Source organism: Lynx canadensis, chromosome D3, assembly GCF_007474595.2.
Source record: "Lynx canadensis isolate LIC74 chromosome D3, mLynCan4.pri.v2, whole genome shotgun sequence".
Classification (NCBI taxonomy): domain Eukaryota; kingdom Metazoa; phylum Chordata; class Mammalia; order Carnivora; family Felidae; genus Lynx; species Lynx canadensis.
Genome location: NC_044314.2, coordinates 21,654,766 through 21,726,854, shown reverse-complemented (window position 1 = coordinate 21,726,854; position 72,089 = coordinate 21,654,766). Strand labels below are relative to the sequence as shown.

The window sequence follows — 72,089 nt, the reverse complement described above, 5'->3', positions numbered from 1 at the left end:
CTACTGTGTTTTCATCCAGATACTTAGTAACTCCAAGGCAAAAGTGCTTTTATTCTCCTTAGAGTGTCCTCATTCGGCCTTTTGTCTTCAAATAGCACATTAAATTATACAGCTGAGCTATAGACTTTCTTCTAAACCCCAGTCTTGGCTGGCACAAATTCTGGCCTTTTTATTTCCATTTGCCCTTTCAACACGACTCCTTCATTTATCTCCTAAACAGATGTTGCAGTGAAGTATCTTATGACTGGCTCCAAAGATTGGCATATGGCTCCATCTCACCCATTGTCACCTTGTGGGGAATTTGTAGCTGGTGAAGCTAGAGTCAGGCACTCTCTGGCAGGCAGCCGAGACCTTGGGGATTCAGCACCACTGCTCCTATAATGTGGTGAATCTCCAGGGGAGACGAGGAAAGGCAGCCAAGACATGCCTGCCAATTCCTGGATTTCACAGGTTTCCTCCTGGGAGCCTCTTCTATCCTTCTCTGCTTCTAACTTGAATTGACTGAGAAAAGAGAGGAAGGACCACTGAATAGAAGCATTCACATTTGCTTTCTAATTTTTCTTCCATAGGAAACGGGCCACCCACAGTGTTGGCAAAAGGAAGGGCAGCCAGAAGGACCTCAGGCCCCCTGATCTTTGGATACATCATGAAGAAATGGAGATGAAAAATATTGAGAAGCCGTCAGGTACTGACCCTACAGGAAGGGACTCCCCCATCCAAAGTTGCCAAGACCTCACACCAGTCAGCCACAGCCAGTCAGAAACCCAGCTGGGGAGCAAAAGCACCTCTCATTCAGGTAACTCTCTCATCTCAGGCATCAGGACACCCCCCACCACTCTGAAACTTTATTTACAAAAAGTTTCCTCTTTGTCTCCTCTTTGATGGAGACATCTTTCCCTTCAATCTGTGGGTCATTTACCAATAGTTAAAATAATCTGATGTAAATTCGGTTGATTAACTAGTTTCTTTTCCAGCATCCTATTACCTGCCTTTATAATCGCAACGTTACTTAAAACTTCTAAGAGGTAACAGGTGGTACATTTGGGAAATACTGAAATGTGAAAGCCAAATGAACTTACTGCTTTTTGTTAAATCTCGAATGAGAGTTTTGTCAAAATGTGAAGGTATTTGTACATTTTTTTCATTCCTTATGTCTATGGATAATTGAAAGTTGATTTTAAATTTGCTCTCACGGCACCTGGGTGGCTCAGTCAGCTAAGCATCGGATTTTGGCTCAGGTCATGATCTCACAGTTCATGAGTTCCAGCCCCGTGTCGGGCTCTGTGCTGACAGCTCAAAGCTTGGAGCCTGCTTCAGATTCTGTGTTTCCCCCTCTCTCTGCCCCCCCTTGTTCATGCTGTCTCTCAAAAACTAATACAATGTTTTTAAAAAATTTGCTCTCAATTCATTGCATTAAAAAAAAATCACACTAGGGTCACATGGCACGTGAAGATAATAACATAACATCTCCTGTTATTTCAGCCTTGGTTACTGTAAAGATCAACTTTTGTCCCCGTGTAATCACATTATATGATCACTAGCCTAGTTTGATGGAGTCTGTCTGCAGGTGATGTTGACATACAACGTGATCAGAAGAAAAAAGCCTACTGTTTAATAAATAGGCACAGAACAATCCATGTCTAGGAATAACTAAGAAAATCTAAAAAGTGGTTGTAAGATATTTCACTTTCTGTTAGTCATCATATTTTTGAACTGCTTATGGAAAGCAGAAAAATCAACCAAGTACTCTCATCAACAAAACAAAACAAAACAAAACAAAACTCTTGGTCTACTCATGTGTTTGCAGAATGAGTAGCCGTTGTTTTAAAACTGAATTAAAATATTTTAGTTATTGGAATATGTAACTGGCTTACTAGACTTTTTCAGCTTAGAATTGTTTAAACAAGGAATTCACTTACTGATTTTTAACCATGAGTTGTTGAGTATACTTTTTCTAGCTCTTAAAGAATATCTCAAGCAGATTCCTTAACTTTCCCATCATTTTCATTTGGTTAAACTGCATTCAGGTTCTGTCCAAAACTGCCATCTGAAATCTAAATTAAAGGTTCTCCTTTCCTTATGGCCAGCTAGACTTTTGACTCTGAGGACTAGGGCTGTAATTTGTTCTTTAAAGCTTCCAGCACCTTGGAGGAGAGGTGGGGATGGGACAGAAGGAGGGGGCACAGTCTGTTTCAGAAACACCTTTACTTATTCCTCCTACTTATTTGTTCTTCCTGGCTTTGTAGGGGATGGGAAGGGAGATGAGGAGAGGCAAGGAGAGAGGGCAGAAAGGAGAGTTTGAAGGGCTGTGCTGCTTTGTGAGCACATGGACTGTCCTCATGCAACATCCAAATTCTGGGTCTCTTGTGAAACACAAGTATGAATTCTTTATGAGATCCTGTGGGATTCTTCCCCTGGCTCATTACACCATGTGAGATATCAAGTCAGGGCTTACCCCACTCCTACCAAGAACAGCTCTGTCACCCTCACTGTTTTAGGTGGGTCAGGTGCACTTGGGTGAATTCCAGGAAGAAGACTCAAGCTTGAGCAACTTTTCAAGTGCCCACTTGACCCAGAAGAAGCTCCTACTTCTTTTCCAGGCCAAATGATGAGAGAGCTTATACTCCACTGCTGTCACTCTTTCAGTCTTGCTCTCTTCAGTAACCTCTTCTGATTAAATATACACAGGGTAGACCAGCAAGCCAGCTGCCTGAAGAGACTACTATCTGGAGAGTGAATGAAAGGTAGATCTCTTTTGCAGGAACTTCCACATTTTACAGGTATTTATTCTGGCAGCTTTGGTTCCTAGTGGGGCATCAGGAGGAGAGCATACCTCTGCCTCCCACTGGAGGGGACAGAATTGCTTCTCAGCCCGCAGAAGATTTCGCCAATTATTTCTAGGACTCCTCCTTCTTTATATTTCCCTTTATCATTTATATACTAAAATGGAATTTGGAGTGGGGACAGCCAGACTACTTTTGATCATTTAATAAGTCCTGGAAGAAGCTTAACTTCAAGTGATGGCTGTTTTGTTTTTTTGGTTTTTTTCTTTTTTTTTTTTTTTTTTTAGAATGAGAGGGTTCTTGTGCCTATTTGTTTTTAATTTGAGGACCTACTTGCCAACTGTATGGTAAAAGGAAAGTAGCACTCAAAATCCTGCTGGTTATATTTTCCATTATAGTAAGCATTCTTTGTACTGTCCTGGTTAAAAGAACAAAACTCCATGTCAATAAATAGTATACTTTTAAGTGCTCTGGTCTACTAGGAAACTTTTAAAACATTTTTCCGTGGGGTAGACTTTTCTGAATGATTTTAGGTCAGTCTTAGGAGTCTTATTCCCCTCTTCTGTCTTTTGTGTAGTTTTTTCAAATATTCAACTTTGAGTCATAGCTTTGCTGGAAAATATTATTTATTTTTGTGACTGTAGGAAATCCAGAGTTTGTTTGTTCTTTCTCCTTTAGTCGTTTCAAAAGGTTACATCTTGCATAGCTTTATTGTCTTGTATAGTTCTGTATAGATTTTTGGAGTATGTGTGGACAGATACAAATCTAGGCAGCTGCCATTATCTGGGCTGCATAGAAATTTCCCCCATCAGTATTTTAAATTTTGAATTTTACTAACTACTATTTTAATTTAAAAAAAGAATATGTGCATGTAATTTTAAAAGAAAAAAAATAGTACAAAAAGTTGTGAAAATAATATCCAAAGGAAGTAAAATGTATGAGTGCCTTTCCCCATCCCCAAATTCCTTATCCCTTTCATGAAAGGAAGGCAATGTTAAGAATTTTGTGTGTAACCTTTGTATACATATATATATATATATATATATATACACACACACACATATATATATAATATACAGATATATTTACATTTATATATTTATACACATACAAATGTGTATGTATATATAATATGCTTTCATATGTATATTACACAAATGATACACATACTATTCAAAACTTCAGTTTTATTGTTCTCCCATCCAAGTACTAACCAGGCCCGACCCTGCTTAGCTTCCGAGATCAGACGAGATGGGGCGCGTTCAGGGTGGTATGGCCGTAGACCAGTTTTATTGTTCTCAACATGTATTTTTTTTTTAAATGTTTGTTTTGGAGAGAGAGAGACAGAGACAGAGAGCGAACAGGGGAGGGCAGAGAGAGAGAGGAGACAAAGAATCCGAAGCAGGCTTCAGGCTCTGGGCTGACACCACAGAGCCCACATGGGGCTAGAACCCATGAACTGTGAGATCATGACCTGAGCCGAAGTTGGACACAACCCACTGAACCACCCAGGTGCCTTTCAACATGTATTTTTTATATACATTTTAAATCTACATAAACCATTCTTACCACTTTTAATGACTCTTTAGAATGACATTTTGTGGCATTATAATAAATGTATATAACTATGCCTAGACTTACTTTTAAAAAATGTAGTTTATTTTCTGAGTTTTTATAATAAGATGTAATGTCTTTGGGTCCTAAGTACTAGTTGCATAAATTGTGGTAAATTCATACAATGGGATGTTAATGGAACTGTTAAAGAATGATAAAACTGGGGCACCTGATTGTCTCAGTCAGTAGGGCATGTGACTCTTGATCTCAGGGTCAGGAATTCAAGTCCCACATTGGGCATACAGTGTACTTAATAAAATAAAATAAAATAAAATAAAATAAAATAAAATGGATGGTGCTCATAAACTTAGAAACGTGAGCATTTTTAAATACATAAATAAATAACACTGACTTGACAGAGAAAGACATTCATATATGAGAAGTTTACAAAATGATATATATGGTATAATGCAACTTTAGTAAAAAAATATTATATATTAATATATACCTTCTCACTTTCACATATAAACACGTAAGCAAACCTGATAAGGAACAAAATATAAACAATGGTTCTTTCTGAGTAATGAGGTTATGATACATTTTATTAATGTTTGTGCAATGGGAGTATATTGATTGGGTAACAAAAAAGTAGGTATTATTATTTAAATATCAATAAAATAAAAAAGGCATTGGCATGCCTGGCTGGAAAGTATGTAAACTGTCACATCATTGAAAAAGGTATATCTCTCAGTATTGTTTTTCTTGTAGGTCAAGACACTGAAGAAGCAGGGAGTTCCATGTCTACTCTGGAAAGGTCACTGGCTGCCCGCCGAGCCCCTCGGGCCAAGCTTATGATCCCTATGGATGCTCAGTCCAACAATCCTGGTGGGTAAAGATTGGAACCACAATGAAGAAATGAAGGGTTTTCTGTTTTCGTCTTTTCTATATCAAATTATCAAAAATATTTAGGGTTTCCCCTGAATTTTCTGGGCATCTGGACAAAATGAAGAATGACTAAAACTCTAATTTATAATTTGAAGTCAAACATACACTGCTATTGTGGTTTCTCTTGTATATAATCCAATTGCAAAACAGATGGCTACAGTGTTAAGGAATTGTAAAAAAAATATGAATTCATATAAAAAGAATGGAAATTTCTGTCACTATTATTGATCTTATTCTAATGATCACATTCATAGTTGGGTTTGTTCTTTTTTTACTTTTTTAATGGGTCCCATTTCCAGTTTTAAATAATCTAGCACCCTTGAAGCAAGTGTTAACAGATATCCAGTTACTACCCTCTTATTTTTGAAGTTTTCTGTCATCTTCCCACATTTACTGAAGATATTAGCACACCTGGGGATCGCCGCCTTTCTAATTACCTCTGTGATTAATCTTGGTAATTATAATTTCCATGTAGGTAATTCATCCAATGACAGTAGACTGTTGGTCCCTTTATGGTGCCTACAATGATACTGGCTCCTTCCCACCTCAATTCATCAAGTCCGTGTCATGCACTAAACCAATCATTGTAACCCTTATAATCTCCAGTTTCTATTATCCCTTTTTTCTATTTGTTACTTTCCTGCTCACTTATTTTATTCCCCCCTTGCCAACAATTCTTCAATCCCACTAAGACCTCCAGTGCATTAACTCTGACACCTTCCCACTGTCCCTCATCTGCTTCCTGTCCTGATTTCCCTCCAAACTCAACTGAGAAGTCATAGTCATTTATCATCCTCAGTCCCTTGCAAACACCCTCATCTCTGTTGGTCCTCCTTCCCCATAATATTCACCAGAAAAAAACTCAACCCTATTTAATTAGCTCCACTCTACTAACAGCTGATTTATCTGGAGAAAACACATGACTTCCTTGCCAGGTATTAGCAGTCATGTATTTGGTAATGCCACTCATTTCTCCATTCATTCATTATTTCGGGTTATAAAATGAATGTCTTATATCTATTCTTGTCAGATTCCCCAAATCTCTTTTCTTTCCCCATGCTCAGCCAATAATTTGGCTTCTTACATTACCAAGAAGAGAGAAGCATTGAGAATCGGTATCCTTATCCTTCCATCAAATCTAGTTAATGTGTTTGTGCTCCTGTCTCAAGCCAGGTCTTTCCCCTGTTGCCATCCCTTCTCACTTACTTGGGGAATCTTGTAAGTATCTCTTCCATTTCTGGTATCATCCATTTTCTCTCTTCATAGATAATTCCAACTGGCATACAAACATTCGGTCACAACTGCTGTTTTAAAATACCATCTTTGGGTACTACTTTCCCCTCCAACTACAGCCTATTCCTCTCCCTTCCCGAAAAACTCCTTTAAAAGTTGTCTATACTGGCTTTTCCCTCTTTGTAATCTTCCTTATTAGTTTTAATGAGACAGTTTCTGTCCACTGAAACCGGAGTTTCAAGGTTATCAATAATCTCCACATTGTCAAAATAAATGGTCAAGTCTCAGATGCTCAGCAAAATTTGACATAGCTTCTCACTTTTTTTTTTTTTTACTGAAACACTATCTTCACTTGCCTTATGGTATACTAAATGCTCCTGGTCTTCTTTCTTTCCCATTGCTGCTCCTTTTGAGTATCTTTTACTTATTCCTCCTTTTATGCCCAGTCTCTAAGTCAGAGAATGCCCCACAGCTCAGTCTTCAGCCTTTTCTCTTCTACCTACCTAGATCTTTCTATGATGTCATTTTGTTCTGAGAGCCTTAACGCCATCTAAATCTTCATAAATTCCAAATTTTATCTCTAAGTTAATCTCTTATCATAACCCATATCAACTTTCATATCAACCATTGACTCAGTACTTCCATATGGCTGTCTAATAGGCAATTCAGCTATGGAGATCCTACTTTTCATAATTCCCTTTCCCACCTCCAAACTTGATCCTCCTACTTCTTTCCCTATTTCAATAAATGTTACCACAGTTCATCCATTTACTCTTGTTGAAAACTCTAGTTTCATACTCTTTAATCCAAATTTCATCACACCCCAAATTCAGTCTTTCATCAGTACTACAGTTCTTGCTTACAATACCTGATTTGGTCCCAAATCTGACCACTCCTTCCCATCTCAACTGCTCTGTCCTAACACATGCCACCACCATCTGTTACAGATTCTTGACCACAGTTCTAAACCTGTAACTAGTCTCTTTTCTTTAGCTCTTGCCCCTGTAGCGAGTTGTCTATAGAGCAGCCATTCAATTGTATGAATTAGATGATGTTATTCCTCTTAACTTCCCGTAACATATAGAGTGAAATCCATGATTTTACCATGTCCTACAAGGCCCCATGTGATAAAACCTCTGGACTCATTTCTCATTTCATCTCCTGCTACTACTCTAATCCTTTTCAGCCTCATAGCCTTCCCCTCTGTTCTTTGGATAATAACACACGTTCAAATGCAAGGACTTTTCACTTGCTCTTCCCTTTCCCTGGAATCTCTTTTCATAGATATTTACATGGCTTTTCCTTAATTTCATTCAATTCTGTGTTCAACAGCTCCCACTATAGGTCTTCCCTGACAAATGTCACACATAGCATCTGTGGTCACTCTCTGCTCTATATATTCTGCTTTGTTTTTCTTTATTAATGTGTATGACCATCCTGTTCACATTTTTGTATTTGTTTATTTGTTTCCTGTATTTTAATGTAATTTCTACGAGGGTAGAGATTTTGTCTCTGTGATCAGTTCATATCCTCAATACTCAGAACAGAGCCTGGGAGGCTTCAATCAAGATAATTTAGGTGAATGAATTAACAGTTGCTTCTCTCTACTTTACTATATGTCATGTTTGCTCCATGCTCCATTGCAGCTTTCAGTGTTACTCTAATAAGTACAAAAACTTTTATGGAATTTATAATGAATTCTAGCTCTTCAACTCATGGGATAGATATAATTATTATGCCTCTTTCTCTAATAAGGGAACTGAGTCTTGGAGAGTTTAAGTACCTAGCTTTTAGTCACACAGCATCTAAGTGGCAGAACCAGAATTTGGACTCACAAGGTCTGGCTTCAGAGTTCTGAGCTCCTAATCACTAAGCTCCCTACAGAGGTGCCCTGTGAAGCAATTGTCCTTCTTTCATTTCTTTCATTACATACAGAGACATTTACGCTGAGCTGTTTCACTTTTCCCCTCCAGCTTCTTTCCTCTTGTAACAAAGTTCTAGTGGTGCCAGTCTTCTATAGTTTCTTCTGTGTCAACTATACTCAAAAAAAAATCCTTTGTGGACCCTTCTGTTCTATGTACAACCTTCTTATGCAATAAGTTCTCATATCTTGTTGATTTTCCTTCTACAATATCTTTTGAATCCCTGGCTACCTTCCCATTCCCTGGAGTCATATGTTAATTCTCTTCTTTATGACCTCACACCTGAACTGTCGAAACAGCTTCATAAGGAATCTTCCCCCTTCTAGCATCTTCCAGATTCATATGTATCCTGCCTGACAGGTGTGTTCCTAAAACAACTTAAATATGGCATCCCATTCTATAAATTTCTCCAAAGGCTCCCCATTGCCTGCCAAGAAAAAAAAACACCTACAAACCGCTGAGCATCTCACATTTAAGTCTACATTTCTAGTGTCCTGTTCCTATGCCTAGATAGATATAGTAGGTAGTTAGGTAGTTACGTAGGTAGGTAGATAGATATAGAGATAGAGAGATAGAGATATATCCTAGATTCCTGCAAGGCTAGACTAAATTGCCTGTCCATAAATATACATGGTCTTTTCTTTGTTTTTTCCCTCTGAACATTTCTTTCTTTTTGGAATAACTCAGTGGCTATCTCTACCTAACAAAGTTGTATGCATTTTTCACAGACCAGAGCAGATAGTGATGCTCTCATAAATTCTTTCTTTTCTGAATGTTGTATCCAGAAAATGATGGCTTCCTTTCTCATGTTTGAATAGCATTTCGTTCTACTATATTCATGGCATTAATTATGTACTGCCTCATATGTTTAGGTATTCCAGTCCAAATCTGTCCTTTTCTAACAGGTTGTGAATTACTTCATGATAGAGAGGGAATGCATCTAATTCATCTTTGCATTCATACATTGTATAGCTCAATACTAGCACAAAACTGGTGCTTGCTAAACGTCTGTCATATGAATGAATGAATAAGTAAATGCATTATAAGACTGCCTTGTGTTTGTAACACACCAGTATTTAAGGACCTTTCTTAAAATCAGTTATAGTTAGAATATCTTCTAATAAGATTTTATGATGTATTAAGGGCAGTTAAAATTGTTTTTACTAAACAGGAAAGGAAATAATGAGCTTAGAAAGAATGAAAAATGAAATGAAACCTAACAAATACTGAGAATTTCTGAATATTATTCACTTGCTAAATGCCTTGCTAATTACTATTTCAGTGAATCCTCATAATATTATCATGTGGTGAGATTATCCTGATTTTACAGATAGAGAGACTCAGATAAGATAAGAGACTCAGACAGCTTACTGACTTACCTCAGGACACACCTGGACAACCTCTGAACCTCTGGTATTCTGCTTCTCCAAGGACTAAGATGATTTGCATGCCTTATATTATTTATATACTTTTTAAAAAGATTTTTGACAGTAGCCCATCCAATTTACAATTATGGAAACTAGGAATGTGAGAGTAGGAACCCAAAACCTGTGCTAGATCCGCCCACTACATTGTGCCGCCTCAGGTTGTCACCTGGAGCTCCAACTTGCTCTTTGCCTAAAACAGCAAACCTTTCCTTATTCCTGGTGTCCTACTCTACATGAATGGGGGCCGTAAAATGACCAGCAACTAATTTTGTTGCTATCTTAAAAATTTTCATATAATGCAGGTACATTATTTTAAATAGTTAAATAGTTTTATAAAATGTATAAGAATATTCTGACCCAGCAATTCCAATCTTATACCAGTTTTAACCTTGGGTAAAATTACCCAGCAGAGATACATAATGTATTTGCCAAAAGATGCAAACAAGAATATGTGTGGCAGTACTGTTCCCCATATCATATCTTTATTACACCGTAACATATTCATTATATTCAGTGGAATATAATGCAGCAATGAAATTGAACAAACTAAAATGCCATAAACAATAGGGAGAATCTCACAGATAAAATGTTGTAAGACAGAAACCTAACACATTTATGAGATTCAACTTATGTAAATTTTATTATTATTTTAAGTTTCTAACATTTATTTAGGAGAGACAGAGTGTGAGTGGGAGAGGGGCAGAGAGATGGAGAATTCCAAGCAGGCTCTGTGCTGTGAGCACCTAACCCAACGCAGGGCTCGAACTCAGGAGACTGAGATCATGACCTGAGCTGAAATCAAGAGTCAGATGCTTAACCAACTGATCTACCCAGGTGCCCCTCAATTTATATAAAATTAAAAACAGGCAAAATAATCTATTGGGTCAGAATTCTGAAGAGCAGTTACTCTTGATGGGAGATGATCAGTGACCAGAAGAGACCATAGGGCAACTTCTGATAATGTTCTATTTCATGCCCTCAATAATAGTTGCAAGGCATTTCACTTTGGAAAATCACTGAGCACTACTTTGGATATTCCAATTTTCAAGATATATATTATGCCTAAATAAAATTTCTATGAGAAATGAAGACTCAATAGAAAATATATCTTTGAAGTAACTTTGTCATATCATATTCTTTGTTACCTCCAAGCTCTGTGTTGGTAAAACTCTATCTAACGAAAGGAAATGACTTCAACATATAATCAAAGTTGATTTTAAAATAAATTCTTAAGCTTTCTGATAAATAAAATAAACTCTTTGCAATTGACATGATTGATAGGTCTTAGATAACTCTGCTGAACAAATTGTAAATCTGTATCTTGGCAGAGCTATGATTTCATTCAGAAGAGTAGATACATTTTCTGATGGCCCCACTTGCAGTGTTATTTAGATTTATCAAGTCTTTCATCTACTGAGTCTTGTATAAACTACATCGTAGCATCGCACTGATTTCTAGTCACATGTATGAAGATGTTTGCTGTTCCACTTAAGAATCGCTATTTTTGTAAGACCGTCTTTTCCCCTTTTCCTTGACATTTCTCAGCATGCTTTATAAAATGTAAATTAGCAGATCAAATATAGACTATCTGAAGTGGCTTTTTGTTCTTAAAATCCATGGGGAAATGTATTTAATTTCATTGGAGTGCAACATCTGTTTATTTGTCTAAGGTTTGTCAACTTATTGGTTGAAAACATTATGTGGCCTCTGTTGCTCCTATCCCTGAACACATTTCACAGCAAAGTAAACTAATGCTCATGAGAAACACACTAGCTGAAAGCACAGGCAAAAATACCCACGTATTTTGATTTTCCAATCCCGAGCACTTTGTTTTAAAATGGTAGCAAAGGCTGACTATTTTTACAATGACCAAATAATTATTTTAAATGTTTTTTCTTATTATAAATGAAATTATTTATGAAAAATCAGAAGCAACAGGGCACCTGGGTGGCTAAGTCAGTTAAGCATCTGACTCTTGGTTTCAGCTCAGGTCATAATCTTTCAGTTCATGAGATGGAGCCCCAGTTGGGCTCTGTGCTGATGGTGTAGAGTCTGCTTTGGATTCTCTCTGTCTCTCTTTCTGCTCCTCCCCCACTATGTTTTTTTTTTCTCTCTCTCTCAAAATAAATACACTTTTAAAAAAAAAGAAATCATGGGGCGCCTGGGTGGCGCAGTCGGTTAAGCGTCCGACTTCAGCCAGGTCACGATCTCGCGGTCCGGGAGTTCGAGCCCCGCGTCGGGCTCTGGGCTGATGGCTCAGAGCCTGGAGCATGTTTCCGATTCTGTGTCTCCCTCTCTCTCTGCCCCTCCCCCGTTCATGCTCTGTCTCTCTCTGTCCCAAAAAATAAATAAACGTTGAAAAAAAAAATTAAAAAAAAAAAAAAAAGAAATCAGAAGCATCAAGTATAACTTTCCTGAATTTTTAAAGGGTATTTAAGGGTCATATGCTGGGTTTTCAGGAATCAGACTCTGAGACAGAATTTAGAATACAGGCAATTTATTAACAAGTGCTTTCTGGAATAACACTTGTGAGGGTAAGGGATGCAGGACTGGGAGGAGGGAGAAATTGAACTGGTGACTTAGTTTAATGGGAGCTGCAGCTGACCCTATGGGTTGCTCTGGTGCTGGGCTTGCCCTTAGCATTTTCCCAAAGGAGGCAAGGGAGGTGGGTTTCTGGACTTTGTCTCAAGTATGATGCAGGCTGCCCCTGCAAAGTGGGGTGTAATCTTGGGCAAGCAACTTCTTTGGCTGAGAGCGATTCCTGGAAGGATAAAGATTTACTTACATTTCTAGTATTTTATTACCTGATGGAACATAAGTATTTGTTTGACCTTGGTTCCCCTTTCCATTTTCAACTGTGTTTTCTTCTGTAAAATGCTAGAGGAAGGCGAGGAAGCAGAAATGGGAGGGATATAGATCGAAGCAGGTGACCTCTAAGATTACATTAGTTGTAAAATTCTGATAATTAAATGTATGAGAGTTTATTGGGCAGGAGCCTCCTGAATTTCATTTTTTTCTGTTTCCCTGTATATCTTTAAGGGGAAAAAAATGCAATCCCAGCTTTTTTAAGGGAAAAAAAGTCTGAAAAAGTGGCCTGAAAGTATCTAGTAAAAAGACTAAGGCAAAGGAAGGCATACAGTTTTGCTTTTGTGATAGCTTAGAAGCTGCTTATGACCACTGGTTTGGGGCTTTCTAGAACATTCACTGTGAAAGCCAACTCTTTTTTTCCCCACTCCCACCATCTGCTTTAGTAACTTTACTGCAGAACTCAAACAATGGGTTGGAGAAGCTATTGAGAAGTGAAGAAGCAGATTTTAAAAACTAGAATTCTGTTGGCTTGAGGTGCTGTACTACCAGAAGTCCATCTTTTACTGATATGAAGATCATTCCAACCCCTAAAACATTTGATTCCAACTCAGAATCCTTGCCTGAACCTTGCATTCATGGTGTAAGAAGCCAGTATCCTAAGACTGATCCCAGCTTAACAGGTTCTAGAACGGGGCATTCATTCTATCACCCTGCAGCCCCTGTGAATGCCTACATCCGACCAAGAATGCTTTCCTAGGATTACTGAGTGCAAACAATCTTAAGATCTGTTGGATCCCTGGAGATTGATAACAATAACCAGCTTTTTCAAAAGGCTGACCCCTGACGCTCCTCTCTTCTGTACTAAGGAAGATCTCTCAAATCCTCATAGCCACTCCACAAAGTTGGTACTATTATCATCTCCACTTTACAAAGAGAAAACTAAGAAATAGTGACCTTAAATCACTTGCCAAGCTAATGAGCAATTATCCATTACCTCCAAAATGAAGCAACATAAAACAAGCACTCATTTTCTCAATAGCTTCTATCATGTCCACAGGTTTTCCAGCATGTCCTCAAGACATGACTCCTGGCTTCCCCCAGAGGGAGTGATCTAAAAGAGAGAGAGAGGATAATCCTTTTTTTTTTTTTTTTAGTTTATTTATTTATTGAGAGAGAGAGAGAGAGAGAGCAACCAGGGGGACAGAGAGAGAGGGAGAGAAAATCCCAAGCAGGCTCCACACTGTCAGCACAGAGCCTGACACAGGGCTCGATCTCATAAACCATGAGATCACGGCCTGAGCCGAGATCAAGAGTTGGATGCTTAACCACCTGAGCCACCCAGGCGCCCTCGAGGACAATCTTTTTAAACCTGATTTGGGAAGTGGAATTTCTTCTGCATTTCTATAACATTCCATTGGTCACCAGACCAACCCTGGTGAAATGTGGCAGGGAACTCCCCAAAGATGTGAATATCACAGTGATACTCAATGGGAGGCATCTTAGATACTGGCTGTGACACCTACTCAGTGCTAAAGTGGCAGAACTAGATAATGAACCCAGGCAGTTTGACCTCAGTGCTTGGGCTCTTTAGCATGATATGGAGAATAACTACAGAACACATATTTGTGAATGTTCACACTTTTCCTAAAGAGGACTTTGGTGGACTTTTGGTGGACTTTTTCGTGTATATTCCATGAAAAGTGTTTGCCAATGGACGCCTGAAAATGTGAAGGAGATAAAAAAAATATTTATCAAGGGCCATAGGCACTAAATTTCCAAATAGTCCAGCTGATATATCGGTCATTGCAGAAAAGACGTGGTAAGGAGAGGCAGAATGAGAAATCATTTCACATAAATTCTTTTCACTTCAAAATATTATCTTTACTCTTATTTTTCTGCCTCTCCTCTTCAACACCTCTCTCAACTATGTCAAGTAACATGTTGAAAAATACCTACAGAGGGCTTTATTTATTAAAATTGTAGCTTAAAAAAATCTCTACTTTAGATTTCCTATAGGTTGTGTTTATTGCTAACATTTTTAAGAATGTTGTAAAAGCTTTCAGATATCAGTGTGCCCTGTTCAGAGAGCTAAGTAATTTGGTGAGGAAATTTCAACTTGAAAAATCTTTGTGCATCAGTGTGAGATATAAATTCACTTGTCAGAAAGCTGTGTCAGAGCAGATTTCTTGTCATCTTTGGCCACAGAGCAGAGATTTATTGAAAATTCTTGATGATATCGCTCTCCGAGTTGTTTTACATAAACATAGTGCAGCGAATGCTTTGAACTATAGTGTGAATAAGAGAGAGAGAGAGAGACAGAGGCAGAGACAGAGAATGTGTGTGTGGATGTGGATGTGTGTTTCTGGCTTTTAAAACTGACACGTAGCAGAAAAATACTAAAAAGCATTTCAATACATTGTGTTGTATCCAACTTACTTTAGAATGATCATTTCTGCAACAACTGTGTTATAAGTAGGTGTAGACTTCTGTGCCCTTTTAGAAACGAATCATGAATCAAAATACTTCAGAACCAAAGCTTTGGAATACAGACTATTCTATGTCAGGGAATAGAACTATGGGAATTGCTGAAATGCAGAAACATACAATAGGTTTATTATTTTTTAAAGAATTATTATTTGCAAGCCATTTGTACCCAGGTCAGTAGTGAAAATGCAAAACTCTTAGAAAGGAAAATTTCTTTCTTCAATAATGAAAGACTTGGAACTGCAATATAAATTTAATCTCTTGGGTTCTCTCAGCTCTCTGATTTTGTATTCCGTGGCTTGCCAAATTATTTTTTGTTTCTCCATTCAAATTTATTCAGCTCCAACCAAGAGATATGTATGAAATTCTTTTTCTAAGTGTATTATAAGATATTGGTTAAGTTCAAATAATAATATTGATAAGGAAATGTGCACAATTTGTGGAGTGGGTACCTTCTATGTATCTAAGCGAAACTATCATTGTCACGTTTATTTATGGGTAAAAATTGTCAACACAGGGATAGCTTTACAACCTGGCAATCTATATTAATGACTATGCAGTGATCCCATTTGATCAGTAAGATAGATGATATCATTAAATTGACTACCTGGGAGACTAAGAGTTTAAGTTTTCTGAAAATAGACATTATATTATTGTATGGTTCTTATTTACAAATGTATTCAAGTCTATTATCACTACCATTATTACTATAGTAACTATAAACCGTAAGAAACTAAATAATACATCAAACCACTTAAAAAGTCTCCAGTGGGTTGAAATGACAGATTTTTAAATATTACTTCTAGAAAATCCTTCTTATTAACTCACTTGAAAAATAAGAAGTATCTCTATCAGTATAGTGTGAGAGACACAAAGATTACAAAATTATAACCTCTTTTCTTTAAGGAATTTATAGTCATTTTAGCTGATATCTGGCTTGAATCTCTGATTCTTTTTACCATTTTCTCTGTCATTTTTTTTCTTTTTCTTCTTTTCGAGTCTGTTCATGTGTTTGTATATCCCAATTTACTCTTTCTAAAGTATCTTTATAAGACATTGCGCTGTAAACCACTTATTCTGAAATTTTCACTCAGTTCGTCCCAAAACTAATTTGAAAACTTTGTATCACCTGAAACATTCTGAATTTAACGTTTAAAAGAGTTTGTTATAAATACCTGTGAAAGATGTACTTTTTTCATATACCACTCTCTTAAATAAATTCAAATGCATAAAAATTATATCAATTTGATATCCACCACCATCCATTTACAAAATATGTGAGGAAGCTTCTCTTTCACTGACAAAAATTTACACTTGTTTCCCCTTGAACTAGTACCTGCGATTTAATTTCCCTACAGAATAATATACAAATGTATCTTTATGTCTTTTATTGATCATCTATCTTATTTCTTTGCAACATAATATTTCTATAAACTGAAATTATATGTTATTTTATAGACGTATGCGAGCATAAGTTTTCAACTCTTGGGTTTTTTCTTCTGGATTGAGCTAACACTACAATTAGTATTTCTGTACAATTGTGTGTAAAGAAAGATTTTATTAGAATTCTATCACTTAATGACATGAATGAGGCTTCTTCCATACACTCACTGCATACATCTGTGGGTTAATGTTACTTTTTGCATAAACTCTATTCCAATATTTTTTTAATTTATCTAAACACTACGAAACTTTGTTTGCATTTATGTGTGGGTGACTGTTACAATGAGATTTTTATAGCAGTCACTCAATGATTTGAACTTCCAAATTATAGGTCAGAATCCCATACTTTTAATTCTCACCTGAAGTTATTTTTTATAATGTTTCAAGTAACAACTAGATATTGTCCTCCAATTATACTGCAAGTATAAATTTTAGAAACTGCCTGACTTTCAAAAGTATTTGTTACTCATTCAAGTTACTTACTTCATCATTTTTAAGAGATGCACCTATAAAAAGCTTTACCAAGTCTTACAGAGTAATTATAAAATACATCTGCAAACTTTTTTCACTAGGAGGTACTTTACATAATACAATATATTAAGACAGGATTTGAAGCATTGAAATATCACTTATACCATTACAATATAATTCTTTGAAAAATGTTTTTATTAAAATCTATACAGTTTTTAATTCAATTTGTGGAAAACACCCATCACTTCACCTACTTAAAAGAATTAGTCTTATTGTGAAACCAATTTTTTTTTATTTTTCAATTCAAATAAGCCTGTTAATGTGCATTTCAAGGAGCATTATAAATACACTGAGAAATAAATTCCAGAATGTAATTTTAAAAGCTATTTTACTAGAAGCAGCCCTTTTGATGTAAAATTCTGTATGTTTAATATAATTAATCTGCATTTTAGGTTAAAAAATATGCTTTAAATCTACATGTTGTTTGTAACTAACTTAAAATAATACAAAGTAATCTGTATCAATGATTATGAAGTTACTTATGTAAGAGGAATATGATAAAGAGAAAGCTTTTTCTTTGGTAAATATGTATGCACATGCATGTTGAACTCCAGGATTAGCATTAGGGTGTAATTAAATAAAACTAATGCATATAATAGAAACAACTTAAGTAATGTAATAGACAAAAATATACTGCTGAAGATCATTCCAGGAGCTAGCTTAAAATTTTATTTTTATTAAAAGAGGTAGGAAATACTAAACATTTTCTAAGATAATGTAAGATGAAGATTGACTACAATTAGAATAAATATTTTATAATGTGATATAATTTAATAGATATTGAATAATGGGATTGAATAATGCTTAATACACCTAGGAAATCTTGTGTAAGATATTGATCTGTGGGTTTAAGCCAGTATAAGTAAAAAATGTTTGGTGTTCCCAGACAACATTTAGTTATATTTAAATTAATGTGTCATTAAGCTGTACCGTTTTGCTATTTGAAGACATTTTCTATTTAAATAAAAATCCTAAGTATGATTATGAGATTATACCTATCAATACCTGATCATCTCTCAAGAGCATTACATCTTTCACAGAAGTAACATAAAATTCCCATTTCCTTAGCCCACTTTACCCAATATATTCAGTTTCTGAACAACCGAACATTTCTTGGGTTCTTGGTTAGGAGAAAATAAAAGGCAAAAAAAAAACAAAAACAAAAAAAAACAAAAACAAAAACCCCACCAGGAATCCTTAATGTGCCTTTATAGTAACTTGATTCATTGTTTCTTTCTTTGAAACCATAGGAAATTTTGGGGGCGCCTGGGTGGCTCAGTCAGTTGAGCATCTGATTACTGATTTCAGCTCAGGTTATGATCTCGTAGTCGTGAGATCTTGCCCCGAGTCAGGCTCTATGCTAAGTGCGGAGCCTGCTTGAGATTCTTTCTCCCTCTACCTCTGCCGCTCCCCTGTTCCCTCACTCTCTGGAAAAAAAAAAAATTAACTGATACCCTGGGAAGTTTGACATCTCAGAGTAATGTTCTATAGTAAGGTGCTGGAGGCATGAGCTTTTTTAAAGAGAGACTTTGTGGAAAGAGAGGTAAGTAAAGGAACCTATAAGATACTATGAAGAGCATGCATGGATTTGAAGATAAGAAAGTTTAGCCATTTCCTTTCTGCTTCATAGGTGACAACATAAGATAAATAATAATAAAAACAACATCTTTGTTTTTGCAGCTGTCGTGAGTGCCATCCCTGTGCCAACCCTGGAAAGCGCCCAGTACCCAGGAATCCTTCCATCTCCCACGTGTGGATACCCCCACCCACAGTTCACCCTCCGGCCTGTGCCATTCCCAACATTGTCTGTGGACCGAGGTTTTGGAGCAGGAAAAAGTCAGTGTGATGCATTTTCCTTTCTTTTTATGAAGAACGAATGAATAATAACCAAGGATGTCTTGTTAAATGTATAGCATTCTGACATTATCATCCCTTGGAAAAATTGACTTTCCTCTGCCCTGGGCCAGAATCAGAGCACAGTTAGTCCTTCGGATCCTACCACATGCTTTTAAACTGATTCTCTAGGAGTCTTTCCACAGTACGCTCCGCAGACAATATGGGAAGTTGTGTGGAAACAAAGGTTAACCGGTTCAGTAAAACAATGAAGTGCCAGGTGCTTGAAATTAATACTTGCTGTCAACTAGGAAGTTAATAATTGAGTGACTATATTCCAACATGTTCTTGTGTAAGTGTCTGTTGGATGTATTTAAAGGTGTCTCACTGATTCCTGATGAACCAGTACTTAGATGAATGCTTTAGCTTTCTTTGGTTAAATCGGTTAAGCAATAGCGTTTCATGTTTAAGTAATGATTGTTGGAGAAAAAGATTTCCAGAGTAGTATTTCATTTGTTTTTGTTTGTTTGTTTTTCTGGTTTTAATAAGATAGAGTTGACATACAACATTATGTAAATTTAAGGAATACATTGTGTTGATTTGAGATACTTATTTATTGCAAAATGATTACCACCATAAAGTTAGCTAATACCCCCCTCATGTCACATAAGAATGGTTCCCTTTTGTAATGAGAATGTTTTAAATCTACTTTCTTGCTTTCAGGTATATAATACAGTATTATTAGTTATAATCACTATGCTGTACATTAGATGCCCAGAACTTAATCATCTTATGACTGGAAGTTTGTACTCTTTGACCAACATCTCTCTTTTTCTCTCTATCCCCCCAGCCCCAGGTAACCACCATTCTAGTCTCTTTTTTTATGAGTTTGTCTTTTTTAGACTCTACATGTAAGTGGTATCATTTAGTATTTGTCTTTCTGTGCCTGATTTATTTCACTTAGGATAATGCCTGCAAGGTCCATCCAGATTGCTGCAAAAAAGTGTCCTTGTTTCTCAAAGCTGAGTAATATTCCATTGTATATAGGCCACATCTTCTTTAACCATTCATCCACTGATGGACATTTAGGTTGTTTCCATATCTTGGCTATTGTGAATAATTCTACAATGAGCATGGGAGTATGTATGTCTTTTTGAGATCTTGTTTTCATTTCCTTTGGATATATACCCAGAAGTGAGATTGCTGGATCATATAGTAGTTCTATTTTTAATTTTTTTAGGAACCTTTATACTGTTTTCCATAGTAGCTGCACCAATTACCTTTTCACCAACAGTGCACAAGAGTTCTCTATTCTCCACATCCTTTCCAACAATGATCTCTTGTCTTTTTGACAATAGCCATTGTAACAGGTATGAGGTGATATCTCATTGTGGTTTTGATTTGCATTTCCCTGATGATTAGTAAGGTCACATATTTTGACATATATGTGTATTTTCACATATTTGTTGACCATTCACATGTCTTCTTTGGAAAAATGTGTATTCAGTGCTTCTGCTCATTTTAATCTAATTTTTTGCTATTGTATTGCATGAATTTGTTATATATTTCAGACATTAACCCCTTATCAGAAATGTGGTTTGCAAATATTTTCTCCCATCCCATAGGTTGACTTTTCTTTTGTTGATGGTTTTCTTTGCTGTTCAGAAGCTCTTTAATTTGATGCAATCTCATCAGTTTATTTTTGCTTTTGTTCCCTTGGCTTTTTGGTGTCAAATCCAAAAAGTCATTGCCAAAATCAATGTCAAGGAGCTCACGCCCTTTGTTTTCTTCTAGGAATTTTACAGTTTTAGGTCTTAAGGTCAAGTGTTTAAAACATTTGAGTTCATTTTTGTGTACAGCATAAGAAATCCAGTTTCATTCTTTTGCATGTGGCAATTCAGTTTTCTCAGTGCCATTTATTGAAGATTATTGCCCCACCATATATCCTTAGCTCTTTGGCATAAATTAATTGACCATATATGCATAGATTTATTTCCAGGCTCTTCATTCTGTTCCATTAATCTGTGTGCCCGTTTTTATGCCTGTACCATACTGTTTGACTATCATATCCTTGTAATGTAGTTTGAAATCAGAAAGTGTGATACCTCTAGCTTGCTATTCTTATCAATATTGTTTTGGGATCTTTTGTAGTTCCATTCACATTTTGGGATTGTTTGTTCTATTTCTGTGAAAAATGCCATTGGAATTTTGGTAGAATTGCATTGAATCTGAGATCACTTTGGGTAGTACAGAAATTTTTAACAATATTAGTTCTTTCTACCCATGAGCATAGTCATTTCTACCCATGACTATCTTTCCTTTTATTTATGTCTTCTGAAATTTCTTTTGTCAATGTCTTATAGTTTTCAATGTACAGATCTGTAACCTGCTTGGTTAAATTTATTCCTAAGTGCTTTTTTTCCTTTTGATACAACTGTAAATGAGATTGTTTTCTTAATTTCTCTTTCTGATAGCTCATTGTTAGCATATAGAAATGCACCTGATTTTTGTATATTGATTTTATATCCTAAGGATAGTATTTCATTTGTTTTAAGGAAAGTAGGTATGGAGAGAGATTCTCAATCTATTGTATATACCCTGGTGGTTCCTCCTATACCATTTGACTGTTTTTCTTTTTTTCTTCAAGCACAGCAGTTTAAAATCGATTTTATGGCTTTCTTCCCTTAGTTAGGAACAGGTGACTCAGCAGCTCATGTGAGATAGGATGTTTTGTAATAGATAAGATGGTAACAGCAATAAAATATATTTGTGAGGTAAGCTATATTTTTTCCAACCCAACAGGGACAGCGCTAAGAAATCATAAATCGTCTAGATGTAGCAAGGTTAGAATTAAAAGGCATCAAAAATCTGCCAAGAGAGAATTAGATTTATTTTCCCTTTTCTCACTGCACATCGTGTCTACATAATAGAGTTGTGTGCAAAAACTCAAGGAAAAATAATTCCCCAAACCATATCAAAGGGGATTAAACGAGGAAGATACGGGAAGTCTAGGAAGCAAAAATTTCCAAATCCCAGGACAACTAGGAAAAGAATTCCAGTCAAATAATTCAGAAGCCCTGCTTCTGAAATGTACTCTCCCCAGAAAGAAAGAGGGGTTTATAATTTTAATCTAGCTTTTCCCTCATCATATCACTGTCTAGTGTTTTCTTTTGATTTCATCTATATTCTCTGACTTTAAAATGAAGCATGAGAAGAATGTGTAAAATGACCTTTAACTCTCCACCATAGCAAGACCAAGACAAGCCAAAGTTCACTTCATTTATTTTTAAAAAGTTAACTATTTTATTTGATTCATGATGTGTTCCTGTATTTTCTTTTTCTCTTTTAAAGACATAGTTCTTTCTGAGAATTCAGCATCCCATTTATTCTTTGTTTTTCCTCTTGATTTGGTGCAACATGCAAAACTGCCTCATTGAATCACAGGGATAATTATTCCAAAAGTTAAATGTCAATGAAAGCAAAAATAGTAAATAATCTAGTATAATTTTCTCCTCTTTCCCCACCAGCCAAAATAAGTTACACGGAGAAACACAATACCAATGGGATAGAGATACATATATTCCACCCAACATGAACTAGAGAATTCACAGGGGAAGGGAGGGAAGGGTGAATTGTGAACAAATAATACAATCTACCACAGATTACTATTCACCAGGAGGACTTGGGTGTGTCACCATTTCTCATTGTAGAGTCTATGTTTCAGATCATTCCACAGTGTGTGCATTCATTTCTTAGGCTGCCTTGATAAGGGACCATAAACCAGGTGGCTTAAAATGATAGAAATTTATTCTCTGATAGTTCTGGAGCTAGAATTCCAAAATCAAGGTGTTGTCAACGTTATGTTCCCTCCCAAGTCTCTAGGGGTGGATCCATCTTTGCCTCTTCCAGTTTCTGGTAGTCCCAGGTGTCCCTTGGCTTCTGTAACTCCAATATCTGCCTCCCTCACATGGCTGTCTTCCGTCTGCCTGAAGAGATTGTATAGACCCAGACCTCTAAGGGCATGAATATTTGGGGGCCAGAGGGCAGACTTTTATGAATAGAATTGTGTCTCCCAAAAAGATATGTTGCAGTTCTAACCTCCAATACTGTGAATGAGATGTTATTTAGAAATAGGATCTTTTCAGATGTTATCAAGTTAAGGTGAGGTCATGCTGAATTAGGGTGAGTCCTAATCTAATATGGCTTGTATCCTTACAAGAGAAGGGACTCAGACACCCAGGGAGAAGATGGCTATGTGACAACAGAGGCAGAGATTGGAGTGATGCATGCCAATCCAAAGAACATTAAGTGAACTACGACAAAATGTGTTTTTATTTGTGCTTAGGGACTACAGATTGGTTTATATCTGTGGTTACAGTCTCATGTACCACTCTGGTGCAGGACTTTGATAGTGGAGCAGGCTGTATATGTGGGAGCAGAGGGCATATCGGAAATCGCTGTACCTTTTACTCAGTTTTGCTGTGAACCAAAAATGCTTTTACAAAATAAAGTCTACTAGATATAAAGGAATGAATGAATGAATGAATGAGTAAATAAATGAATGAAATAAAGAAACATTTAGTCTCTTCAATAATTTTTAAAATTTTATTAATTTATTTTAAAGTAAGGATTATTAAATAAGGGTGATTAGATAACTATAATATATAATATAAATATAAAATATATAACTATTATATTAAGTTATATAAAAAAAAAGGATTCCTAACAGAGTGCTTAGCATAGTAATTTTTGAACTTGATCTAAAATCAAAAGGCATGGACATACCACTCCTGGCCAAGATTTTACAGGTTTTTAAAATATACATTCAGTCATACATCAAGTGGTTTTTGAGCAAAAGGAATGTGCAGTGCAAAAGGAATAGGAACAGATCTGTGTTTCCAAGTGATTACTTAGAAAAGAAAAAAAAATAAGCACCCTCTTTTCTAGGAAACTAAATATTCTCTAAATCACTGTCAGAACCAGTTAACTTCCAGCCATTCAGTATTGGCTTCTAAATGCCTTGGAGAACACTAAACACCCGTGTTCTTTCTCAAGCAGAAAACATTTCATGACTCTGGCTGGAGATGTCTTATTAGTCACCTTGAGAAACAACAAGTCACACATAGGAAAAGAAAAATCTGTGCCAAATGTGGAGACTCTCCTTCCTCCAAAGTTTTCTGAAAGACCTTCGAGTTGCACAGGAAATGAATCACTAAAACTCTGCCCTCAAAGATCTGCTGCTTTCTGAACTCAAAAATAAAGCTGAATTTCTCTCCTACCACAAGGAAAAGAAAAATACAGGATATAGTGCATTTGCATTACACACATTTGGTGATCCACTGATAAAGATTTATATATAGTTGTGACAGACAAATATCTCCTCTTCCTACTAATAAATTGTAGTCCTGTTCTTAGCTTCAATAGGCAAACCGTCCCTGGGAAAGAAGAAACAGTGCTATATTTTGAAAACTTCAACCAGTAGATAGTCTTGAGGCCCCATTTCTGCAAATCACTATAAAATCGGCGCCACTATTTTCTCATCTTTGAAACAGGTAGATACTAGAGATTAGATGATTTTTTTTACCATTCCTTTAGTTTGTGTATTGTCATTGTTAATGAGAAGGCTGGTCACCTTCACCCATGTTATTTTTCTGTGGCAGCTCTCCCCCAAATTGGAAATCATATAATGGGACTTGACCTAGATAAAATCACAGACACATTGGAGCTAATGACTTTTTCTCTAGGGTCTTTGCAAGAATCCACCCTGTGAGGAAGGAACTGGGGTTACTCAGGAATTTTGCATGATGTTGCTCTGAGATTAATGAGGGAATTGGGTTCCTTAAGCATTCGTGTCTCAAAGTCTTTGTGTAGAGTTATTGGTGTGCTACATTTCTTTCAAATATTGCAATTTTAGATAGAAGAAAAATCCTCATTTCCATTTTCGCAATATTTTTGCCAGATACTCTGTAGCAATTATTTCTGTGTTGACATTAATTATTATAAAGTGCCTTGAAACTTGACTCTACTGTGTAATTGTATGCTATTTGTACAATGCATTCCCACTACTTCATCATTTGGAAACCAGTGCCTTGCCAGCACATATTTGATTCTCACTTTACTTTCTGAATTGCAAGGTGGCTATACTTTCCTGGGAAAAGAGAGGTTTTCTTTGCTTTCAGAGCTCTTCGCACATCTACATATCATATCACTGAGCCAGTTTGTTTCACACAGGTGTCTTGAAGCAGGCGCCTGAACTGGCCAAATGGGTTCATCTGACATGAGGGCTTTTCTCCTATGGAGCCATTGCTATTGCATCAAGAGTTTGGACTGCCTCAAACGTCAACCAGTTCTGAAAGCATTTCTTTTGCTCCACATAAAATAATTATGAATTGTCTATGGAGAATCTGTACCTTGCCCATTGTACTAGGTATTAAGCAAACTTGTCATTTTTGAACAAAACAGAAATAGTCCCTTGTGGATTAGTGATGCATTTCATCTCCCATTTCCACCTAGCACTAGATTAGGCACTTTCCTTTTCATAATGGTTGGTGCTGGAGATTGATTTCCCCAAGATCTTCTCTGTGTGGAGCTCCCACTACTTCCCTCAGATATCTTCCCAGTGCAAATCATGGTGGCCACCTGAAGACCTGGGATGGAGGATGGGGCATGTGGAGAATCTGTAATTTTAGAGATGCCAATGAGCAATGGCACTAAAGAGAATAGGAATGGGAGTGGCCACAGAACATTCGGTGATGTCATCAAAATTCCTGTGAAGCCTGAGGATTTTGAGAAACTAAATTTTAGAAGACTAAAAAAGTGCATGCAAATTTTATTAAACTTAATGTCACAATAATATTTTAACATAGATCTTTTTTATTTCAAAAATGTAGAAGCAATAGAACAGGAAAATATGAAGGATGGAATAAAGAAGCATATCACACAATATATTATTATTTCTCTAATGGTTAAAGCAGTTTTTAAAATATATGGATTTATTACAGTCCATCTTCAATGGAATTACTTAAGGCAGATTTCTAAGGAAAATTATGAAATTTCTTTCCCTGGAAGATATGGACCTGTAATAAAAACTAGCCCATTGGTGATGAAGATGGACCCAGGTCTGGGCTCCTACAGCTGCTTCTCTCTGATCTAAAGCTAAGAGATACTGTATTTTTATTCAGATATTGACCATTGGTCATTTTCTCCTTTAGATTAAATATGAGTCCAGAGTAAAACAAGCATAATTTTCTTTATCTCTAAAACTATACTGTCAACCATCTAATTACGTAGTTTTTAAAGTTTTCATTTATTTGTTTGTTTATTTGTTTGTTTGTAATCTCTTTGCGCAACGTGGGACTCAAACTCAGGACCCTGAGATCGAGTCACATACTCTTCCAACTGAGCCAGCCAGGGGTTCCTAAGAACAGGAAGGAAAGAGAAACAGGTGTTCTTGTATTCAATCAAGACCGTGTAATTTGAATACAAGAACACCTGTTTCTCTGTCCTTTATATATATTTTTTAAGATTTTAAGTAATCTCTATATCCAATATAGGACTCAAACTCACAATCCTGAGATCAAGAGTCACATACTCTACTGACTAAACCAGGCAGGTGCCCTTTTCTCCTTTATGTTCCTACAAATAATTTAGCTCCTAATAAACACCTGCCTGAAGTCTCCATCCCTTCTGCCCTTTTGTGAGAATCCACATCACCAAGGATTTGCCTTAATGTTTTCCTTTGAGCCCCACCTTTTAATCTTGATATTTTGCATGTATGCACCCCTCCTCTCCATGATAGGACTTCCTAGCCTAAAGAGGAAGCACTTCTCCTCAAACTCCTCTTACCCCCAGAGTTCTCTCCAGTTTGCTGTCTTGATTACATTTTCTTCGAAGAAATCTTTTGTCAACTTTTCCTGTTTACTAGCTCTGGTTGCTTTATGGCTACATCCTGTCCTCATCCAACCCTATGTCTCCCTGCCTCCATCTTTGAATGGGGTAAGCCTGGAGGCTTCTCAGTGACCCAGAAGACCTCTAACCTTTCTGAATATAGATAAATGAGTTTTAATATCAAATACCCTCTGAAGACACATTTCACTTCTGCATATCTTTAATATAATGTCTTGATCTTTGGCATCTTTAATCTCTACTCCCTTCAGGATTATCAAGTTTTCTTTCTAGCTCCTCTGCCCTTTGCTGACCTCACTGAGCCTCCCAGAGAGTTGTCTCAAAATTATCTCACAAACTAATTATCTTGAAATATTTCCTGGTTAAAAATCCTCTTTCAAAGTGAGATATTATCTCCTATCATTGCATTTTTCCCACTTACCCAATAGAACTTTCTTTAAAAAAAAAAGTCATCAGAAATACTCTTATTTCATCAACCTTATACCTCCTATCCAGCTCTTTTCATTTACAGTTTCACCTGGACCTGGTGATTTTGAACATGAATGATAAAGTCAAGTCACAGTGTCCCTAGCATAAGAAACTGTCTTGCCAATATGTTAGTCTGACTCAACTGTGGTCTCTGGAGAAAAGGTGTGTCTCTGTATATAAAAGTGTCCAAATACCCAACGGCAGTCACAAATGACTATGTGAAACGTCTTCAACTATAGTAATCTGACTGAAAATTGCGAGGTTTGCTGCCAAAGAGGAAAAATTACAATCCTGCATTCAGGCAACTTGTTCCAGCAAAGTCATCTCTCATATAACTTTTTAGCTGGATGTGCTTCTTTTTTGTTTTGGAAGACAATGATAGTGGCTATTATTTGTATCATTTTATTAGCAATGCCTTGAACACCTGGTAACTCTGATTTGTTTGACAGTTGACATGGCATGTTTAAATCGCAGAAAAAATTGGCATATTGGCTGGCAGATAATAATGCAGCTGTAGCTGGGTTTGGGATATTGAATTTCACTGGCATTGCTCCTTGTGAAAGGAGAAATAACTCTTTTTTCTTGCTTCATCACTTATGATTACAGGGCCCCGCCAGTTCAGGCAATAGAGTCAATGCTGTGTATATTTTACTATTCTTCCTGCAAGATAGATCCCTGTCCTGCTGGATCTATAGCCACTGTTTAAAGGGGTGGGGCTGCTATATCCCAGAAATGTATGAAGGGAGAGGAATGAGAATGTTCATAACTAGAAGAAAAGATTGTCCAGATCCTGACTTCTTTCTCTGAATTGATTCAGAGGCCCGTCAGCTGACTTAGGGGAAGCAAGCTCTGTCCTGGAATAATGAATGGCTTTTCTTGTCTCCATTGCAGCAGTGAGTGAAGGACCAACCACCCAGCAGCCACCCATGTTGCCCCCAGCACAGCCTGAGCATCCCAGCAGTGAGGAGGCACCAAGCAGAACCATCCCGACAGCCTGTGTTCGACCAACTCACCCACTCCGCAGCTTTGCTAACCCTTTGCTACCTCCACCAATGAGTGCAATAGAACCGAAAGTCCCTTACACACCACTGTTGTCTCAGCCAGGTAAAATGCTCATTTGTTCATATTTAAGTAGTTGTTATCCTTGGTGCCTCTACTTAAGTGCATGAGGGTTCCTGAGAAGGCCGGGTGCAATATATCTGTTCACCACTGATTGCATGCCCAGTATGCTCCTGTCTGTTACTGATGTTTATGGAACAGCTCTTAAGTACCTGCCTTGGCAAGCAACTGGATGGTTGTAGGTGCCCTTCATTCCTTTGAAAAGTTGTTCATTGATCCTGAACCCTGCTGGACAATTTTCTGGTTCATTAGTCTGCCACGTGGATCCTAGAATTTAAGGCTAGACTCCAAGACTAGAGGTAAAAGTACAAAGGTCTGAAAAGCCACTTTTTTAGAGATAGGCATGTAATCCCATTATTCTGCTTTGTGCCTTTCAGCAGTCATCTTCTGGAAGTTCTTATGTCACTGTTCCAGGGCCGGAAAGGAGTATCAGAACCAGGATAGAGTCCAACTTCTTAATTTTACGAATAAAAAAACCCAAAAACTTAGCAAATAGAATCTCTGTGGTACCTATGGTATTGTGCTTTATGAGAAATACATATGTGGTCATTCAGATGACCAAAATATGTTTCTCATATATATTAGGTCTTCCTCCACAGTTTCTGGGCACTCTGGAGCTCATAGCTCCCCAAACGCTTAGAATTTCCTTAGTGATAAGGGGGTAAAGGTGTCTTTTATTATGTTGATGAACATGACTTTTTTTGTGTGAACATGACTTTTGGGTACCCCCCCCCAAGGGTGGGGGCTGGTTGCCCGGAGGACCAACCACATAATTACAGGGTTGGAACTTCAGTCCCACTCCCAACCTCCTGGGAGGAGAGAGGGGTTGAGGTGGAATCTACCAATGACCAATGACTTTGTCAATCATGACTGTGCAATGAAACCTGAATAAAAACCTAAGAGGGCAAGGTTTAGAGAGCTTCTGTGTTAGTTTACATGTGGAGATTTGGGGAGAATGATGTGACTGGAGAGGGCATAGAACTTCCATGCCCTTTCTCCATTCTTCGCTCTATGTATCTCTTCATCTGGCTTTATCATATCCTTTAATACACTGGCAAACGTGTTTGCCTGAATTCTGTGAGCCACTCTAGAAAATTAATCACACCTAAAGAGGAGGTCGTTGGAACCACCTGTAGCCTGTAGCTCAGAAGCACAGATAGCAGCCTGGAGCTTGTGACTGGCATCTGAAGTCAGGAGTGGGAGGCAGTCCTGTCTGGTTGAATTCTTAACCTGTGAAATCTGATACTGTTTCTGGATAGATCATGTCAGAACTGAGTTGAATTCTTAGATACTCTACTGGTGCCTAAGAATTGGTTAGTGTTGGTGGGGGGACACACACCCACACACCCAACACTGGAATTAGGGAACACCAACCTTAAAGAATGCCTTTCTAATAAAATCAATCGGCATAGATGATAACCAGAGTCCCCAATTCCCAATGCAGTATTCAGTTTATCACTTCATCTGGCATCCAGTGGTGCTAATCCAGAGCTCCTTTTTGTTTCTGTTAGGGATTAAGGGGGATAAGGGATGGCAGAGAGGGAAAGAAGAAGAGGAAGGAGGAAGAGGAGGAGAAGGAGAAGAAAGAAGATCAACAGACAGGATGAAAGATAGGCCAATAAATAGATAAGTAGATACATAAAGATAAAGAACTATGTAGTGCTTAAAAGTATTTGAACTATTGGAATAATTCTTAACAGGCCCAATATATCAAGCATAAGAGAATAAAGTTCAATGGTTCCAAGTAATTAGAGGCGGCCCCCTTAATAGACACAGTTGGATTGGTCAACCTGCTATTTGGCAAGTATGTTTAAGTTTCTGTCACTCAGATCCATACCTACAGTAGTTGTAGTCACTACATTAGTTTATAAGCCTCATGATGACTGCAAAACTAGAAAAAATACTATTGTGATTATGACTGTTACCTTAGTATTAAGAACATATTGTGTTCCTGGTACCATATAAATTGATTTGTGTTCATGCCCTCTGGTGTTCTTCCTTCCCTGTGATATATGGTGTGGATGCTCTGCTACCAGACCCTGGGAGGTGGGTTGGAGCACAGGAAGGATTCCATCCCTTGGGATGTATGGATGAGGTCTTCTCTGACACATAGGCTCAATGGAGGTCATGACTTCATTTCACAGGAAACAGATCTTCAAATCCAAAAGAAGCCCACACCAGGATTTAAAGCAGATCTGTATTGCCCAATCCCCTCTCCCATCCCCCACATCTATGCACTCCATGCACATTATGGGGAGAGTCTGCTACTTTATAGTGCCCTGAAACTACGAGGTCTTAGCTAATTGAGACAAGGACAAGTATAAAGGAAGCAAATTCATTTAATGAAATTCCTGCATCAAGAGCACACTGACTGGTGATTTCTGATTGCACTCTTCCCCACTGCAATACCAACCAAGAGAATAGACCTTGGAATGACTGGTATTCAGGATAGATAGCAGGTAAACTGCAACTATTAACAATAACTAACTCTTTAGTGAACATGTGCTATATGGCTGCCATGCTTCTGAAGACTTGTAACAGTACATTTGATCCTCACAAAAACTTTGTGAGGTAGCTACTTTCTTAACCCCATTTCATGGATACAGAAATTGTGACACAGATAATTTAAGTAGCATAGTTAAGTGTGCACAACTACTGAGTGATGAATCTTCTCCCATTCAGTTTTTTTTTTTCTGACTACAGAAAGCATGAGTTCTAAAATTTTAGGAACTCATTTGTACGTCTTAGCTTGTGTCTAACTTATTTAATGACAACAGCAAAGGTAAATTTTTTTTAAAAAACTTATTACATCAAATCAGGCCAAAACTGCTAAACAGAAAAAAAAAAAAAAAATCTGAAATAATTTTGAGTTGAGGAATACCAATTCCTCACAAGCCTTCTTCACTCACATTTTAATGAGGAAACATAAGAGGTTTAACTGTTTTATGCAAAAGAACACCAGTTTTATAACACAAAAAACTAATGTGCCAAAGCACTTTATACTGTTAACTATTCTCTCTAGTTGGAAGTAAAGATCAATTAAGTAAAGATTCACATTGAAAAGAAGGCGAAAATAAAATTCTGAAGTCTATTTCACATGAAAATTTACTGTGGCAGAAATATTTGTCTTGGAATACAATGTTTGGAAATCAACCCATGCTCCAGAGATATGGTAACAAAGAACCCTAATCTTAGAAAGAACATCTGACAACAGACAGAATAAAGCAATGGCATTGTTATTTACTCTTTATTGTTTTCTTCCAGTTACAATATTAGCCAAGCGACCTTAAACAAAGTCTGACACAATGTAGGATAAATAAGTGTATTGTGTCTTTAAAAGATGGGAAATAGAGTCCTTTCTGCTTTCTCTACACCTCTTCTCTCAAATAATAAGCATTTCTGAAGAAACATTCTCTGATCTAATGCCATGCGGGCAAGAACTCGTTTTCTTTTATTTCCATTGTACACTTAAGAGCCTTCTTTTTTCTTAAACCATTGTTCTTGTTTTTATTAAAATGATTTCTTAAAAACCATCTCTTCTTTCATATTTTCTGATATCTTGGAGTTTTTGGTTGATTGTATATTTTCATGGTTCTCCTTTAAATGTCACCCTCCCCGCCCCCTCACCTTGAGGCATATCCTGCCATCACTTTGGAATTATTAAATGCCTTTCCTTTTCATGTTTCTCCTTCATTGTCTCCCTGTGATTCCTGTTCATTTCATAATGTCTTACCTCATGATTTTCAAATAAGTTCTTCCTGCATTGCTCCTGACACATGGTAAATAGTATGCTTTTAAGAAAGGGCTGATGTTTACTTATTCTAATAGAAAAAGAAAATTAGCAGACTGACAAATGTATTAGCTGTGACATTAACTACATGCTTCTTAGCCTAAAAGATGAAATACTTAGAGCTTTCAACAAATTTTAATTCTAAGAAAATCATTACTTTAGTCAAACTGATTGATGAAGTAAAGTCATTCTCTTGTCGGCTTAAAAAAAAAATACCTGAAATAATTTTACTCTGGATTTCACAATAAAGGACTGCGTAATTTTAATGAATTTATCTTTACTCACTGCGAGTAATTACTTCAGAATATGGTAATGTGAGGCATTGCCATAATTTTTAAAGATCACACCAAATGAGAAGCTCCTTCTGCTTTGAAACCATTGAAATTAGGATCAAGGAAGAAACTCATTCCCTACTCATATTCCTGTGTGTGTTTTCTAAAGGGCAGCATGATTGATCTGTGCCTCAGTTTGACTTCCAGTAAGGCACACAGAGTTGTGGTTGCAGGATGTGAAGGATACAGCAGCACATACTATGAGTAACCATCTCCACGGAGTTGGGGAGACCTTTGCAGTATTTTTATAGTGAGTGGTAATTAGAAAGTCATCTTGTTGTCATAACGACTGAAATTCTGCCTACCTGAAAACACCGATTCATTCCTTCATTTATTTTTCCTTTCCACCTGCCGTGTGAGAAATTTAGCTTACTAGGCTAGAGTATTTTATGGCATTTCTCACAATTTCATCATCACCTCGTGATAAAGTGGTTCCATTTTTTTTAATGCTCCACAGTGAATAACTGTGCGGTCTTTACACATTTCAGGAAGGCTACCATCACTGCACTTTGCAAATCACAGATGTGGACATATAAGTGATTTGGCTTCATCCCCTTTCAGGTTAAATAGAAAATGTTTGATGGAGTGTTGTGCTTATGGCATTATAGATCTGACACAAATTCTACAAAGGGCCAAGATAGGGTTTTTGTTGTTGTTTTTTCTTCACTAGTTAAAAATGCCTTTTAGCTGTGAAGTGATCAGCTGCACTTTAAATGAACCTGGATTAGGAGACCATTTGTCTTCTGAGGCTGTAATTCTAAAGAGAGAAAATCTGACCTCTTAAATCGTGACTTCTATACTAAACAGCAACTGTTTTCCAACATTAGCCCCCTGGAGTTCTTGTATCTCCCTAAAGGGGTACATGTACTTTATTGGCCTCTATTTACACATTGCATTTCTACACGTTTTTATTTACAAAGCAAAAACCTAGAACATTCTGATCTTTTCAATCTTCTAGGAATCAATATGTCAGTGGACATGACAAGACCAAAACTCACTTCATTGTACTACGAAATTGAGTTTGATTTTTCCTCTGCAAATTGTGGCATGTGCTTCAATTTGTCTGAGGACAGAGGACAAGGAGTGGGTGGAGGTGGCTGACAGTGGACAGAAAAGGCATTCGATTTATATTTTATGGCTGGTTGGGAAATCATGTGTTCCTGCCATAACCTGGTCTTTTTGACAGGCCTCATTTCAGTAAATATGCTATCACACAAAACTGCCAATAAATTACTGTAATACCTTAATACAATTGCATTCCCTGAGCCACTTGTAGGCCACCATTGGGGGTGTTCATCAAGGATACCACATGAGTGTTCCATTCTGCTGGAATTGGTCACAGGCAGAGGTCATGGCAGATCAGACACTCTTAAACAGGTGAAACAAGAGGGTCACTTTTCAGGCCGGTGAGGTCAAATAAATCATTTGCACAGCTAAGTAGGAGAGATGGGTTGATTTGAAGTTATTGGGGTCAATACCAGTCCATTTTAGAGAGGAAAATTACACTCGCTCCTGTTAAACTTCATCTCGTATGTAAACTCATCTGTGTTTGTTTTTGTTTGTTTGTTTTTGCAGGTAGCTCCTTGAAATTGTCCTGTCCTCATTCCTAACAGATTTTGTTTTTTAATAGATGAAATCTGATTTGATTTGGTCTAGTCATCCTTAATTATCCCTTAGTAAAATGTAAGTCAAATTTGCCTTATGTATCACTAATGTTTGTGACTCTGGAGCCTAGTTGGTGTTTTAATAAAGTACTATTTATTCTAGAATGGGGTTCCACTATTTAAATAGGAAAGAGCTTTTTTAATTGCCTCCAAGGGTGGAAAATGGTTGCTAGAGGAAACACTAGGAGTAAGTCACGTGACTGGTGTCTCATTTATAAATGACAAAACCGTATCCTAAAAGGTTAAGCAGTTTGCCTAAGGTCAACAATTGAGCTAGTGGCCAAGTTTAAAGAATTCAGAGAAATAGAACATTGAAGGGAAACAAAGGATTTTACTTAACTTTATTTAACTAAGAATAGTTATTCTTAGGTCAACTTCCTTTTTCCCTATAAGAGGGCCTTTAGGATGATGCTAGTTATTAAATATCCTGAAGAAAGAACTGTTTTATAGAAGGTAGTTTGAGTTATTTAGCTTAGCATTTGAGTAAATGTTTTATTCCTTCATGTAGGCTAGAGGGAGGAAAGGAGTTCTAGCAAGGGTAGTGTCCACCAGGGACTGAGGACTAGTTCCTCTCTGCTCAAACTCACCTGTCCAACCTGTCAGTGTCCCTTCTCAGGGAGGTAAGGAACCAGGGAGCTGATATCTGTTGTTTTCTGTACCACACATCACAGATAGCCAGGACTTTGGAGTCCAATGATAAAAATAAAGAACAATAAAAGGAAGTGTAACATGAAGATAAAAGTTAAAACACATGAGAATATTACTCAGAATGGGGGTTAGAGAATGTGAGGGTCCATGAGAATGAAAAACAAACAGTTGGCATTTCTTTAGAATTGCAAAAATCTATTGGCAGTAGGGGGTGAATGACCACAGCTGAGTCAAAATTTGACTTCATTCAATCAAACGTTTGCTCGCTTAAAAAAAAAAAATATATTGCACCAGAACTGGTTATATCATATATAAAATTGAGGTTAATTATAAACCTAATACAATTAAACTCTGGGGTTAAAGTATTGAGTTACCACCTACATAATCATAAGAGAAAATGAAAAAAAAATCTATTTTCAAAACTTTGTTACGAAGTACACTACATAATTTGAAACACAATTTAAGAATGTCCTTGGAATTTTGCTGGGAGTGGGTAGCCTCATGAGTGCCAGAGAATGACAAGGGAAAGCATAACAATAGGTTGTTTTCAAAGCAGGAAACATACGTTTCAGATTTCCTAAGAACATCAGAGGTCACATGGTTAACTACTACTGTATAAATTTTGTTATTTATGAAATATCTTGAGGACCAAAGTGATTTGTTAAATAAGCTTATGTGAGGGGCACCTTGATGGCTCAGTCAGTTAAGCATCTGACTTTGGATCAGGTCATGATCTCATGGTTCCTGACCTCCAAGCCCACATTGGGTGAGCTCAAGCCCCATGTTGGGTGAGCCTGCTTCTCTCTCTCTCTCTCTTTCTCTCTCTCTCTCTCATCTCTATCTTGCCCCTCATGGGATTCTCTCTTTCTGTCTCCCTCTGTCTCTGCCCCTCATTCACTTGCACCCTCTCTCTCTCAAAAAGTAAAAAATTAAATAAGCTTATGTGAAATTAAAAAGTTAATGCTTTAGATTTTACCACCTTTTATACTTTATAGTTTCACATTTCCAAGTGAATTCATGCCTACCGGAGAAGTAACTATAATCATTATTGATGAAGAGATAGACATTCAGAGAGGTTTAATAACTTGTAACTTCTCGAGGCTCATGTGCCATTATCCTTGGGACCTTTACATAAATCACCGTGAACCCTCAATAAATATTTATTGAGTTGATCAGAATAGAACAATAAAGGTAAGAGCCAGAAAGTGACTTCAGGTCTTCATTTTCAAGTCGAATGATGATTGTAGGTGAAGCAAAGCAACTAGAGAATTGGCATAAGGATTAGGTAAGCTGAAATCATTTCCAAAATCACAGTCATTTGTTCATAAAACATGTTCTGAACTCTGAATAACATCTTATTCTAACACTGAATTAAATTGCATAGAGTAGAGAAAACAATAATGAAGCACCACCCCTGGAAAGTATTCACTAATTTAACATCCATACTGCGGTGGGGAATAACGTCTGCTTTGTTCATAAAAAGCAGGAGTGCAGATCAGTGGAAATAGAGTCCTGAGTCTTTCCCTTATGTCAGTTTGGGTATAATTTTGCTCCCCTGAATCCTATTTATTCTCACCTGTGAAATTTGATAGGCTTTCATCTTTAAAGAAGAATGAAACATACAAAATTCTAGTAAGTCTTAATTACTGCAGACATAAGGATAGATATTCTCTCTGTATTTTCTTTTTCTTTGCTTTGTGAAAAAGTATGAGTAAGAGAAAGGTTTTCACTCAAATGGATTCTGAACTGCATAGTGTGCATTGTAAGTATTCTAAGTTATTTGACAGAGTTCCTTATAGTTCATCAATTAATACCAGCTTCCAGTTGCTTTGTTCAGGAGCCAGGGGAAACTTTGAAACAAATGAAAAGCGTTCACATAAACCTCTGTGTTGATGGACTCCTGAAAATGTGCTGTGAAAAATCTAACACGCTGAAAGCAAAAGCTCTGTGATATTAAAATAAAGTGAGAAAACCATTGTTAAAATCATCTAGAGCTCTACTCCTTCTGAATGTTTATAATGTTTATCTTACTGGCAGGGACTTAGCAGAATTCAAGTGGCCTGTTAAACAGCCTGTGTATTTCATAGCTAGGGTGGATGTTCTTATTGCCAGTCTGCTTATCTACTGGAACTCTCCGTAAAGAATGTCCTTATCTTTTGTGGTAAAGGAATTCTAACAAGCTGCTGCCACTTCTTCCTCTTCTTCCCCTTTCCTCTTCCTCTTTGTACTCTTCCTCCTCCTCTTCCTCCTCCTCCTCCTTCTTCTCTTTCCCCTCTTTCTCCCCCTTCTCCTTGCCCTCGTCCTCCTCCTCCTCCTTCTTCTTCTTGTGAAAAACGATAAGCAAGTCCTATTGATTTGAAACCAAGAGACATATTATGACATAATTGCACAGAGGCTTATAGGAATTAGGAGTAATGATAATTACAAGGATGCTCTTTTCACATCGACACCAAAGTGCCCTCCTTAAACATCCTTCTTCCACATTCCCCATTCTCTTACCCACTTGTTTGTATCTCTGTACTTCTATGGTCACCTGAGCCGTGATTTTTAGTAGAAACAGCATATTTCAAACTATAGTAATGTGTTGACCTAGTCTACCTTTCAAGGCTGAGATTGCCAGTTTAAACTTGAGTTTCAGTTGGTGTTGCATTTAAAATTGTAGTTCTTTGTTTATTCTCTTTTCAGCTCTCTGGAATGGTGCGTCAGTTAGTTCATAGAAATAGGCTGCTTAGTGCAGGACAAAAGGCAGGACAGTGGTGGCATGTGATGAGGAGTGTACCCCAGTCTTCCAGGTCTCTTCTCTGGCTGGAGCCAAATGCAACTGAAAAAGCATTTACAGGAAGAAAATAAGAAAACTCTAGGACCCAGCTTCCTTGCTCATTGGCTGGGTTAGCTTCAAATAAGTAATTTAACCTCTTTATGCTTCCATTTTTCACAACTATAAATGGCTCAAATAAGATCTATTCTGGAAAGGGTTTGTTCATGTAAACATGAATTACACTAGTTAAAAATGTTAGCACTGAATCCAGCAGCTTCTGATTTGATATAAGCTGGAGACCACATTGCCTTATAAGTTGGGCCTGTGGAGTTGCCAACAACTTAAATTCAGAAGCTGTAGGATCATGTGGAAGCGGGGTTAAAAGTAAATTTTAATGGTTTCGTGGCTGGTGAAACAAGATCTAACTCCTGAACATTGTATTTCACCACAAGTGTGTGCAACAGAGAAAGGGCAGCCAGTGAACTGAGAGCCCTCGCATGAAGACAGAATGGTGAACAAACAAGAGTGGCATAGGGACACCCGGGTGGCTCAGTTGGTTAAGCGTCTGACTTCAGCCTAGGTCATGATCTTGCGGTTCATGAGTTTGAGCCCCGCATTAGGCTCTGCGCTGACAGCTCAGAACCTGGAGTCTGCTTCACATTCTGTGTGTGTGTCTCTCTCTACCCCTCTGCCACTCACGCTCTCTCTCTCTCAAAAATAAATAAACATTAAAAAAATTTTAAAAAGAGCAGAGTGGCATCTCAGAGCTGCCTGAATAGCATTTCCTGAGTCTAGAGAGAAGCACGGCCTTTCCAGTTGCATAGGTCTTGTTCTCAAATTATAAATATATCTGACATCCAGGAAGCTCCCACCAGCCCCTTTAAATGACGAAACTGCATCAAATAGCATTCCCCCTCCAATTTCTTAATCTGTGTCTCCACCAACTGTTATGAAGGCCCATTCCTCAAACCCAGTAAGGATTTATGTCCAAAAGGTAGATTTGATGGTCATGTGCCTGACTTTCTTTCTTAGAAACACTACGTTTCCTGAATTCCTTCCCAGTTTAATGTGACTAAAGCCTATGGAATTTCCTAGATCCCAGCTATTAATATCTGACTTAGCTATTCCCTGCACTAACCCTCTGTAAAGAGAAAACAGGACAAGGAAGGGTAAGAAATGAGGATGAGCTGGGTGCCTGGATGGGTCAGTCAGTTAAGTGTCTGAGTTTTTGTTTTGGCTCAGGCCATGATCTCATAGTTTGTGGGTTCAAAACCCTCATTAGCACAGAGCCAGCTTGGGATTCTCTCCCTCTCTCTCTCTCTGCCCCTCCCCTGCTCGCACTCTCTCTCTCTCCAAATAAATAAATAAATAAATAAATAAATAAAAGAAATGAGGAGCAGGAGTTGAGCTATTGAAAGTGGGAAAAAGAAGTTATTTCTCACTGAACATATGTAAAACATTACTGACACCTTTGTCTTCTCATTTACAAATAATATATTTCGTCTTATTAGGAACACTGTAGTGGGATTCCATTTTAAATGTGATTTGACATGTCAGTTTTTAATTGTAAACTCTCCATAAACATGACTATCTAAAAGTACTTCTCAAATTTTATATGCCTGGGAATCGCCTGCAGATCTTATTACAATGCAGGTTCTGACTGAGTGGCTCTGAAGGAGAGCCTGCAATTCTGCGTTTCTAAGAAGGTTTCAGAAGATGCTGATGCTTTCCCTCTGTAGCTCACATTTTGAGTACTGAGGTTCTAGAACATATCATGTGTCCTTCACCTGCAGTTCATGGAAGAACTCCTGGGTTTGGTAGTGCATGTGAAATTAAATTCACCTGTGTGTGTGTGTGTGTGTGTGTGTGCCCTTGCACGTGCACATACATTTTTCCCATTGAGTGGGTTTATAGCTTTTGTTAGTCTCAAACTGTTCATGATATACAGTAAGTTAAGGGCCACTTAACCCGCAACTGTGTCATCATCTTGCATTTAGGCTCAGCTGTTTGTGGTGTAAACCACAAAGTGTTATTGTTTTGCTTCATTTTGTGTTTTAGACCAATCCAAAAGCCTTTAGTGGAGTAACTTTGTGGAGTCTCAGGCCAGGAGCTGAACGTTTTGGCCCTGCTCAAATGAAATTCTGCAAAATTAAGTCATTCACTTTCTTGTACAAACACCTGGGGCCTTAGTGCATATCTCTCAGTGCCTAACGAGGAATTAGATTAATATTTTACTATCTTAAAAGAGATCCCGCTTCTGAAACTCTCTCTTCTTTTGTCGTTATTTAAATGAAGACTGGTAGGTAAGATTCATAACTGTCTGTGATAAATTTTCTCCAGAAGCGGAGGTTCTGTGGGAAACCGTAGTGTGTTGTCTTTTAAGGAGGTCGTCGTAATCTGTCCGTGGCATCCCACATTTCTGCTGTGCCACAGAAAGCACTTCAGCAGAGACCGAATGATTACACACACATTTCCTCAAACGGTGACTCGTCGTTCAGTAAAGATTTCAGATTCAGCCAGTGTCACACCAGGATGACTAGCATATGAAATCTATAAAAAATGTTTTACAAAATTTTTTGGTGGTAGTAGGGTAAGCGAACCTATAAACAGTGGTAATATAAATCACAGAGAATGGGAGGTAATAAAAGAAATGTTTATTTGAGAAGCGAGGATGTATTATATGATATCCTGAAAAATATCATCACAAATCATTTCTTGGGTACTAAATAATTCCAAGGAGTAAATATATGTTTGAGAAGGCTTTATGATAGTACAGAGCAGGTGGGAAAGAGGGGAGTTTTTAAAGAAAAAGAACCCGTTTCTCCAATAAATGAGCAATTAGTCCCATCCCTCTGTGCCCCCTCTTTCTCATTTTCCTCTCCTCCTGGACTCTTTCTTTTTCTTTCTTTTGTATTAGAAGGTTCTAGTGGTGTGTCCGCCCCACCCCCATCACAGCTTCTTAATTTAAATGGTAACAGGTCCTACACAAGCAACTACCAGTTCGTGAGTATTTGAGAAATTGCAGATCAGAGAGAGGAATAACGATAGAATATCGAGAAGTACCATGAGAAAAGTGCTTAAAAATTTTTAATGTTTTAGAATTTTCCGCACATATTTACCTTTCTCCTTGTGCTTCCCGGGTTAGACAGATGGTACAGGACCCAGTTCCTGAAAACTAACCCCCTGCCAGGTGACGGCTACATCTGCCACGCAGGCTCTGTCCCACTCTGTTGCTCCAGCTCCGCTGCTCTCACTGTCTTCCAGATGCCATACAGTCAGTCCCTTCCTAATTAAATTAATGCACTTAATCTCAGATTTGATCTCTTTACTTATTCTATATGTAGTATGATTCTAACAAAATATTTCACACTTACATGCAAACCAACATGTAAGATCATAATAGACACCACTTTTCAGTATTCTTTACTAGCACCATAAAGCCTAATAAGTGCTGGGACCCAGTCAGTAGATACTCAAGAAGAAAATGAACTGATTCTAACCATGGTGATATGTTTGCGTGGTGATATGTCTGACAGTGACCATTAGCAAGCACTTAGTCATGAATTTGCTATGTCATATAATCTTCACAGAAACACAAAGAGGAACATGGTGACTTATGAGGAACCTTGGGATCAAAGAAGATAAAATAGTTAATTGCATGTTACATTGTATGGAAATGGCAGGACCACGATTTGAACCTAGGACTTTCTGAAACCAAAGCCTATTTTCCTGAACAACTATATTATAATCATATACATAAAGGGCCAATGATTATATGATTAGTAATGTCACAGATATACACACTCAACAATTTTAGCATCTTCTTTAACATGTAAAGAGAGAGAAAGGTTATTTTCTCCAGAGATATGCTAATACTATTCGATGACACAATACTCCAGATAGGTTCACAAGAGGAAAAGAAAAAAAAAAAGGACTTTTTAAATTTCTGTTTTCTCTGTGTATTACTTATATTTCCATTGGCATTTGTCACATTTTTTTCATTTTCCTTTCCAATTATGTATTGATTACATATTTTTCATACTTGAATTGGCCCAACACATCCAACCAGAGAAAGTTTATTTCTCATTGGAGACTAAAATAAATATCTATATAGATTTCAAAACCCAGAGATACTGCTATGGGCTTATTTCTTAACCTATTACAAGATATCCTATAGCCCCTTTTTTGGAACTAGCTTCTAATCATTTTCTAGATATGAGATATTCGGAAACTTCATGCTGCAGAACATGTCACATATTGAAAACTTTATGAAACATTGCTTAGGAACATATTTTCCTTATAAATAATTTCCCATATATGGGCTTGAAGAGGTCTTCTTTTTGGCCCAGCATGACAAAGATTCATCAGAATTTTTCATTGACATTTTGTTCCACTATAAATAAAGAATAAAATCTCAATTAACTAGTAGCTTTGGGGAATAGACTGTTCTCAGGAAATTGCATTTCTGGATGGCTCAGGGTAAAATACAAATTATTTTATAATAAAAAAATGTTTATAAGTTAGAAATTCTATGATAGCTATAAACTCAGGACTGTGGAGATGCCATTCTGCACAGGCCTTGTCCGTAAATCCCACACCATCTCTGTAAAGTAGCCATGTCTTTTCTATGGAATGAACCCAGAGTATAGAAGAGTTGAATGACATCTCCAAGGTTACAGTTACTAACGTGCAGGGACAAGATGTACGGCTGCATGGCGGTAATATTCTTTCCCTGATTGCTGGAGGATCACAAAAGTATACCAGGAAGGAGGACCAAAGTGAGTAAAAAAATCCCAGGGATGAGAAAGTACAACATGCTTTCAGAATCTACAGGTAAATCTCTTTTGCTAAAGAAGATGATTCCTAGAGTAATCACAAGATAATAAGCTAGAAAAGGGCAGAGTAGTGACTTAGGAGGATCAAATAGAAAACTGAGATTAAGATGGAAAGTTTGTAATGTGGATTGATGGAAGTGAAAATAGATGAAAGAGACAGCGGCTGGACTTATCTTCCAAAAGAAGAAACAGGCAATTGAGTGAATAATTGGCTATAAAGAATGAGGGAGAAAGTGAAGTCCAAGGTGGCTCAGTTGTCTGAATCCTATGTTTTGAGGACCACAGTTATAAACAAATGGAAAGAGGGAAGTGAGTGAGACGGTACTCTCTGAGAGGAAAGGGAGAGTCAGAGAGTAGAGTTTGCTGAGCACGAAGGGGCAGGAGACATCTAAATGCAGATAGACTGTGGATGTGGGAAAGTGGTAGGAATTCAAGAGGGAGTCACAACTGAAAAGTGGATCCTAGAATCATTTTCAGAGAGGTGAAAGTTTTAGTGTCTCATAGATAGATGACAACTCCCAGAAAAAGAATTTGAAGGAAAAGAAGAAATTTGAAAAATGAAATTTAAAGTAAATCTGCATTTTATGAGGGAATAAAGAGGTACCAGAGGTAGGATAACAATGGTGGTATCATTTTTAGAAGCCAGGAAGGGAGAGAATTTCAAGGACAAGGCAGTTTTAAATACAATGGTTCCTTAATGCAAAGTTCCCATAGTTCTTTTTCCCTTCTAATATTTTATTATAAAAATATTAAATGCTCAGAAAAAATTTTACAGTGAACTTCCCTACACCCACTACCTAGATTCTATCAGTAACATTTTTTTTCTATTTTTGCCTCTTATATATCTATTCATCTATCCATCCACCTTAATTTTTGATGCATTTCAAAGGACATTGCAGACATCCATTCACTTTACCCCTAAATACTTCAGCAAGTGTATAAGATGCTGTTGTGTTTGGAGTATTCCATTGATTTGATTGTATAATCATAAGGGAAAAAATAAAAACTATAGTATTTGTACAGAATCAATTGTAAGAATTATCCTGGTTTCAGGAATATTTCTATGAATCTTAGAACTGAGAAAACATAATACCAACAAATCCTGTAGAAAGGTTTACAAGGCAAGATACCTATTAGGCTGAAAAATTATGATAGTATTTATGACCTTTATATCTGACATTTCTATAGATTGGTGAGGTCAAAAGCCAGATGTCTGAGAGAGCCATGGTGAATAAATAAATAGGTAATGTGCAAGATAGACCACCCCTAAAAATATGGCAGCAAAATACAGAAAAGAAATTGATTTCTTGATGGAGAAAATGGAAATGCTCACTTAAGCTGGTTTCCTTAATGGCACACATGTTCTTTTGGGTGGAAGCAGTGATGGCTTTTAACTCTGACAGTTGAAAATATTTTTAAATTATATGATCATTGACTTATATGATTGCCTCATTAACTAATTAAGTTTCTCTAAGGTTTTAAAATGTTCTTGTGACATGAATACTATTCATGTTGTGCTTTGGTCAGTCTAAGAGGTATACTTGTAAAAGTTGGAAGAGATTGGGTTAATATGATAGTTCACTAACCCCAAAACATAATCTGGAAGTTATATTTATGGTCACAGTGTCTAGATATCAATTTGTGTGTGTGTGTGTGTGTGTGTGTGAGAGAGAGAGAGAGAGAGAGACAGAGAGACAGAGAGGCAGAGAGACAGAGACAGAGACAAAGAGAGATTTGGTGACTTCTATTAAAGAACAAAACCAGATTTTAAAAATCAAGTATTACAGGATATTAAGAAATCTTGTTCTGAATAATCAAGGTTATACTATAAAAACAGAATTGTCTTTATAAAAGGAGATATTTCCAATATTTACAAAATAAATTGATTTTTGGAGAGTAAAAATCATTCTATTTATACATCATGTGAAATATACCAGAAATTTAATCTATTGCATACTAATGCAGATGAATTTAGAATGATGGCATTCCCCACAGAGTATATAATTATAAAAGTTGTATGAGACTGATGTCTGGATTTCTGCATTGTTTCTGCATTTTTCTGAGGTTTTCATGAAACCATATGGAAATTTTATGCAGAGTCACTTATTTCTTTATGAATTCAAAACGTGGCTTCTCTGAAGTTTGATCACTAGAATAGCAAAAATGAGGTAATACAGAAAGGTTTTTAAACCTATTTTTCATAAAAAATATAATTGACAATTTTTCTCCTATGAGCATAAACTATCTGAATTGATGAATTGACATAAACAAAGAGCTCAAACCTGTTGTTTCTTCTTGAAAATAGAGTTAGAAAAAGTTAGAAAAAAATAAACAATCAATTTGGGAGGAAGCTACAAATATCCCTTTAATAGCAAACTATCTAAATTGATCTGAAATATCCAGGAAATTGAGAGGTCTCTTGACTTGGGCATTATATGCAAAATAACATAGGAAGTCAGAGTAGACCTATATAACTTGAGTTGTGGGAGCCTGCCAATAAACAACTCAGGTGTTTAGTTTTGATTTTGTAGTTTCTCTCTTGTTAATAAGTGATCAGGAAACCTCAGAAAAGCATCAAAAGAAAGGGGGAGATCTAGAAGTGTTCTGGTGAATTCATTTCTCATGATCATTGATGATTTTCCTGAAACCTTTCTATTCTAGAATGTACCTAAATCAAGAAGAAGCAGAAACAAACTGAATTATGAGTGCAGAATCTCTACAGCCTCCTCTGCTTATTGTTAGCTTGTTTCCAGGAATAAATTCCACAAAGTATGATGTCAGCTCTACTCTGTATTGATTAGGCACTGCTGTAGGTCCTAAGGACAACAAGACACATTAGATAGTGTTTTTGTCCTTGAGGGCTTCTTATTCATCCTTAGTAACTATTTTCCAACATAAACTTTATAGAACGACTATTTCTAGATCCCTTTAAATCCTTCTGTAAAGCTCTCCCTTACCCATTATAAATGTAAAATAAACACTTCCCTTGTATACAGGGTTTTTAATGGATTCAGAGCCATCTGGGACAATATTTAACTCATGTCTTCAACACAGTTGATCACTTTCTTCCCTCCGGTATTTTGGAAACTTTGCTATTTTCTTCAGTTACTGTTGGCCCAGTGAATTCAGGACTTAGATTCCAATGTGCAACAGAACACAAATAGGTAGAACTAAGAAAGCATGTCTTCTTAATTGGGGCTATTAGATCTTGGTATTACCTCAGAGAAGGAATTAACATACCTGCTGGATTATTATTTAGTACTTCAAGCATAAGTTAGACACCTGTCACCTAGACAAAAAAGAAAATCCCAAAAGGAAAAAGGGATACAAAAGAGGAAAGACATTTGAAGACATTTTTCACCCTTGCATTATTCAAACAAAGGCAAACTCAAACTATCTACTTAATAATAAACCATATTTATGATTCTTCTCCAAGGCATCAGGAGATTTCAGTTATATGATGTTATGATGTTTATGTTCACACTGTTTCACTGCTTAGCTGGAAATGAGTCTAACTGGGATCAAGATAGGGAAGAGAGCAGGAATATGCTGATTTATTCCTTCTGCTACTCTCTCCATCACCACCACCACCACCATTTCACACTGTAACTTGTCTTCTCTCTCTTCTTCTCCTGCCCACACTCTCCTTCTCTTTCAGCATAACAATCTCTTGTCCACTTCACTCTGCTTTTCTTCAAAGCCTACTTTGTAGAATTTTATTTTTTCTTTTTGTCTAAGAAAAAGCATATACTTTAAGAATATAGTAGTCAACCCCCACTTACCAGTTGAATAGCTTTGAGCAAGTCCCTTATCTTCTTTGAACTTTGACTTTCCCACCTCCAAGACATGAGTAATGAAGATATTATTTAAAAGGCTTATTTTTTTTTTAATTTTTTTTTCAACGTTTATTTATTTTTGGGACAGAGAGAGACAGAGCATGAACGGGGGAGGGGCAGAGTGAGAGGGAGACACAGAATCGGAAACAGGCTCCAGGCTCTGAGCCATCAGCCCAGAGCCCGACGCGGGGCTCGAACTCACGGACCGCGAGATCATGACCTGGCTGAAGTCGGACGCTTAACCGACTGCGCCACCCAGGCGCCCCAAAAGGCTTATTTTTAAAGAGTATATAAGACGATGTAGGTGAAGATGTGTTACTGGAGTTTATGTACCTCTGGGACAGGGAGAGGGCCCCTGAGTTTTACCCTTTCTTTCTCTGGGTTCCAGTTCATGGATATAATAGACAAAAAAGCTGCTGATAACCAAATGGAAATCAGGGATCCTAGCAAATCATGTAATAACTCTGGAATAACTGGGTAGTAGTGGCTGGGAGACTTCTTCCTCCCTCCCTGGCTGCAGTACTATTGGACCCATGAGCTGTGAGCTAGAACAGACAGCAGAGACCTACTTGCTCTGCTGAAGTTAGGGCTTTTCCTTCTTTGCTTAAGGAATGCAGCCTTCAGAAAGTTCAAGGCCAAAGAATTAGGAGTCAGAGCACAGGCAGGTTTAAGAACTTGAGAAGTGACCATTAGCATATTAGTCCCACCCTCTCACCTTCCACAGAGAGGTAGCTCAATGAAAGCCACCTTACTTGTTATTCACAGTAGCCCCTCCTTTGCAACTTATGTGGGGGGGGGGGAGGGTTACAAAGGGGTAGAGAGGTGGGCAGAAGCACCTCATTAACACACCCTCGGTGTTTCCCTTATTTTTCAAGAGAGAGGAGAAGGTTAGAAGAGCACAAAGCTTCTGTCCCCAGAAGTGACTTTTAGGTATGTTTCTCACCTTTAAAATAGAATACACATGGTAGACTAAATGCTTTAAGATTGATGCCAAAGCTTACATGCTTGAAATTCGATCACTCAGGAGGAATGCCTGAGGCTATTGTATCAAGATTAATACAGCCACTCACTTTTTGTTCAATATATTGTCAACATGAAAAGCTAGAGAATATTACACATTTCCTGTGTACATGTTTCTTATTTCTTCCAAAGCCTCAAAAGCTCTTTGCATATGAGACGTGTGTATGACTGTATGATACGTCCATTTTCCCCCAAAGAACAAAGTACTTATTTAATAGTAAATATATGTGAGAATGAAATTATGGTTCACATAGAAACTAGACCAAGACAGGCCATTTCATTTGTCAGGCATCACAGAATGGGTCAGAAACCAAGTGGAGATGTGAACCCAAGCCTCTTCAAAACTATCCATTTTATCTGTATTCTTAAGGGTGAGGAAGTGGAAAATGAGACAGAAAATGGGAAAAAGTAGGCAAAGATGTGAAAATTAATATTGAAATCAAAATCATGCTCCCCACTGGCCCCTGATTCGACTCATGGGACTCTGCTCACTCCATTCCTGCTGCAGCCTAATTTCACATTTCTCACCAAGAATCATTTGAGTTGGGAGAACCCTCTGCAGAAAGATGCTAGCAGGAGTTTGCACCTGGCAGTCATACATTATGTACCTAATGAGCAAATGAAATGTTTAATAACTGTACTGTGACAATAAAGCTTAAAACAGTAAATTCCTGCTGAGGCTGCTTATCTACACCTGATGCACACGGCTGGCCCATCTGAGATCTTCAGCTTCATTTGTATTTTATCCCCTTAGTGGGTCCTGCTGAGGAAAGTAACATTAAAACCAAAGCAGTGCTCACTTAATTAGTTGTATATCATTGTAGGCCCATTTATTTAGCACATCAGCATCATGTGTTCTACCTAAGGGTCGCCTGAAACACTTCTTCAACATGCACCCTGGGTAGGGGGAAATCGATAGTGGTTTCAGATTGAGCATTTGTAAATTTAAATTTTTCAATTAATCATGGGTAATGTAAACTCACAGTAATTTAACATTGCCTATTTTTAGTTGAATTGTCCATTGTTAATTTGAAATAAAACAGCGAAACAACCAGAATTGTTATGGTTTCTCATTAATAATTTTAAGAGAAAATAATAGAACATTTTCTTGTGGAAGGCACCAGTTCAACTCCTACATTATAGTAATTGAATTTTAAGGATATACTTGCCAGAGATTTCTTTGGATTCATTTTTTACCTTGGATTAACTGATGCTTCCTGAATCTTATGGAGAGCAAAGAAATCCAAATGTAAAGTTAAGTACAGGTAGAACAGCTGTGTTCTCCTTCCTTGTATACTTTTTAGTTAATCGCTTAAAGATTAGATTGTTAGACCTTTATAGATAACAAAGAAATTGAGACCAAAAGACTGTGGAGCCACAGTCACAAAACTATACAATTGGGACTCCTAAGTCCCAAGTTAGGACTCAATTTCAATATTTATTTCTTTGAACACACATTCTGTTTTGGGAATTTATTGTATAGATCATACATATTTTACTCTCATGAGAAGAAAAAAAGTAAGTCATACAAGAAATCAGAAACCTTTTGTCATGAAGACCAGGTTGGTCTACAGGATTGGGAACCTCTCATCTCTCAGAGGCCAGTCTGTAGGGAGACAATTCTTCAGAGCACCAGTGCCAGCCCTCTTATCACTTCTGCCCCCCTCAGCTTTGTTCACATCCTCTCTGAAAGTGACATGGATTTTCTTGTTCACATCTGAAAGTCATCCTTCATATTTGGGAGTGATCACAGAGAATCTTGACTACCAGGTTAAGGTTATATTAGATTACTAGCTGAGAGCCATAGAAAGAATTCTTTTAATTTTTGTCTTTCTTTTGGTTACTCCCTAGATCTACAAAAAGTAGGAAAAGCTATCAAAAATTCTGTCATTTCTCGGGGCACATGGGTAGCTCAATCAGTTAAGTGGCCGACTTCGGCTCAGATCATGATCTTGCGGTCCATGGGTTCGAGCCCCACTTCGGGCTCTGTGCTGACAGCTCAGAGCCTGGAGCCTATTTCAGATTCTGTGTCTCCCTCTCTCTGACCCTCCCCTGTTCATGCTCTGTCTCTCCCTGTCTCAAAAATAAGTAAAACATTTAAATTTTTTTTTAAAAATTCTGTCATTCTCAACATTGAAGAACAGAAGTTCAATACCCTAATGTAAATGGTTTCTTTAATTGCTACTGTTTCCATGAGTTCTTTGGGAGAGTAGGATTGTGGTTCTCTCTCAGTGTGTCCGAATACCCCCCGATACAGCAAAGGCAGCCGAGGGTGAAGAATGAGTACATAGAAAATAGGGGGGACCAGGGCTGCAAGAACAAAGCTAGCTTTTAAACTGGTTTCTGAGGGCAGTGTAGAAAAGGCCAAACCACAATGGAGGAAGTGTGGCGACACCCCCCCCCCCCCCCCGTTACTGAAATCTAGGAAGCTTCAGTATGAAGGAATGGTCCCTCAACAACTGGAATTCCTCAGTAGGTAAGAAGCAGCAAGATGGCTCCCAGTGTCCTCTTCAGATTGGACTGAGCTCCCAGCCATCACTTTCTAATACAAATGCTAAATGATTACGCCGCTTTCTCACTTGAACACAGTTGATGCCATGAGACTGGTGATTTCATATAAAGATGTTTGGTTTGAATGGTGTAGAAAATGAATTCAGAATTTAACCATTGGAGTAAGCCACAAGGTAAAGGATTAAAGGCATGTCTCATGGCCCTGTGGAAGGATAAGGATGCACACTAGAAAATCCAGACAGAAACCTGTAACACATGGTGAACTACGAGTATGTAAGGGAAGAGGTTCAACTTGGTGAGCTTGTGAGGACCCAAGTTTCACCAGTGTCCAGGCTTAAAACAGCGGTGGTTCAGAGTAGAAAATGCTGAATCTATCCAAATGCAAATATAACATAGCAACAGAGCTAGTGCACATGTAAGAACATGAGCATCTGCTTTCAAATATAGCATGTTTTCATAGGAGTCTTTGTTTTACGATATCTGCTCCCCTTTCCTAAGGGCAGTTTTGGGACCCAAGTTGTCTTTTTGGATACTGGAAAATCTCTCCTGAGAAATATCCCTTATACTCTTTTCTTAATTCCCATCCAGGAAAGGGAAAGAAAAATATTTAAGGCCATAAACTACATCAGACAAACCCTATTAACAATGAACTCTGAACAAGGGTTCAGATTCTTCACCTATACTGGAATTTCATGGAATTTAATTCAACCTTGATCTTTTGATCTCCAGAGACCTCAGTGTTCTGTTCAGCAAAATAAAGGGAAGGTCACTAGATAAACTCCAAGAGCCCTCAAGGGGCCAGCATTCTGAATTTCTGTGAATCTGTGAATATTACTTGAGAAAAGGCAGTCACTTGAGGTTTAAACACTCTGTGTGGTCTTTGAAGCTGAAACAATGTCTTTAGTTCCTTTTGTAAAATGCAGTGTCTTGTATATTGTTCAACACTCAGTAGGTTCTGAATGTATAACTGTTGCCTGGACACTAGAGAAAATCAATTATTATAATGATCTTTATAATAGGTCTGAATTATGGTACTCTTTAGGCATACTTGCATCATATTGTAATATAAGTATTTTAGATGCAGTATAATACACTGTGGATCTCCCCAAGTGTTTAGGATCCAGGGCAGAAAATACACCATCAAAATATACTTTTATAGTGAGAACTATAATTTCCCCACATGCAAAACTACCAAAAAAAAAGTACTCAAATAAATATTAGAGAATTCTATAGAACAATCTAATAAATTCTAAAATAATCTTTTTTCTTGTATCTTTCCTAGGATGAAACAGGCACAGCTTGTTTGAATTTCCTACACAATAAGCTATGCTTTTGTTACTGATTTTTTCTTGTGTCATTCTCTTTGCAGATATCTATGTTAAAGTGAATTGATTTCCAATATGCATTAGACACACACTGCATATATTTAAGAGTTGAAGTGTAAATTTTTCAGACATAGTTTTAGTTTATTAAAAATTTTAAAGCTAAAAGTTAAAAATAAATAAGTAGATTTCATAATCAAGAAAACCTAAGTCAAAATTAGAGATAAAAATAAAAGATAAATAAGGATATGTACAGAAATCTGTGTTAGTTTTTAAAGTGCACCTACTCTATTAAATATAGGGAAGGAAGAGGTGGCTCGTGGAAAGTTCTAAGAGAAGCAGCTTTCTGTGGCAATAAAGCTAAACTCAGATTTAAGCAAGGCATGGTGAACATTCTAGAAGGGAAGATAAACATAATCCAGAAACTGTAACTCAAAGTAGGGGTTCAATAGCTACCTTCTCAAGGTTCACCAGCCCTCTATGAAAATTCCTCTTTAAACTTTGTGCTTTCACTTAATTATCTACAATATTAATGTCAACCACACATATTGGAGCATCTGGGGAGCCATTTTATAGCATCACTTTGCCAGGGGTTTTAGTTCCTGCCTTTGAGTTTACAACTAAGTTGGCTCCAAGAACACTGCATTTATAGTCATAGTCTAAAGAGAAAAATGAAAGAGGTAGATTTAATATACAAATATTTTGTTCATATCCAATGGAGACTAGCTGGCATTACATTCTGCAGAAGAAAGAAGGTTTGCCTCTTGTTCAACCAGAGGAAATTGGTAGTGAAAACTGAGCATATAAGACAAATCCAAAATGACTTTTGACATAGCGGTCAGTACCACATTTATATGGCTGTTTTGTTTTATCCAAACTACCTCATCCGTCATATTAAATAAATGATGTAACTTTAAATTGTGCTATTTTTATAGGACTTTGCTATTTGATTTTAAATGTGTTTTGGTTTATGGGGTGCCTGGGTGGCTCGGTCGGTTAAGCATCCGACTTCGGCTCAGGTCACGATCTCATGGTCCCTGGGTTCGAGCCCCACGTCGGGCTCTGGGCTGACCACTCAGAGCCTGGAGCTTGCTTCAGATTCTGTGTCTCTCTCTCTCTCTCTCTGCCCCTCCCCTGTTCATGCTCTGTCTCTCTCTGTCTCAAAAGTAAATAAATATTAAAAAAAAATTTTTAAATAAAAAAAATAAATGTGTTTTGGTTTAATAGCACAGTATAAGAACTACAAGTTTATAAAAGCTATGCCATGTGTTATGTTTATATATATTTAAATAGAATTGTAATAAAAGTAGTTTAAATTCATGCAGAGGTTTATTAGAATTTTGTTTGCCCCTTTATGTTAAAACTCAATTCAACCATGAGAAACCATAATACAATAAATAGTTTCTACCCTCAAGTTAGTTATATTGGATGGGCTAGATCAACACATTAATGATAGAACCTTAATTTGTTCAGTGGAGTTAGTTGTATCTTGGTACAAACCTTTCCTCTGCCTGCCCTTTTCTAAATGTGTGAGCTTGGGTAAGTTAATTTCTCTCCACTTTGGCATTCTCATATATGAACTGACAATAATGGCATTTGGTAGAATTGTTTTGAAAATTAAATATTAATAATAGGTTGCCCTCTTTGAACAAGTTATAGGCACCAACCACTTTAATTACCTCATCTTATTTAATCCTCACAAATTATCATTCCCCTTTTACAGAAGACTAAACAGGCAGGGAAAGTTAAGTCAGTTAACCAAGGGATTGCGTGGCTAGTACACAGCTGAGCTTTCTAGGATCTGAATGTAGATTAGACTGATAAATCCCAAATTCCCCCCACTATGTTATTTTGCCTAAAATGACAAAGTACTTAGCATAGGTCTAGAGTTTAGTAGACATTCAGTTAATATTATATTCTCTCTTAAAGAAAATGATTCATACTCCTGTCTCTGTACTTCTTTTCATCTGAGCTACCAAAAACTTAAGATCACCCTCTAGTGATAAATCACTCCAACTGCAAACTTTTGATCCCTGAAGTTTAAGAGTGAAAGAAAACAAGTATGAAGGAATTCATGTCAAGCCATATAAAGATGAAGGGATGAGAAAAGGTTCTTTGTTATGATTTATCATGCTATTTTGCCTAGCATATACCCAACTGCTGGCCTATTAGACTGTTTGCATTACTTTTTCCCAATAAGCAAGTGTGCGCTATTTCTTTGATTGTAGAATAACCTCTGAGTTTTATTAACTAGGATTATGTGTACCAAAGTATGATCAAAATGAAAAATTTCCCCCCAGATTTTGCATTAGTACACTGTTAGGATCATTAGAACTCAAATGTCACTGATGATACAAGAGAACTTGGGCAAACTTCTTTCCATGGTTTAATTCAATACCTTCTATGCTGAGGTTTTGGTTACAAAGCTAAGAATGACAAAGTCCTTAGGCATGTGAGGTATACTAGCTGATTCAGTAAGCCTTCATAAAACTTTTATTTTAGGCTCTAAGGACAAATTATATCACTGCTATAAGCTAAGCAGGATTCATAAGGTAAATTTCAGATCCCCCAAGAAAAGATAGCCATTGTTTATAACAGAAATGTCATCTAGTAGAAACTCAGCAGTTCCCACAAATGATTTTCATGAACATTAGAATTTCTTTTATTGAGAGAAACTATACTGGTAAGGACAGAATAACTTTTTCCCCCCCAAAAAAGAATTAATAATGAGATTCTATCAGTTTAGCCATGAAGGATTTTGTTTTACTATAACATCTAATACTCTTTGGAGACCAGGAGTGACCATACCTTTTAATTGCACAAATATCCCTCGGTACTGTTCAACAATTTAGGCTTCATTTAGGCAGGCTAACACAGGGCTTTCTGGCCCAAAGCTGAGACCGGCACCAAATGAGTTCCACTGACACTTTGTAGGGTGTGATGAACAGTCTGGAATGCCCAGGCAACCTTTTCACAGCATGATTTGGAATCCACTTGAAATTACATATGACTGGTGAAGATTCATCTGAAAAGACCTAATCAGAATTTGTCTTCCATTCAATAGAAATAAAATGAGCCCATTTATTGTGTCATAATCCATCTCTATACTACAGAATGAACAATAACCTAGAATCAATGCCAACCCACTGGAATTGGCTTACACACTTGAGAGATTTTTCCCCAGAATGTTTTATACATTACTTTCATCACTCTGTGTTTTCTATTTCAGGGCCTGCTCTTCCCAAGACTCATGTTAAAACAGCCTCTCTTGGGTTGGCTGGTAAGGCAAGATCTCCTTTGCTTCCTGTATCTGTGCCAACAGCTCCTGAAGTATCTGAGGAAAGCCACAAAGCAACAGAGGATCCAGCCAACGTAAGGCCATCCTTGAAATTTATGCTGCATCAGGTGAAGCAGTGACTACTGCTGTACTCAAAAAGCAATCTTAAAAACACAAGCAGATGACTACAGAATGTGTGACTTTATTTAGTTATTTGAGAGGAAAAGTTTGCAGCTAGAGGAAAAAGCTAAAAAGTGATCACATTAGAAAACTCAGAAAGAAAATCAGTGGAGACCAAAAATCTAAATTTTGAGAGGGCAAAACAGTTCTCCCCAAATGCATTGTAAGGGAGATTTGAAAAGATGCTACCTAAAAGCAGAAATTTAGAAAACTCTGGAGTGTTTCTGAATATAATTCAAGGGAAAGCATTTGAAAGGAGAGCAAAAAACTGACCTATGTGCCTTGAAAAATCACAGTGAAAGGGGGAAAAAAGATGAAATAACAGGTTAGAATCATCTCATTTGAATGTACAATCTTTTTTTCTTAACTATTGTTTTCGGTACTGCAAACAATAAGATATTTTAACTACTTGGAAACTACTGAATATGTGTATGTGTGTGAATGTTTGGCACAAGTATGTTATATGATTAACATACCTTTTTGTATGCTTTAAAAAGATTCAAATTTATAGGAATCCATTGCACTACTTTTCAGGATTTGGCTGTTTAGTACGGTATTTGTTTAGTCTCAGGGTTGGTTGGCCATATCTTAAGTCAGATCAGATTCCTAAATTTATGTAATATAGCTCATCTTGTAATGTCAGATGAACCAATATGCATTTAAGTTTGATTCTAAGGAGTGATAGCCAAAGGTATAATATTAAAAGCAGTAAAATTGCACATTAAAGGATATAGAGACACAGGGCAAATGATCTAGATCAGCACTGTCCTATAGACATATAATATGAACTACATGTGTAATTTTAAATTTCCTAGAAGCCACATTAAAAGATGTAAAAATAAACGAGATTAATTTTAACAATATCTTTCATTTGACCCAATATTTCCAAAATGTTACCATTGTGTAATAAATATTAAAAAGATGTTAAAAAGATATTTTACATTTTTTGTACTAAGTGTTCAGAATCTGGTGTGTATTTTATACGTATAACACATTCCAAATCAGACTAGTCACATTTCAAAAATCCAATAGCTGCATGTGGCTAGTGATTGCTGTGCTACACAATGATACCTAGATAATTCAAGAAAAACAACCAACAAACATGTTAGGAAATGAGTTATCAACTAATCACCTCCCCTCAACCTCACTCTTCATATGTAGACCAGTCTTTTGAGCCAAATTGTCCACTTTTCAATTCCCATTCAGCTCTGGAGATTATATGGTATATGACCAAATCATTCACTGACATGCTGAGATTTCTGCAAGACATACCATTTTCAACTAGTTTAATACCATGCATTTTCAGCTGTTTCCTCGGCGCTAGAGTGAGTGAGGACCTACCCCCCCATAAAAGCTCCACCAGTGTTCTCTTGGGATCAACAGTATTTATTTGGCAGGATTAGATACCCATTCTGACCAGGTAGTGAGTAATGCTTTCTGTCCTATACAGAACTAGAAATCATGACTCAGGCTTCATTAACCCAATAACTGAATCAAATGAATGGCCAAGAATGATCAAGTAAGGGCAGATCTGCATTAGTCAAAATAAAGGGTATGAGACAAGAAAGAAAAAAGCTGTTATAGAGAATATGTTCATTAAGACTTCTGCAGGTTGACCTCTTCATTTTACCCACCAATCATATTGGTGGCTATAAGATTGCCTTTACTACTGTGCTGTGCACATAGCCAACTCTGGTTTGGAGCGAGAATTTTGTTTCCACCCGCAAAACAAAGCCATAATCTTCAGACCTTTCACTGATCAAGGCAAAGCCCATCAAACTCCCACACAAAAATGTACCTATGTTGTGTTATGAAGAAAAGAAACATGGTGATATACATTGTGTTCATATCCTGCTGGATGAGATTGGAAGGAAAAAGGAGAACATATTGAATATGAACCATGTCCTGGCCACTGTGATAGTCACTAAACATGCTACAAGATACTTAACCTATGAAATAGAAATCATCATTTTGTAGCTGAGAAGAACTGTATATCTGAGAGGCTCACTAACTTAACTGAGACCACACAGACAGTGTGAAATGAGATTTTTTTTTTCTTTTCACTCTAAAGCTTTTTCCTCAACACAGGGATGAAGTTAGTGAAACAGTATGCAATCATTCCTCTCCTCACCACCTCTTTTATTGACATCTTCATTCAATGCTTCTATTCTGAGCACAGCCTCTCACTATGGCTATGAGCTACTGTGTCATGCTTGAGAATACAGAGTAAACCAACTTGACATGGCCACTGCTTTCATAAAGGGAATGTATTGATGTTCACCTGTCCTAACTTTTGTTTTTATTCTTTCTGTAGGTGTATGAACAGGATGATTTGAGTGAACAAATGGCAAGTTTGGAAGGGCTAATGAAGCAACTTAATGCCATCACAGGCTCGGCCTTTTAACACGTATTACCCAATTGATGAGGTGTATTTTCTGGGAACTTTGCAGCATACCAATTACCCATAAACAGCACACCTGTGTCCAAGAACTCTTAACCAGTGTACAGGTCAACAATCAGGACCACTCACAGAGGATCCTGAAGCGGTTCAGAAGGAATAAGTGTCCCTTCTTTCATAGGCATCAGGAATTTCACAATGATTACTATGGGGTCCCTAAACAAAAGTAAATAAACATCTTCACTGCAATGTCAAAGCTGAAGCTGCTAGACTAGTCCTGGGTCTTTGCCACTGCAGTGACCACACCGTCGTAACTAATGCTTATGTTTTCCTTCATCGAGGCCTGTCATTTCCTTTTCCTGTAGGTCTAGTCTCACAAAATGCAAGTGCATTATTGAAGCCTGTCCCATCCCATGGCAAATCAGTGCAAGCTCATTATTTCGTTTTCAACTTCAAAGTACAAAGCGCCCAAGGAAATTCTCTCACTACATAGCACCAAAGGATTGGATGTTTTCTTGACAGCACAAAAAGTAAATAAGTCAACAAAAGGCAGCGAAGGCTTATGTTTTGTAACTCAGACATTCATCTTGCACCAGTGGTGGGTATTAGCAAGCGGCTATAAAATTCACCCATTTTTGCAAGTATTTGTCAATCTGCCCTTGGTTAATATTTGTGTCTGAAGAGCGGGAATATAAAAATCTGCAACTAGTGGTGTCTTGCCGGTAGGAGTCTGTTTCCTGAAAGAGGATACAATATGCAATCTTCTCAGACACACGGTAATTATGTGCTTAAGCTTGTAATAGGACACTTTTCAATTTGGGTGGCTTTTGTGCCACATCACACTGTGATGACATTTCAAAGCTTCACCAAGGCCATCTTCCTCAGAAGTCTGGACGGAAGTGTTTCCCCCCCCTCCGTCCTGTCCCTTCCTGAGTTCTCCATGGCTGCCAGCCTTGGATGAGGTGGCCAGCTCCCACACACTGCTTGGCCTCCTGACCAACATCCCTGTCACCCTCTGCGGAAATGGCAGACTCCCTGAGAACAGGCCCTGAGGAAGGGAAGTGAAATGGAAGGCAGTCGCACACAGTACCTGCCTTTGAGTGATGTCACTTTCCACGACAGGCTCCTCACTGACTCAGGGGGGGCAGTTTTGGTCAGTGGCCACCACCAAGCCCTGTTGTCAAGGGAACCTACACTCTGCCTGAGATGCAGAGAGGAAGGTGCCTCTTGATGCTTCTGACACATTATAAATCCAGTGGATGCCTTTCAGAGCTGCATCTTCATTGTGAACTAGAATTTTAAATTCCTATCGCCATGTTTATCTACAGCTTGGAACTAGGTGAAATTAAGAACATTTTGCGTGCACCCTTTTCATTTCTGAATTTTCAGCTGCATTTGGAGTTAATCCCTGTTTATGCAGCTGAATCGCCAAAAGGGAGCTAATTTGCATATTTATCAGTTAGGCGACTTGAAAACCCAATAAGAGAGTTTCAGCTGAATTATTCCTTTCAGCTCTGTCTTTGATTTCAAGCTTGAGTAGGTCATAATTTTAAAAGAGCATGGAAGGGATAGGATCTTTACAACCTAATAGCTCCTTTTATTAGGTGGGTAATTATATATGAATCCCTGAATAAAATATTTTGAGCAAAATGGCACTGTAACAGAAGTAATAATTCAGATTATTTTTTTACAGTTTTATGTCGGGAAGGAAATCTGATGTCAAAGAGAGGGCTTGTTCAAATGGTTCATTAGAAAGTCCGGTCCATTTGTGAAATTGTTCCTTCAACAAGAGTGCTTCTTCAATATACTAAGATTTTCTTGAAGTTCTTCTGAAGAGCTATGTGACGTTATTCTATAGGGCAGATTATTCTTGTTCAAAATCTGGGCACTTAGGTAGACAACCTTCCGCTGACCGGGAACGAGGCATTTCCTAACATAATCCCGAATATTGCAGAAATAATTCATTACTTCAGAAAATGTTCATTAGGCTAGCTTTACCACTCGAGGTCCTAGAATGCCCCCCCTTTCTAATACTCATAAACAAGGAACATTCTCTGAAAGCATTCTCTACCCAAAGAATGACATCCTGAGTGCTCTGTTTGAAACTGGCTACAAGTCTCAAATTTCAGAAAGAGTCACATCTTCAATCTATAGACTGTATCTGGACAATCAAGAGAACTAGAATTTCACAAAATTCTAGTTGACTCTAGTCAAAGTCACTGACCTTAATAAGTAAAAATTGGTAAAACTACACGAACATATGCATTATCTCTTTTCGGTGAGAGGTATATTTCTGGTGCATGCTCTTAAAACTTTCTTCATTAAAGAAATACAATGGTTTGTTTTAGTAATTTGTAATGCTAATAAGGCTTTGCTTCATGCCTTGAAGATATAGTAGAATCCATTTAAATCCTCTCAAGAGACTCTCGTGCCCTTTACCCAATGGTTTTAGTGCGCAGTGACTTCACCACAGCTTTTGTAAAACTCTGCTCCCCACTATCTCAAAGAGTTCACATATGTATACAACTGCCTGCTCAAGTTTTCAGGTCATTTTTTAATTTCCCAGTCTTCTGATCTCTTGACAAGAAGCAATGTGTGAACACTGCAAGATAGCCTCTATTTTGTTCCTACTTTGAGCCTAGTTCATAACATCCAGGGCTCTTTAAGCTCATAAATCTCTCTGACTCCCATAGGGTGATGTTTGACAGCCAACCAGCAGCTCTGCCACCAGGGCTCATTTCTCCCTGAAAAAGAAGAAAATAAAACTTGGCAGGGCCTGCTCAGTCCTCCTCTACACTGCACTGAACTGTCAGGCCAGAGCCTCCTCTTGAAAAAGTTTGGTACGTTTCTTTTGTATTTCATACCGATAAGAAAGCTCTTTTTCTTTCCTCTAGAAATTTCTGCACTTGTTAAACTCACAAAAATGCAGATAGCTCAAAATGCATAAAGCGTATTTGGAGGATGCTGTAGCCAAAAGTTAAATGTTTCTTAGTGATTCACATTCAATAAAAAAACACTCATAGCTACCTCTTTGTAGAATAGGGCTATAAGCTTCTAGAATATTTAAATAATGGAACTTTACATTTGGGTATTATAAAATGCACACTCAATTGAATAATCTGGGGGGAAAAAAAGAGAGAGGGAGAGAGAAAAAACAGATCAAGCCAGGGATATAAGAGGTGAATTTATTAAAACTTCGTATGAGAGATTGGATATAACATTATTCTCTTCAAAATAAGGAGTGGTCAAAACGACATGTATGTTTGGTCCTCTGCCTTGGTAGGAGCTACAAAAGGAGAGATACCCTGCATTAGTGTGTTGCTCCAAACAATATTTGGAAACTTTAAAGTTTGGCACTCACCGGCTTTTCCAATAAAGCATTTCTAAGTAGGTTTTTCTGGAAACCTTCATAGTCTGTATTGGAAGATGATTACTCATTCTTATCCACCCTTTCGATACATCTGTCTTTTGATTTTGTTTAGAGAAATAACTAAAATCTCCTCCAAATTTAATAGAGGGTTTCATATATGGCAGCTGAACTATAACTCCAACAACAACAAAAAAATGTCACCTCTAAAGAAATCACTGTGCCATTTCAGATGAAATTGGATCCCAGACTCAAACTTGTGGTTTTAGAACTTCCATTTCTAGTCCATGAGACAGAGACAAATAGAAAAAATTCCCTAGTTTTAGGGGCGACTGGGTGGCGCAGTCGGTTAAGCGTCCGACTTCAGCCAGGTCACGATCTCACGGTCCGTGAGTTCGAGCCCCGCGTCAGGCTCTGGGCTGATGGCTCGGAGCCTGGAGCCTGTTTCCGATTCTGTGTCTCCCTCTCTCTCTGCCCCTCCCCCGTTCATGCTCTGTCTCTCTCTGTCCCAGAAATAAATAAAAACGTTGAAAAAATTCCCTAGTTTTAGTTATGCTTACAGAAAACAAAATCATCTGAACCTTAAAATAGATGTGGAACAAGGTTGTTTTCCTTCCCTTAATCAACTAGTTTACTTCATGCAATTGCACACTGTCCGAAGGCCAGAGGCTAGTATCCTAGCCCATTCATAACCATGTATACAACACAGATCCCATAACATTCTAGAGCTGCAGAAGCAGGCATATACTCACGTCTACCATCTCTCTCTCTTTTAAAAATTTCTTTCAGAGCAACATTTTACTCATAATGTCTATTTCTCTCATGAATTTCAGAAATCACTTAAATCTTGCAGAGAAAAGCTTTTCGCTTGATTCCAATGTTTTAAATTACTGTAGATACTTAGAAAATCATAGACATTTTGTGTGATATTCCATTCCAATGAAAAAAGACACATTCCCATGTTTCAGTGTCCTTTGCTATCCAAATACCTACTTCCAAAAGGTAATGATGAAAATAAATGCCTGAGTATTTCCTGGTCAGTGAGGTTATATAGGAGACCAAATACCACGCCCACATCCACAAATACATCTTACTCCTGCGCTCTGCATTGCCACTGTTGGGTAACGTTCACTTGGCGACTTCTGGCTGCACTCTGAAGGATTTCTTCTCCTGCTCTCAGTAGAGAGCCTTTGTACATTGCCATCCTATAATTTTTTGTTGATTGGAGAGCAACAGCAAAACTCTGCAAGATGTCATAGATGCATGGGCCAAGGGATCTCACTGTGTGCTGAAAGCGTATTTTCAGATGCAAGAAAGGAATGTTGGAGAGGAGGAGAAATGCTGTTTTTTATTATTGTAGGGTAAACCTGACAATTCTGAACTTTGTGAATTGTCAGCTTGTTTGGGGGATGGGTGGGTGGGTCTGGGGTGTACTTTTTATAAGTAATATTTAATTTATTATTTAGAGTGGCTTCTTTTTGGATAATTTATGATAAAAAGGGAGATCTGGTTGGGAATCTAGATACGGCTATTAAAGCTGCAGTGTTCCATATCTCAGAGGGACCACTTTGGAAATGAACTGTCCATTGCTGAGTATGAGGATAAGTCCAGGCAAAGCCTCCACTGAAGCTTCATCGTTACCACCTTCTCCCTTTCCAGGGTCATTCAAACAAGATAACACCAAATCTAAAATATTCTGACAGCATTTTGCAGATCAGTGCTACTCATTCTCTCAAAGGGCTTTGCAATTCAAATTGTTAGTGTGCTAGTGGTAGGTTTATTTGGTAGAAATGGGTATACTACAGCTTTAACTAGCCTTAGTGGAAAAAGAAATTTTTTGTTGCTACAAAACACCTTTAAACAAACAAAGGTATTTTGAGCCTACAAAGAGTTTCTTTAAATTGTCAAGACTCTAGCATTGTTAACCAAATTAGACTAGTGATTGCAATATTTAAGTGTAAATCTTGTTCTATGAGAAAGGATACTTGCTTACAGTTTAAAACAATGACTGTTTCTACACTTGATCTTGTATACTACCACACGAGGAAAAAGGGGGTTTTGTAATCACTGTAGAACAGTCTCATATTCATTTTTTATAGAAATGTTATTCCAATGGTGCATTTTTGTTTAATAAATAAAGTTTTGATACAAAGTTCTTTCTTCAAGTTATTTATGTATATATATATATATATATGTATATATATAACTATTTTAGAGAGAGAGCATGTGAGCGGCGGAGTTGGGCAGAGGGGGAGGGGGAGGGAGGGAGAATCTTAAGCAGGCTCCTTGCTCGACACACAGGGCTCAATTCCACAACCCTGAGATCACACCTGAGCCAAAATCAAGAGTTGGATGCTCAACCGAGTGAGACACCCAGGCGCCCCAAGCTATTTATATTAAATGGCTGACACTAAATGCACCCAACTCTAATCCCTGCCTGCCTATTATACTCAGGATACATACTGCCTTATTCTGACCTCTGTGGCAGAAGCTGGAGTGCTCTGCCATATCCCTTCGGATCCTTATACCATGTTCATGCACATGCCCAGTGTGGCTTCAATCCCAACAGCAAATACCCATGTCTTTTTGTTGGAGGGCTGCCCCCAGCTGCCAGAACTCACTTTGCCTGTATGCAAAGGAGAGCTGGAAATCCCTGACCACGCCTCACCAATAGCTGGTCAATAATTTGGCCTGTTTTCCCCAACTGGAACAATGTTGAGATGTAACCCAAGTCACCTCTAGAGTTCCCCTACGGGACCTAGCCAAAGTGACTCTGAGGAGTAACAGTGCTCCAAAATATTGTACCCTAGACATAGTACCTTATTTGGCTTGTGTTCTTTCTCTTTCCTTCCTTCCCCATTCTCCTAATGGTCTCTCCTGGGAGCACTTCTTAATCACTTTTACACAGATTCTCATGTCAGGGTCTATTTTGGGGGAATGTACCCCGAGGCAAGTCCCCTCTATTTTTATTTCCATTTCAGCACACCAATACCAAATAAATGTAATGCTCTCTCCATCCTCCAGATATTTCATTCTTATCAATAGTAGAACATGGGGATGCATATGCATTGAACAATATATTGCTGTGAGTATTGAAAGATTAAGTTGGGCATGTAATCTCTTCTCTAAGAGAAAGTCATGTGCTAATAAAAGTGTTATTAACCCTTTGGGGCAAGTAGAGAACCACCTAGTAAATTCTGTCTTGAAGGCAATGCATCACAGGTGACAAGATAGGTTGGGCTTTAAAGATCACCTAGATCTCCCCATCTTCCCCAACTCATACTCATTCCATCTAGAGAAAAGAAATCACCAAGAACCTGGAGAAATTGGAATCCTTGTGCCTGATCAGTAGGAATGTAAACTAATGCAGCCACTGTGGAAAACAGCATGATTGTTCCTCAAAAAATTAAACACAGATTACCGTATGATCCAGCAAATTGACTCTGAGCATATACCCGAAAGAATGGAAAGCAGAGACTCGGACAGATATTTGGATGCCTATGTTCACAGCAGCATTATTCACAATAGCCAAAAGATGAAAGCAATCCACAGATGCATCAGCAGATGAATAAATAAAATGTGGTGTATGTACACCGTGGAATATTATTCAACCTTAAAAACGAGGGACATTCTGACACATGCTGCAACATGGATGAAACTTGGAGACATTACGCTAAGTAAAATAAGTCTGTCACTAAAGAGCAAATAGTATATAATTCCATTTATATGAGGTACCTAGAAGAGTCAAATTCATGGCGACAGAGAGTAGAATGGTGGGTGCCAGTAGCTAGGAAAATACAGCAATGGAGAATAATTGGTATAGAGATTCAGTTTTGGAAGATGAAAGGGGTTCTGGGGATAGATAGTGATGATGGCTGCACAACATGAATATACTTAATGCTACTGAACTTAAAAATGATTTAAAAAGAAATTTTTGTGTTATGTATATTTTGGCACAATTTTTAAAAATCTCCAAATAAGGATATTCCAGAGCCATCTTCTATAAATGCTAATATTTATTCTATAATTTATGAAATGTAACTATGTTAACACAAAAATGTTAAAGGAGATTGATATGCAAGAAATAGAAACAACATATTTACCACAGTCTATTTTATTTCACACATTTTACACTACCATATTCAACTGATGTAACCATATCTTAACAAAAGAATGTGATACCAGAAAAGGCTGTCACAGATGATTATTTCCACGGAAAACTGCTTATTTGAAGAAAATAGGTTGCTGGTGTCTGACCTAGAGAGGAGAAAGCTAAAAAATTAACTACTCTCTCCATTGCAAATATTGTTATGGAAGAGATTTTGGACTGCTCGAAGAATGAGATAGTTGCTATCTTAAATACCCTATGATGCTAGAATTGGGTAGATAGAAAATTGTATTAATATGCATGCAGGTGAGTTTAATAGGTCTGATGGAAAGTGGAAAGTCAGAGTGGTCTACCCAGAGCCGAAATCCAGAAAGGTGGACATCGCCTCTCTTTCACGGAAATTTTCTTCAATCCGTTGATCACTCATCAGTTCATTTAGATTTATATGTTTCAAAGGTGTACGTAAAATTATTAAAAATACATCTTGATCTCCAGCCCATCATTCCACTTCCTCATTTCTTTCATGCATCACTCTTTTCCTAAACATTGTTTGCAGCCTCTCATTTGCATTCACATACCACCTCTATGCTTGTAAAGCTAAATCTGTCTTTCCTCCACTAACTGTTTTAATTCTGCAATTGCACTTGTAATTTCCTTGTGACTTTTCCTTTTCTTACCCATCTCCTTTATTGCATTATGTTGTCTTTTTATCTCATCCCATTCTCTCTTTATTATATTCCAATTCTGTTTCATAGAGTCGATATTTCTTTATACACTTGGAAAATGCCAGTTTTCTTTGAAACTCCTTCTGCTTTTGTAAAAGAATTATCTTGTAAGCCTGTTATGTCTCATTACTTCACCTAGTCTTCTTTTTAATGTATTTTTTTTATTTTTTTAATGTTTATTTATTTTGAGAGAGAGAGAGAGGGAGGGAAAGAGAGAGAGAGCACACATGGGCATGAGTGGTGGAGGGGCAGAGAGAGAGAGAGAGAATCCCAAGCAGGCTTTGTGCTGTCAGTGTAGAGCCTGATGCAGGGCTCAAACTCAAAAACCAAGAGACCAAGACCTGAACCAAAGTCAAGAGTAGGACGCTTAACCAACTCATCGACCCAGGCACCCACTTTAGCCTATTCTTATTTTTATTTTAGAGTTAAGTGTCTTTAATATGTGTATTTCCTCTGAAATGAAGGAAAATTCATCCAGGTCACTGTGTGTCAACCCTCTGTCCATGTGAATTGCTCACGGCCCCATTTTATGACCCCTTGTGTTCTGTGAGACTGCTTCCTGAAGCACACATGGCCAACTGGTTGTTCTCCACAGATCCCAGCAAAGGCTCCACTATCTCATTGGCTTTCATCTAGTATAAATCTGCTGGATTGATGCAGTGTCTTCCTTTTCATCTCTCTGGCTCTTAGATTGCCAACCAGAACACATGAAAATCAGCAAAACTCAAGAAGAAACATGCCCCATCTCCTATCTCTACTTCTACATCTACTTAGAATGCTGTAGAGAGGAGAGATGTACCCAAGTTCATTTGTTCCTCTCTTATCCTTTCTGCCCAGTCCTCTGACAGTTTGTACTAAACAAATGAATGTAGTGGAGAGAGAGAGCCGAGGGAGGAATACATAACTGCTGTGTGCGTGATGCTTTTTTGAGGCAGCCAGAGTGATACTGGCGTGGATTTCTGGTGGGTATAAACTTTTCACTTGTGTACTGAAGATCCTTTGCATGAGATCACGGGCAACATGGTGAGGATTGGCCTTCAATTATGCTTTCTTAATGATTTATTGACCTTACAGTTGGTGGAAAGAAAAAAAAAAACCTCTGGATTCTGTCGTCTTCCTCTTCTCTTTCTTCAAATATCTGTTTTCTGAATCCCTAGATATAATAATGGGAAAGTGGGATGGACTGCTAGGGACAACTTTCCAGATGCCATTGTAATTGTTGAACCCTAGATTTGTTTTTAAAGCACTGAAGATTTATCCTACTTTCAATTTGCACAAGTCTAAGCTTAACCTATATTTTGTTTACCAATTTCTTATTTCTGTGTTGCTACATTATTTTCTCTTTCATCTGCAACTAAGCTCTCTCCTTCACCTTAACTTTAGAAACTCATAATTTGATACAATAAATACTAAGGCAATTATTCCTGAGATAATCCAAATGTTCTTATTAGCAGTTCAAAAGATTTCTTGAAATAAATAAGAGAAGTAATTTTTCCCAGATTTCTTTCACGTTTTAATTAACATTCTTTATAAATTAATTTCCCTGTCTTTGCTAATATCTATTCTGACTCTTTATGTAAGTTTGACAAAATACCCTTTAGTAGAACAATTTTTCACCTTCTTAATATTTCTTAAGGATTTAATTCTTAAACTACTCTTTGAATCTGTGGTGGATTCCCTCTGCTACTTTTCTTTTTATTCAACTAAAAACTGTCCTTTGGTGTGGAACTCTTTTAGTAATGGTAGCATTTTAATTTTGTAGATGTGAGTCCTTATTTGTCATGGATTATTCCCATTGCTTCCCTAAGTCTGATGTTTTGAAAAATCAGCACATTTACTTCATAGGGATATTGTAGATATTAAATTTAAATTAGACAATGTAAATAAACCTCTTAGTATAATTTCTAGTACTTGGCAAAAGCCTAATGAATGCTACTTCTGTTCCGTTTCTGCACTCAGTCTTTCCCGTTAACATTTATGAATATTTTCATGTTTTAAAAAGTATAGATGGAAATTTAGCAAATTTGTGGTTTGGGAGTGATTCTAACTTTATAGGTATTATTTGTAACATGCATGCAGATGTAGAAAGAAGTTTTCAAAAGCATGGTACTATTGTAAAATAGTTTTTTTTTTCCTTAACATATACATCCAGTATTTAGTGCCTTTATTCACATGAAAGACATAGTACTAAGGGAACCAATGAACCAAAGGATAAAGCCATACATTTTATATATTTAGACACTAACAGATAAGTGTGTGTGTATACATGTATATGTATTTAGGTGAGGATAGTTTGGATGACACAGGTAGCTTTACTTAGGTAAAGACAAAATTCCACTAGACTATAGAGCATCAAACTAAGGTTGATGGAAGCCTCATAGGAAAGGTGGTATGTGAGAAGAGCTTTATTTTTTTTAATATATGAAATTTATTGTCAAATTGGTTTCCATACAACACCCAGTGCTCATCCCAAAAGATGCCCTCTTCAATACCCATCACCCACCCTCCCCTCCCTCCCACCACCCATCAGTCCTCAGTTTGTTCTCAGTTTTTAAGAGTCTCTTATGCTTTGGCTCTCTCCCACTCTAACCTCTTTTTATTGTGTGAGAAGAGCTTTAAATAATAAGACTAAAATATTTAGAGACTGAAAAGGGCTAGGCAGCTCAAAGAAGTTATATGATCAAAAAGATACAATGGCAAGGATTTACAGGACAAAAAATGGAACTAATAATTATCTCGGAACTTTTTTTTAAAGTATGTGGATTGTGGAAGAAAGTAGGAAGTATATTTCCACTGACTTTATAGTCAGTGGAAAGTGACTGTTGTATTACAAAGTTATATAATGGTGATCTAAGATATTTAATTTAATTCGGTTACTAATATGGAACCATTGAATATGAAAGTTTTATTTCTTCATTCACAAATGTCTGTTGAATATTTACCACGTACAAATGATTGAGCTGGCACTGGAAAAACAGCAGTGACCAGTATGAATATTTCTGCCTTTATGGAGTTCATAATTCACTTGTGGGGACAAAGAACAGATAGGTACGATAATTGTAATGAGTGCTATAAACTAAGATTATGATATGGAAATATTGCATCTTTAGGAATTATTATTGAGGGGCAGTAGAGACACTTATTTTAGGTGGGGAATGCTTCTTCATAGAGGTAACATTTAAACTAAAACCACAGAATACTAACAATCCATCCATGTGAATGTTGGCACTATAGAACATTCCAGAAGGAGGGGAAAACTGGCAAAGTCCCAGGTTGGGAAAAGAGCCTGGCTTATCGACGGACTGGACAGATGGTTAGTGCAGTTGCATTTCATTGAGCAGGAGGAAAAATAGAATGAAGAAATTAAGGATTTAGAATTGGCCATATCCTGCTACACACTGCAGTACTTGCTACTGAGTTTAGATTCAAAAGTAAATAATAGCCAATTGAAGGCAAAAAGAGAGTTAAAATCTGATTTGTGTGTATCAAGATTTTTGAAAAGTGTGCACACTACCTCAGATGTGCAAGATTATGTAGCATTCTTTATCTTCTATAATTGCTTCTGTCTTGCTCACAATTCCCAATTCTTATTGGGTAGTGAGTTAAATCTCAATCTTTTCAATAAAAGGAATCTGTCATTTCATTTAAAGCAGCTTCTTTCAGGACGCCTCTCCAGCTCAGAGCCTGGAGCCTGTTTCAGATTCTGTGTCTCCCTCTCTCTCTGACCCTCCCCTGTTCATGCTCTGTCTCTCCCTGTCTCAAAAATAAATAAACGTTAAAAAAATTTTTTTTAAAAATAAAGCAGCTTCTTTTGGGGCGCCTGGGTGGCGCAGTCGGTTAAGCGTCCGACTTCAGCCAGGTCACGATCTCGCGGTCTGTGAGTTCGAGCCCCGCGTCAGGCTCTGGGCTGATGGCTCAGAGCCTGGAGCCTGTTTCCGATTCTGTGTCTCCCTCTCTCTCTGGCCCTCCCCCGTTCATGCTCTGTCTCTCTCTCTGTCCCAAAAATAAAAAATAAACGTTGAAAAAAAAAAAAAAAAATTTAAAAATAAAGCAGCTTCTTTCTATTTAACTCTTTGGATAAAGTCACTAAAATCAAGTTCTAACTCCCCACTACAGCTTTTTTTTCCTCTTCCCAAAGTTCCCTATCATTGCCAGTCCTTAAGATGGCTCTGGGGAAGCACAAATGTTCTCATGTCATGCTTCACCAAATGTGGACCTCTCTGCTTTCAGCAAATGACCCTTCATTCCATCCCCTTCATCCCCTCACTGATTTGGCCCAATCTGAGCTTTTTTTTTTTCACTATTAAATCCCTGAGTCTCAGCCTTGTTTTACACCTGGCCCTCAACTAGTCTACTATGCAACCTCTATTTAAAAGTCACTTCTTTGCCATGGTAATCCTAAGGTAGACTCAACTCTCAACTTAGGTCTCTCCCAAATGCCCTGCTGAGAGTATGTGGGAATAACTGGATCCCTTACTTGCCATATACAGGTGGTATTTCCAGTGCTCTTTATGTTGAGGACAACACGACACCACTTTTCTCTCTTTTCATCTTTCTAGGATGTTCCTTTCCAAGAATGCTGTAGGCCACAACAAATCAGAGTCCCCTGGTTTGGGCCTCATCCCTTACCTGACTAGATTCTCTATCATCCTTTGCCTCTTCACCCCAGGGTTTTACTCCATGGAGATGTGCCAGAAGCCTTATATCTAACTTAGTAATATTTTCATTTCTCTTTGCACACTTGTGTCTGTTGATATGCCATGTCTTGTCCAAGAGAAACTTTCTGCTTACTTTTGAGGTCTGGCAAAAATTCTCCTCATGTCATATCTTAGAAATCTTCACTATTTGTGTATTATATTAATATCTTCATTTCCCTGAAACCATTTGGTCAATGGTTATGAAGCCACAAGGCATTAAAGTTTAAAAAGAATAGACATTTTATTAATTTAATATTTATAAAAATAATATACCAGATGTGTGTGTGTGTGTGTGCATTAAAAATCACTCTGGCTATTGTGTAGAGAATGAATTCCAAGTAGCAAAAATGAAAAAAAAAAAAAAAGCTGCAGGAAAAGTTTGATAGTTGATTCAATTGTGGTGAAGAGATGGAAATGAATGGGTTACATTTGAACTGTGTTTTAGAGGTAGAAATAAGCACAGATGCAAATGGATAGGATGGCATGGGTTTCTGGTTTACACTTTCAAGTTGGTGGTAACTTCTTCTCTGATACAGTAGACTGGGAGAGAAACAGTTTTGGTATGGTATGTATAGGGAAATAAAAATATATAACATTTAAAGAGGCGTGTGATATCTAATAGGAGACATCAAAATGTAGATGAACATTTGAATCTGAGAACATGTATGAAAGGTCTTGTCTGGAGACATAAATTCAAGTTTCCAACGTATAGTGGCATCTAAAGCCACAAGAATATGCATGGCAGAGAGAAAAGTTGGGCCTAAATTGAGCCCTGAGAGAATCTAGAATATAGATAATTGGTAGAGAAGGAGCAACCAAGTAAGCAGGCTTAGGAAGGGTGGCCAATGACAGGCAAAAATGGGGAAAAAATACAGGAGTTTTCTGTTTGAGGGAAAAATTAGGGAAAACATTGGTATGACAGAAGAGAAAAAGCATCGTAAACAGAGGAAGGGTTCAGCTGTGTTAAGAACTTGGTGGCATTCGGAGTAAGACAAAGACAAAATCGTGTGTATTGAATTTGTCAGTGTGAAGATCATACAAAGGGTAACTAAGTCCCCTAGTTTTCCTGGGATAACCTTAGTTTATGTCCCATGCCCTCATGTAGTTAGTTTCTAGAATAGTAGTTACCATAATATAGTATCTACTTTCACTTTCAAAATATCCTCATTTGGATGATAGTTTTTATGGTCATACTAGTTATCAGTGACTAAAGCAGGAGCAGTTTCAGTGAAGGGATGGAGGTAGAAGTCAGATTATAATGGATCATAGATGGAATGAGAACATATGAAGTAAATATAATGCATGTGCAATAACTGTGATAAAGTTGTATTATGAAGAACAGAAGAAACATGGGAAATAATTAGAAGGGTAACTGGATCTTATGTGCTTTCAAAAATGAACTATAAAATCACTCAGAAAGATTCTTCTAGAAAACTGAGCAATTTCCAAATCAAATTCATCTGTGTCATAAATTCTCAGAGTGAATAGCAGTATGATTTAAGAAAAAGACCTTCAGGCGAGGTACAATAATTAAACACTCCAGAGAGTGTTGCATAACAGTGAAGGGTTGCCCTGGTTTAGAGTCAGAAATGGAACTCTCCAGAACCAAAAGCAAAGGGGCATGCAGTATCTTTATACAAGAGGATAGAGTGTAATAAGCTGATAGAGTGGTAACTAATACACCAGATCCTATACCAGATCCTATACCAGATCCTAACACCTATAACCTGAAAATTTTACTTTATATGGAATGGAAAAGGGTCTTTGCCAATGTGATTAACTTAAGGATTTTGAGATGGGGAGATTATTTTAGATTATTTGGGGGCTCTAAATGCAATCACAAGTGTCCCTATAAAGGAAACAGAAGGAGTTTAGACACAGAAACAGAGGAGGAGGAAACAATGTGACCACAGAGGCAGAAATTGCAATGATGTAGCCACAAACCAGGAAATGTTGGCAGCCACTAAAAGCTGGAAGCTGTAGAGAATGGATTCTCCCCTAGCGGTTTTGGAGGGACTGCATGCCTGCCAACCCCTGGATTGCAATCGCCATTTCAGACTCTGGTTTGCAGAACTGTGGGTGAATACATTTCTGTTGTTTTAAGCCACTAACTTTGTGGTAACTTGTTATAGTAGCTAGAAGAAACTGATATGATAGGACTGAGTA

The 72,089-nt window shown here is 37.4% G+C and overlaps 2 protein-coding genes across 2 annotated transcripts in view; both read left to right on the top strand.

Annotated features, from left to right (window-relative positions):
- DCC (DCC netrin 1 receptor) overlaps positions 1-1,541 on the top strand; it is a 689,897-nt gene extending 688,356 nt beyond the window's left edge. The window contains 2 exon segments of the mRNA XM_032595323.1: positions 570-796; positions 1,483-1,541. Coding sequence (XP_032451214.1) covers positions 570-796; positions 1,483-1,541 — 286 coding nt within the window.
- A 26,661-nt stretch (positions 1,542-28,202) lies between these two features.
- On the top strand, positions 28,203-57,032 carry LOC116738390 (netrin receptor DCC-like). The gene is made up of 3 exons (XM_032595322.1): positions 28,203-28,440; positions 54,401-54,543; positions 56,943-57,032. The coding sequence occupies exons 1-3, from the start codon at positions 28,203-28,205 to the stop codon at positions 57,030-57,032; spliced, it is 471 nt and encodes a 156-aa protein (XP_032451213.1).
- Positions 57,033-72,089: the final 15,057 nt, after the last annotated feature.

Excerpts from the sequence above, each read along its gene's own strand:
- LOC116738390 (XM_032595322.1), top strand. The coding sequence starts at position 28,203 with ATGGCTTTTCTTGTCTCCATTGCAGCAGTGAGTGAAGGACCAACCACC. Across the intron at positions 28,441-54,400 it reads ACCACTGTTGTCTCAGCCAG|GGCCTGCTCTTCCCAAGACT; the intron begins GTAAAATGCTCA and ends TTTCTATTTCAG. Across the intron at positions 54,544-56,942 it reads CAACAGAGGATCCAGCCAAC|GTGTATGAACAGGATGATTT; the intron begins GTAAGGCCATCC and ends TTCTTTCTGTAG.